Raw genomic sequence first — 65,767 nt, forward strand, 5'->3', positions numbered from 1 at the left:
TAGCAATAAATCCAAAAATACCATGAAAATATCACAGTCCCATAATGTCTCCCATCAATTAATGACCACATGAAGTTATTACCTAACTATTATCCAGTGAACCTTTGACCTCACCTGACTCGACCAAAGTTAACCTAACAATTTACTGTGGTATGTTCGCCTTCATATTTCAAACATTCTACTACATTGTCTCTAGGCATGGTTAAGGCACAAAAAGACTTTTCTCTTCTCTGCTAAAAAGAGAGAATTTTTTTTTTGTCAAAATAAGAGTTTCCATCAACTAGAATTTCTCTACAAATATGAAGCAACTGCTCAAACACAATATTGATTAATACAGTATACTATGTTATACAGATGGAAATCCGGGGTTTAAAAAAAGGTGCTTGCTCCCGGCTGCATTGGCACTCAGTGACAGGCCTTTACTATACGGAACCTAAATTTACCATAAATATGTGAGAATATGTGCTTTTAATTGACTGCTTAATTGCAGTTTAAGACCTACTGAGTAACACCCCCTTTTATATAATTTATTCTGGGGTAGTTTTATCTCCTCTTTCCAAGTATACAATAAAAATTTGTCGAAAAAGCTTATATACAACTGGTGACCGTCAGTTGTTTGGTAATTATGAAGGTTTTAGATTCTTTTTTACGCTGATTACTTTCAGTCCTATTCATTTTCTTGTACAAATGGTTAGTTTTAGGCGAGTTAAGATATGTTAGGTTAGAAAGCACCATTCTTTCTTTGGATATTAAAAATATATTTTCCTATGGTATTTGATTTGTTTCGAACGAATTTGTTATTCATTTCCGCTTGTTTCTCTTGTTTGTAATTTTCTTGTTACATTGAAACAAATTTAGTTCAGGTTGGAAATAACAGGGATTCCCGCAGCGTGGGGTCTCTATGTGAAGGAGCAATGCCATGAACTTTAAACAATTGAAGGGTCTCGTTTTATTTACTCCTAAAATCACAAATTACGTCCTTGTATGATCGGCTACAAGTGTGACATCACACTGAAAAACAAACTGGCCCGGGCGCGGGAAAAGCGACCCGCAGGCGCAGCAGGTGGCGGCCTGTTACCGTCCGCAAGGTAAACTAGTGCGCGCCTCGGCGTCTGATTATCTATGAAACGGCGTCTGATAATTATCTATGAAACGAACAATTTCCGCAATATATGATTATCATATCAGAACTCCCTGAATATTCAAATTTCCGCTCCTGACGTATTCACGCATTGTTCATTGGCTGAGACAAAAACTCCCACACCACCCCCTCACTGTAGACGCTTAACATAATATCTCGGTTATCCTTAATTTCGGGAGGAAATATCACATTAGAAAAATTCTTAGAATTGTCTAATTATTACGAAATACATATTATAACAGCGAGATAAAGACCAGTGTTTTACTATAAATTCATCAAATTTGGTATTTTCAAACATATTTTCAATAAAAAAAACCGCGGACAGTCATTATTCGAATAATTACCGTCGACAATTAATAGGAAAAGTGTTACAGCCATTTTAATTTTCCATTTCGCCTTAAAGACGAGTGGTCTGCGACACACGGCCACTATATGGCTCACGTAGACATGCAACAAACCGTGATGAATTTTGTAAATTTCAATTGTTTATTCCTTGATAGAGGAAGCGGGACCCTAGTGCTGTCACTAGGTACCCCTGTACAATGACACCAGAAGCATCTGGCAAGTGTGACAAGTATATACAGTATAAATATTATAAAGGGGCTTACTAAAGCCTAAGGAAGGAAGGATATTCCTTTAACATATAATCAATGTTATTTACATAATATCTGGCCAGTATGGGAGGATCATCGTCAGGGGGTCGTAAACCGTGATCTTACTTTTCTTCTATTGGTTTCCTAGTTTCATATTTAAAAAGATAAAACTACACTAAGAGAACTATATAAGACGGGAAGTTACTCGATACGTGCTACTGAACAATGGAGTTTATAACAGTTAGAAGTAAGATACCTGCCGCCCGAATGGCCAGTAAGCTAAGTGGCCATATGATAAATTAAACTGTAATTTAACCGTCACTGCTTATGAACCAACCACATGAACTATGAACTTACCTTTTTCTTGTCTTTCGGGAAGAAATACGTCCTTAGGTGTCAAATATTTTCTTAGTTTTCCCACAAACAAGACAACGGTAGGCAGCGTCAGGAGCCGTGTCTTGATGTGTCTCCCGCCAAGCGGCCAGTGCTGCCAACTCGGATTTTCAAATGTCGCTAGGCTGGTACCTAAAAGTAGCTAAATGTCGCTAAATCTTCCATGGAAAATCGCTAGCTATTATTCCCAAGTTTCTTGAATGGTAAAATTGTCTGTCTTTCTGCACTAAACGGCTCTTCTGCTTTCTTGTGTTTTTTTAGTGTTTTTGTGTTTTTCAATGTCTCACAACTTAGCAGACAAAGTACACTTGCAAACTTTACAAAATCCTTTTTTATTATCTCCTGGCACCTCCAGAAGCCAATTTTTGTATCTGTCATCTCTGAGCCATTCCTTCCTAAATCGCTGCGAATACTGTGGCTTACCCATTTTCTATTGGGACTATGAAGGGTTCAAATTAATAAACAGCATGCAAACAAGCGGAAACTTTCCTTGATGGTTTTTGGTGAACAGTGTCGGGGCAACTGTATGGAGTCTATGGGTCACCCATGGTGGACGCGGATGACAAGTTTGGAACCACGCAAGCTTGATAGAATTAATTCTATAAGATGTTTTGCTAATATTCTTTAAAATTTAGCGTATTAATGAAATTCATATTGCATATCTGACAAAGAGGTAAGTTACCCAGGTGCTACAAAGGCGAAGGTAACAGACAAATAAATGACGACACGGCAACATTAGCCATGGACGGGCTGACATCAAGTAGACGTGTCCCTCCTTCTGTACCACGACCCGTTCAAATGTATTAAACTTTTCTTATTATTTATTGTCCCTGTAACCCCGTTGCTCTATATTATGACTCGAAATTAGGAAAACTGAGTATTCATGGACAGTCCAAAAGTATCCAGAAAGTCGCTAGATTTCTGTGGATATCTCTAGAGTCGCAAATCGCTCTAAAATGTCGCTAGAACAAAACTAAAAGCTCTAGATCTAGCTACAAAGTCGCTAAGTTGGCAACTCTGCAAGCGGCTCGCACCAGCGACTTACCGCCATCTACACGATAAGCATTCAACTAATAGCGTTTGACTTACTCCCTTAAGATTATAACTTCGTTATAATATTCTTTGGTTCAAAAGAAGAATGAAATTATTGCGGGTTTGGGCCTTAATCTAGCGATAATGGGGTACTAGTCTAGCGTGAACTTCGATTTCCGTTTTGCAACACTGCCTCTCATTCAATTTAAATTTTCAAATGTTCAGTAAAATTAGCAATGTGAACAACGAACGAGGTTGCTATCCAATTATTTTTTCGATGACATGAGCGAACTATCAACCAAACGTAATAAAAAATATCCTTGAATCATTAGGTTACGTTATTTTTGGTTATAAAGTATAAAAGTATAAAGTATAAAACTGAACTTAATCCTTATATTCGTGGTAATTTATAACACTAAAGCGTCCTGAGGCTCACCTGCTATTAAACGCAAAACCTATTCTATATTAACTGAAACAGGGGAATTGCTCTCTGTGAAAAGTAAAGTATCCAGTCATCATAAATCAACTTATGAAAATTTTCTATTTAGTAATTGATTTATTGTTTTCTGCTTAGTAAATAGAATACAGAAAGTGTCGGTAGTCGTTTATTTCATTCCAGTTGTCTTATTGTTTGTCTCGTGGTCTGAGCCAAAGAGTAAAGTAGTTTTGGTCTGAACTCTGAAGTGATTAGTGTAGAGATAGATCCTGTGCTCTGTGCTTGAAGACTTCAGCTGCTGGAAGGAGTTAATACCGTACAGTACATAATATATTTATGTCTGGTGCTCGGTCATCTTATTCAGGTGCAGTTGTCTCCATGATGCTACGTGTGTGTGTGTGTGTGTACTTAACCTGTGTTATATCTAAATTACACTTACGAATCTCTGAGAATCTGTCGTGTAGACTAGTCATAAGAGTTTGTAAGATGAAGATTCCTAGTGAAGGAATTTGTTAAAATGTACACACAGCTGTTTTAACTAACGTAAATAACAATAATAAAATACGGATGCCATCAATATACACTGATCTACTAAAAAAATATATTTAACTGTAAGCAGATAAGATTAATACAAAGAATGTAACTCGATCATCAGTGTTTGGGATGATGGGTGAATGTATTTTTGCGATTATTTAAAGATCGGTGTAATTCCCACTTTAATTTCGAATGATTGTATTACACAAGTGGAGGGCTATGTGATGGATTGCTCGCAAGATAGACTGTAAACAAATGAAAGAGGGTCCCACACGCCAACCCATGGTCAATTTGGATACAACAATGCACTCGACTGCTTGCACTTTCGCATATACTACAGCTGGGTGGATTTGGAATGCCCGGGACCAAGCGATAAGAGGTGATAGCAATATCCACTTGGTTACCACACCTAAATATAGGGTAGGTATAGTATCCTTATTAAAGTTGTGCAGTGTAGTACTAATAAAACAATGACTGGTGTTTAATAGGTTAGTTTAGGTCCGGGTTGTCGGTGTTCAGGGAAAAATTAATAATTTGTCCTTGAACGTAGGTTAAATATGGCAACGTAGGTTAAATATGGCAAGGTTTAACGAGAGATAGATTGAGTTAAGTTTGATTAAGTAGACTTTGAGTAATACCTAAAAGCCAATTAACCATCGACATGAACATCCGCACATAACCTCGTCTCGGTAGCAATATAAACGACAAACAATTTCCTTTACAGGCGCCCGAATTAACCGCCATGATGAGCACCCAGTGAGTCATTTCGTGAAACGTGAGTTATTTATTGTTTAATAATGATTCCATGTATGTATTACTAGTCAGTGTTACATAAGATGTAATGGTTGAGAAAATTTGCATGTGAAGTTACTCTGAATTAAGGTGTGGATGGGATTTTTTCTCTGATTAAGATTTAGTTAGGCCTTTTTATATGATTTAAGGCTTAGGTAGGATTTTCTCTGTGATTTGAGGTTTATGTTGTCTTCTGTCTTCTTAGTTCTCTTTTGTGTAAGTAATCTCTCTCTCTCTCTCTCTCTCTCTCTCTCTCTCTCTCTCTCTCTCTCTCTCTCTCAACTTTCACCCTAAGCCCACATTTTAAGACACTGGCTATCATTCACTCTTTCTCTCTCTTTTCTCTCTTGACTTTCACTACTTGCCATAAATGTAATTAAGAGTTGTAATTACTTTCTAACTCTCCCGAGGCTGAACTTAGAGAAGGCAAATTGGGATTCCAAATTGGGAATAAAAAAAAAGGATTCGAAATTGGGCTCCCGAATTAAGACATTCATGTGAGGATGAAAACAAATCCCATATAAGGAGACCTAAATTGGGTATCCTAATTGGAAGACCAGAATAGAAGATATTTATTGTGTTTAGTCAATTTTTTTTTAATATTGGTGGTCAAATTAGTTTATCTTGTTCCTCTTTGTTGTGATTGATGGCGAAGAAGGGGAGGGGGGGGAAAGTGAAAGAGGGAATTGAAGAAGGAGGGTAGAAGAAGATGAGACAGATGAGGGGTTATACAGTATAAGAGAGGTCAGGAGAACAATAAAGGAATAGGGAAGAGGTGGAAACAGAATGCAAACGAAAGTAGGAGAGTGAAAGAAAATGGGGAGAACAGAGTGGAAGGAAAGAGTAAGAATATTATTATTTTTTTCATATATTATAAGATGCAATCACCAACGGGGGTCGAACCGACGGACCATAGGCACTGAAACCCCGCAATGACAACTCGTCTACCCAGGCAACACAAAGCCACACTTTCAGAGACTTTTGTAACTACAAAACGAAAACTTTGAAATATCCCAGCCGACATATTGTGCCCAGGGGTGCCAGTTATCATATATAGAAGCGTTTAGATTGTAGCACACAGGCGAGCAGGTTTTACGTGCTGGAGGGGAGGAAATTATCATACCTCGGTGGCTCTGTACCTGTAAACAAACCCGGGAGCTTATCGTCCGTGGCGGCACAAGTTGTCGCACAAAAAGCGCTCGTAGGAAGGTGTCTAGAGGTGTACATTTAATTCTCAGTTCAAAGTCTGTTAGTATTTTCGTCATAAAAAAAAATAATAGGAGCAAATTTAAACAATCTTGAATTGGATAAATATTCCTGTATAAGAGTAAGTACCATAAATATACAACTATAATGGGAAACAAAGCAGCGTCTTACTCACGAGGTTGTTAAGGTCTTGATAGATGATCAAACCTGGGTGACTGACTCCCTTGATTTTACATAGAGTGGTGTTTGTGGGGGGGGGATGTGTACGCTTGTGTGAGATGAGTGTGAAAGAGGTGTATACAAGTCTCTCTCTCTCTCTCTCTCTCTCTCTCTCTCTCTCTCTCTCTCTCTCGTCCCTATAAGTCAGAAGCGGCCCTATAATCACCGCCCAGCAAACACCTAATACACCACCACCACCAACCACCTCATTCCATTTTCTTTAACACACATCGTCTACCACCCTGTGAAATATCTTCTCTCATTACACCTTTCTTCGCTTCCTTTATTGGTGTTCACGGCTTGTTACTTGTTGTTGTTGTTATTAGTAGTAGTAGTAGTATTAGTAGTAGTAATTTGTTTCAGTACATTTCCAGAAGTATAGTTATAGGACACTCCAGGTGATAAGTACTTTAATCAGTGACACCTTAACATGCCATCTTTGATTTGTGGTTGAATGTGGGTGTGCCAAGTCAGTAGACTTGCTAGTGATTGATTCTTTGATATCAGTGACGTATTTTCTTGAATAAGTATCGTGAATCCTCTATTCCGTAACGTTTCAGTTGGCTGTTATAAATGTTTAGGTGTTGAAGTGAGTAATATCAAAGTAAAGAGGAATGTGATATAATTAATTTTTGAGTGATGAATTATGGTAATATTGTGATCGTCAGGTTTAGCTATGGGGGTCAAACACCACTGGCTAAAATGGTGACCGCTGACTTTCTGTACACTGTTGTTGTGGTCAATTGTCTAGTTCGTTCGTTCGTCCAGAAACCTTTCTTCACATTTCCGAATTTTCAAAAAGTACAGCTTAGATTTTCCCGAAACTTTCCAAAAATCACCGGCGAATGGTGCTCTTTCATAATTTTCCTGACTTCACTGTACGCTATCCAAGATGACTGCCATAACGAACATAAAAGAAAAAATTAATACCGATTTTTGTTAGAAAGATTAGAGTCAGAACTTTTGAAACTTTATGGGAATGTTGCCGGGATGGTCTCCTGTGTAACTTGTGTCTCAGGTTAGAGTTCACCGACCAAGGTGTGTGGTAAGATACGGTGATGTCTTGTTATTGTACACCACCACCGCCTGTGACATCACGCCTTACCCCAGCGCCAGAAACCCACCCACGGCAATTTTATTTCCCTCGAGTTCAGTTTAAGAATAAGTTTTACGCTTTTAACTACGACACCCAAAATAAAAATCATTCGAGTTTCCACCATTTTTTTGTCTCTTTTGTGAAGGATACGTACAACAATACTGATGAAACCTTGGGCTATTAAGTAAATTGTTTTCTATTCAGAAGTTTCTTTTTTTTGTAAATGCTGTACTCTCTCTCATACATACATATACAAGCACACACATACATACATCATAAATACACACACACACACACACACACACACACACACGTTGTTTCCCGCGCTTACTATGTAAAAAACCTAAATATTTGAATATCGTACCCATATATTTTGCCCGAGGAAAACTAACCCGAGCCGACCCGCACACATCTGAGCCTAACTGAGCCTAGTCCCAACGGAGACGAGTCGAGAAGAGCCGAGACTAGCAGTGAAGAGCCTATCTCACCACACCCGAGCCAAGCCGAGCTAACCCCAGCCGACCTAACCTGAAGCAAGCCGAGTTAAGCCTGGTTGGAGTCAAGCCTATCCGATACGCACCAAGCGGATAGGTCTGTCTACCCCGAGGCGTGGATCCGACCCGAACCGATAAGACCAAGTGAGTAAGACCCGACAGCTATTTGCATATATTACTGAGGCGCTGTTACTGAACCTTCCTTCTGTGTAAACCTTCCTTCCTCCTGTGTGAACCTTCCTTCCTCCTGTGTGACCCTTTCTTCCTCCTGTGTGACCCTTTCTTCCTCCTGTGTGAACCTTCCTTCCTTCTGTATGAACCTTCCTTTCTCCTGTGTGAACCTTCCTCGCTCCTGTGTGAACCTTCCTCGCTCCTGTGTGAACCTTCCTTCCTCCTGTGTGAACCTTCCTTCCTCCTGTGTGAACCTTCCTTCCTCCTGTGTGAACCTTTCTTCCTCCTTGTGTGAACCTTCCTCCTCCTGTGTGAACCTTCTCCTTCCTCCTGTGTGAACCTTCCTTCCTCCTGTGTGAACCTTCCTTCCTCCTGTGTGAACCTTCCTTCCTCCTGTGTGAACCTGTGAACCTTCCTTCCTCCCTGTGTGAACCTTCCTTCCTCTCCTGTGTGAACCTTCCTTCCTCCTGTGTGAACCTTCCTTCCTCCTGTGTGAACCTTCCTTCCTCCTGTGTGAACCTCTCCTTCCTCCCTGTGTGAACCCCTTCCTCCTGTGTGAACCTTCCTTTCTCCCACATCCTGCCACTGAAATCTCACCACCCACACCACCAGTACACACTCACTGCCACCAACTCCATCCACACCACCACCACCACCACCCACACCACCACCAACCAACCACACCACTACCAACCACAACACCACCAACAACCACCCACACCACCACCCACACCTACCCCCACACCACCCACACTACCACCCACACCCACCCCACACCACCACCCACATCATCACCATCCCCACCACACCACCACTGCTTCACAAGCACCCTCAGTATTATCACGCTCAATTATGCTATTGTGTGGCCACTGTGGTGAAGCCTTATTAAACCTCTGCTAATTATGTTGCAGCCGCCTCATGAATGAACCAATCAACGCTAACCACCACACACTCTCCTCAGCACGGCTCCACCTCTACTTGGGTGGTTATGATTAATTACTTCTTCGTGCTATTTTTACCTCAAGTGACGCTTATATTACCTCAGTTTTTGGTAGGCGGTTAAGTGAGCTGTTTTAGACCCGACTAATGTGTGGGATGCTTCTCTGAGGTACTTTTAACCCTTTATAGTGCAGAGATTTCTCTCAGCTGAATAAAATCGTTTGACATTAGCCAGAATAAAATACTCAAGTGCTGCTATCCTCTGTAGGTTTAATACACACGCCTTTGATCAGTTCTTGCCTCTCAGTTACTTACATGCCACTGTTAACACTGTTCGGGTATGCTATTATAACTATTATATTAAGATTTATTAAAAACAGAAAATAACTCACCACTAGTGGTTACAACTGTTTTTTAAGTGAAATAAATAATTTATTATTAAATAGTATTACTACGTGTTACTATCATTAATATACTGTACAGTGCTCGCGTCTTTCCGTTTTATCTTCATCAGTGCGGTCTCAGTGCTTTGATTCATGTGGTGATGTATGCCAGTAACAAGCGACTAAGTCTCATCATCATAGTCTCCCCTGTAGAAAATGGGATGATGAGACCGTACGAGCTACTGTGTGAAAGGTTTATTTTTAAAAACAACAACAGGGCCGGGAGAGACCATACAAGTGACGTCCACTTGTCTGACTGAAGATATTTGAAGGAGGATGACATGACCAACTGATGAGTTATTATGACTTAGGAAAGGTACTCTTAGGCAGAGATAAAAGTGGGAGAGTGGAGAAGGATACAGTCGAGATTGGTCCTCCAGCCAAGAATATTGCAATACTTTATTGCAAGTTGCTTTTTGGGGTGTTTGTTTTTGTTTGGTGGGTCGAGGACGGCGTGTCAGCCACATGCTGACTGGGTGGTGGTGTGGTGCACTCAGGTCATACATGTTATATACTCGTATAGTATTTGGAGTAGACGTGTTTAGGGTTCTGATAGAGGCCACAGTTGAAGACGTGTTTACATCGTGAGTGGATGAAGAAGGAAAACTAGCCAGGTGACTGTGTTTTATTGAGGCTAAACTAAAAGCCAGCAATAGTGACTTCCCTCACGTAGGTAAAACATCTATTAGACAAATAAAAAAAGGCGAGCTATCTCAGAAAAAAATTAGGCATAAATTCGCAATGCTGAGTAAAGCTGATATTCTCTCTCTCTACACCCAGGTTAGTGTCATTGGGTGTAGCCTGTACTGAGGGTGTTGTGGGTATCAGGCACCTAGAAATTTGTTGGGGTAGTAAAGGAGATTAAGATGAAACACACACACACACTACCACCTGTCACTTTTAGGTTGCATCAGGTGGGTCATTCAGGTGGATATTGAGTTACGATTCGTGAATACAGGTACTTAGCGCCTACCCTCCGACCAGCATTAATCACACACACACACACACACACACACACACACACACACACACACACACACACACCACAAAACTTAAGTCACTCTTGATCTCTGAAAGCCACCTGAGCTGAAATGAACCATAAGTGTAAGTGGCTATTGTGTGTGTGTGTGCGTGTGTGTGTGTGTGCGTGTGTGTGTGTGTGCGTGTGTGTGTGTGTGTGTGTGTGTGTGTGTGTGTGACTAAACATAGAAGGCACGTCAGACATTCCTGTGTTTACAACTTGATTTAATTACTTGTGTCTGTACTGAGAGGGGAGGAGCAGCGTCTGATCATTGTGATTCCTACGTCTTCTCCTCCCCTCTTATTTTCCCCACTCCCCTTACCCTCTTTTTCCCTCTCTGGTCTTCCTTTTCCCTTACCACCCTCCTCCCCTCCTTTTTTCTCTCTTCCCTTTTATTATAAAGAGAGGAGATAGAAAGACAATAAATGAAACAAGGTAACAAAAAGCGATAAAGAAAGAGACAAGATGAGAGACAAGAAAGAGAGATAGAGAAAGAGACAAGAAAGAGAGATAGAGAAAGAGACAAGAAAGAGAGATAGAGAAAGAGACAAGAAAGAGAGATAGAGAAAGAGACAAGAAGAGAGATAGAGAAAGAGACAAGAAAGAGAAATAGAGAAAGAGACAAGAGAGATAGAGAAAAAGACAAGAAAGAGAGATAGAGAAAGAGACAAGAAGAGAGAGAGAAAGAGACAAGAAGAGACAAGAAAGAGAGATGAGAGACAAGAAGAGAGAAAGAGAGAGAGAGAAAGAGACAAGAAAGAGAGATAGAGACAAGAGAGATAGAGAAAGAGACAAGAAGAGAGATAGAGAAAGAGAGACAAGATGAGAGACAAGAAAGAGAGATAGAGAAAGAGACAAGAAAGAGAAATAGAGAGAGACAAGAGAGATACAAGAAAGAGAGATAGAGAAAGAGACAAGAAAGAGAGATGGAGATGTGATCGTGGCCAGCAGTACAATAGAGGAGGGGGGGGGTCGACACCTTGGCGGGATGGGGGAGGATGAAGGGGGGGACAATCAACCATTACACGCTCTAATTGCTAGTTCAAAGTCTAATTAGTGAGGGTTAATAGCGTAGAGCGAGGGGCCTCCAACCATCCACGGCCCCTTGTTCCATAACACCTCACTCGCTCTCTCTCACCTTATTCATTCCGTATTGTTTGTTTCCTTTGTTAGATGATGTAGGAAGGTTAGGTTAGGTTAGGTTAGGTTAGGTTAGGGTTAGGTTAGGTTAGGTTAGGTTAGGTTAGGTAAAGGTTCGTTATTAGTAATGGCATTTACTGTATAAGTGTGTTGGCCCCAAGTAACTAACACGACCTATTTCAGTGTTAGTGGCGGCGCCTCTATACACCTGTACTACAACACTAATCACTGTAATGGCGCTCTCTACTGTGTGTGTGTGTGTGTGTGTGTGTGTGTGTGTGTGTGTGTGTGTGTGTGTGTGTGTGTAATAATAATAATCAGTGATTACTCACCCAGGAGATTATGGTGTATCACTACGTAGAATTTCACTCTGCTTCCGGCATTCTTTGCGTTGTGTACTTGATAAATGATGATTTAATGAATTCCATTAACTTACAACATCCATCTAAGTTATTGGTTATACTTTGTCATAACCAATCAGTCATTACCTTTGATAATAATAATAATAGAGGGGTCACAGATACGGGCAGATAATTGCACTTACGTTTATTTGGCACAATTCCATACACTGGACTTATAATTTGCATGGATAGGTCAGTCACTCACATTCACGCCACAGTACCGTAAGTTATAAAGGAGAGTTTGTCAACCTGGAGAATTAATCGTTAGATCTATTAGGCCGGCCTGGAGTGCTCTTGTAGCAAACAGGCCCTCACCAGTGATCACTTCCTTTACAGGGTGCGTTAACTTTTCGCTGGACTTAACAACAATCTCGGGAATTTGCACACACAGACTCGTTGCACTGGTAGGACTGTATGGCCCCTGTTCTAAATCCGCGGAGCAAGAGTCTGTTCTCCCCCAAGGTCTAAAGCCCACTGAATAATATGTGGTTTTGAGGCGTGAAATGACCCCTATCGGCTGGCCGGGTACCTTATCTCTACCTAAACAAACATTTGGGATGGGTTGTGCGGGAGGCCCATCGCAACCCATGACACACACAATATGACCACGCTGCCCCACCTCCTCACTTCCTCTTTACGCTCAGCTGCACCAGAAACCTACACGAGCTGCCCATAAGAATCCCCCACAGGCACGATGATAATGCCAACCCTCGACACCTGATAGGGATCAATTCCCAATACGTCAATAGGTGTAATCCGGCCACAGCGTCCCCAGGGTGTAGTTGCTCTCTGTGTAGGACCGCCATGAATGGGTGTTGATGAGGGAGACCAATGGAGCAGACGGTAGAAGACTGGCTAATGCTATTCCGAGTTGCCCCGCGATGTAAACATTTTATTGGTGGCGGAAACTTCACGTTGGAAATATTATTGGTAAAAGTGATCGCTAAAAATAATATTATGCCGTGAAGCAAAAAATGTTACAGAAACCTGAATATTTTTCTGGATTTACTTGAATTTCTTATTGGAACTTGAAATATTATTGGATCGTGTGATTTAAAATTAATCTTGATGCCTGAAAAATAAGACTGGAATTTGAGAATATTATTGGGCAGTGATAATACTTACGGTAATGTAGTATTCTGAAATTAATATTAGGATTTTGAATTTATATTTAAATTATAGATAATAATGTTTCTAAACCCAATAATCATCCAACATGTTTTCATAAACATAATTTGGAATTCATATGGTTAAAAAATATAAAAATAAAATAAGCGGAAAATATTATTGGAACCCGAAAGTTTTGTTGGAAAATGGCAGGTAAAAATTTTTTCGCGTCTTCAAAATATTATTAGGACTTGGAAACTTTATTGTAACCTGAATATTTCCTCACAAACTCTTATAACTTGTTAACGTGAAATGTTATAGGTAGGTTGTGGTTGAAACTGTTACTACAACACCTTAGGCAAAAGTCTCATTAGAATGTTGTTTGTTGTAGGTGGAAGTATTAATGACATGGGAACATTTTAGATGACAATGTCTCTACACGAAAATATCCCTGGAACGCGGGAATTTATTAGGGAAAAGACTGGAACGGGGAAAATTGACTCTTAATGTGTGTTGAAACGCGGGAAGTTTGAGCTAAAAAATATCATTGGAACTCGCTAGGGAAGACCATAGTTTGTCATCATAACGTTGAAAGTTCGACCATAAAGTACTGGAACACAAGCCGCCAGGAGTGAAAATATTGTCACAACCTCAGAAGATGGAACTGAATGTATTAGGTGAGGTTATGTTACCTTAGGTTAGGTTAAATTAGGTTAAGTGAGATTAGTTAACATTAGGTTGGGTTGGGTTGGGTTGGGTTGGGTTGGGTTGGGTTAGGTTGGGTTAGGTTAGCATATTGTAAGTAAGAAAAAATATTAAAAAATGGACAAGAGATAAAAATCCCCAGAGGGTGAGAGGTGAGGTAAGAAAGTGTACGTAACAGCATTATTGAGGAGGAAGGAGGCGGAGATGTTATTAGTGTAGTGAAGATGGTGAGAGTAATATTATTGATAAGGTAAGAAGGTGGTGGAGTTAACCTGATCCCCACCCTCATCTTACTACGTCTTATAGAACGTTTTAGTCCTACACCACTCAGCCTAACCTAACCTAACCTAACCTAACCTAACCCTCCCATGTAGTATTAAGGTGAAATAAGCTGATGGGGGCTAATCTTTAGGTGATATGTTTTCTTTATTATATATACAACACTGACTCATAAGTGACTAACACTGACTCATAACAGTGAGTCAGTTAGTAGATAGATCAGGTATACAAACAATAAACATGCTGTAGACAATGCACGTATGCAAACAATGGTAAACAAAGGCTCCTCGACTTAACCAAAACTACCATAACCTTATTTCCATTAGGATGTTTGTGTGATTTATTTTTTATGGTGTAAAGTATATTTCTAAAAGGCTATACATAACACGGAAGTAAATCACGTCCTCAATTCTAGTATGTTTTTTAATTCATCAGGATGTTATTGGAACTGAGTGATGAGGAAGCGGTCTATTTTTAACCATTGGCTTAAAAAAAAACATTCAAAGCTAAAATTTCAAAAAATAAATAAATAAAAATATATAAAATGGAGCTTAATTAACAGTTATTTAATATTATTTCCTCGGTACGTTAGAAAATAATATTGGAACCTCATTTTTTTTTTTTTTTACGTATAGATCTCTTCAATATCTGATTACAATTTTAAACTGAAATTACGAACGAAATGGAACAGCACATAAGTAATTGTTATTTAGTGTTGGTTTCTCGGTATGGTAGAAATATTATTGGAACCACAAGATGAAATGGCCATTTTTGCCCGTCACACCAGATAGTCTTTTAAAATAATGATGCAATATTTCAAGAGGTGTGTTACCAATAATTCATTAAGTGTCAGAGGTATTAGTGAGAGACAGGAGGAGAGAGAGAAAGATCGGAAAAAGAGATAGATTGAGGAAGATAGAGACATCGAAAGAAAGAGAAAAATAGACAGAGGGAGATAAGAAAGATTGCTGGACGGGAAGAGAAATAGAGACAGCGATAGAAAGAGATAGGTCGGGAGAGAAAATTATATAAGACAAGAAATAGACATCGAAAGAGTGTGTGTGTGTGTGTGTGTGTGTGTGTGTGTGTGTGTGTGTGTGTGTGTGTGTGTGTGTGTGTGTGTGTGTGTGTGTGTGTGTGTGTGTGTGTGTGTGTGTGTGTGTGCGTGTGTGTGTGTGTGTGTGTGAGTGAAGGAGGGAGGAACAGAGACAGACAGACTGGGAGAGGTAGAGAGAGATAAATGGAGAGAGAGGGGGAAGAACAGATTTAAAAAACTGTAAAAACCTAGAGATTTCACGGATAAGAGACAATAAAAATGGAATTGGAAGCGACGATGTGTGAAGGACTATACCAGGGATTAGTCTCTCTCTCTCTCTCTCTCTCTCTCTCTCTCACACCGCGAGTATTAGTCACACAGGGGTGAGGGGAGCCACACCACAATAAAACAACAAACTCCATGATAAAAAATAGTGAGTGAGAGGGGAAAAGATTAGAGGTAGGGGAGAGAGAGTTAGGGGGGAGGAGAGAGCGAGAGCGTGTGATTGAGAAAGAGAGAGAGAGGAATGTCCAAGGCCTGAGATTCTTATAAGCTCTTAAGTGTGTACAGTATATAACCGAATTAACGACACAAAGTTGGATTCTCAATCGTTCGTCTGTTAAAATGTTCCTCTTATGTGAGAACGTGTCTACCTATTATTACTACCACCACTACCATAACTATCACCACTATTACCATCACCACTACCATAACTATCACCACTACAGTATTACCATCACCACCACTATTGTCACCACTACCAACTATCACCACTATTACCATCACCACTACCACAACTATCACCACTATTACCATCACCACTACCACAACTACACCACTATTACCATCACCACCACTATTACCATCATCACCACCACTATTACCACCACCACCACCACCTCACTACCTACCACTACTAACACCAACACCACCACCACCATCACTAACACTACTAACACTGCTCACCAACACCACCACCACCACTACTAACACCACCACTACCACCACTACCAACACCACCACCACCACCACCACTACCAACACCAATACCACCACTACCAACACCACCCACTACCACCACTCACTAACACCGCCACACCACTACCACCACTACCACCACCACCAATTACCAATAACCACCAACACCACCACCACCACTACCAACACCACCACCACCACCACCACCAACACCACCTCACCACCACCACTACCAACACCACCACCACCACCACTACCAACAACAATTCAATTACTCACCACCACCACCAACACCACCACTCACCACCACCACCAACACCACACCACCACCACCACTACCAACACCACCACCAACACCACTACCAACACCACCACTACTCACCTCACTACCAACACCACCACTACCACCACTACCACTCACCACCACCACCACCACCAACACCACCACTACCACCACCACCACCACCACCACCACCACTACCAACACCACCACTACCACCATCAACATTAATAACATGACTTGTCACCCCCTCATATCAACATCAATTTGGTTGCCTTGAACGTCATTCACTCTCACACCTGGTCACTCCACTCCTCACCCCGGTTACTCCCACACTCCTGGTCACCCTCACTCTACTCACTCTCACTCCTGGTCACTCACCCTTCAATCGTGGTCATTCACTCCCTCACTCCTGGTCACTCACTCCTTCAATCCTGGTCATTCACTCCCTCACTCTTGGTCACTCACTCCCTCACTCCTGGTCACTCACTCCTTCAATCCTGGTCACTCACTCCCTCACTCCTGGTCACTCCCTCATATATATATATATATATATATATATATATATATATATATATATATATATATATATATATATATACTTTTTTATATAAAACATATAGGGTTTATTAGCATAAAAATATCACTAATTCATAATTTCCAGAGTGGATTAACTGTGTTTGTTTGTGTGCGAGTTACTGCTAAAATACGATTTCTATGACATTAATGTTTATGATGCAAAGAAAAAGGTGTTGAAGTTGTGTTGTGATGGCGTTGGTCGCTGCTGTGGTGGACGCTGCTGTGGTAGTCGTTATTGTGGTGGTCGTTGCTGTGGTAGTAGTGGTGGTCGTATTGAAGTGGTCGTCGTTTTTGTGGTGGTCGAGATGGTCGTTGCTGTGGTAGTCGTTATTGTGGTGGTCGTTGCTGTGGTTATCGTTGTTGTAGTAGTCGTTGCTGTGGAGTCGTTATTGTGGTGGTCTTTGCTGAAGTAGTCGGTGTTGTGGTAGTGGTGGTAGTCATTGTCGTGGTTGTCGTTATTGTGGTGGTCGAGATGGTCGTTGCTGTGGTAGTCGTTATTGTGGTGGTCGTTGCTGTGGTAGTCGTTATTGTGGTGGTCGTTGCTGAGATAGGTGGTGTTGTGGTAGTAGTGGTAGTCATTGTCGTGGTAGTCGTTATGGTGGTGTTCGTCGTTGCTGTGGTAGTCGTTGTTGTGGTCGTTGGTATGGTGAAGGGGGGCGGTGATTGGGATGCCGACTACCAATTTCCTGGTTCAATTTTGTGTTAATTGGAGGTAAGTGAAGGTAGACTGGAGGGACTTGTGCGACTGTTGGTTCCCTCTAGCGGGGTTTATCTTAGTTTACCTTACGTCTTCCTTTAGTTTATCTCAAGTTATCTTAGGTAACTCTAAAGATATATTGGTTTATCTTACTCTGTCCTACCTTAGTTGTCTTCCGTTTACCCTAAGTTATTTTATTGTGTCGTATATCTTCTTCAAGTATATCAAGAATTTTTACGTCTTTTCCCAAGTTATTCTTTTAAGATATATCAACAATAACACTGTAGAGTGGACCAAGATAGTGTGTGTGTGTGTGTGTGTGTGTGTGTGTGTGTGTGTGTGTGTGTGTGTGTGTGTGTGTGTGTGTGTGTGTGTGTGTGTGTGTGTGTGTGTGTGTGTGTGTGTGTGTGTGTGTGTGTGTGTGTGTGTGTGTCTGTGTGTGTGTGTGTATACTGACCTGACAAGACTCGCAGCTTAAACTATTCAACGTGTATATATTTTTCATCTGTCATTCTTTCATACTTTTTGTCCAGGCGATAAACAAGACTTCACTAAGGCATTTATACTCATGTTCTATAATTCAGGTTATTTGTTTGGTGTTTTTAAGGTCAAGGGTCAATATGGGGGAGGTCACATTGGAGTGGGGGAGAAGGGGGTCACATATTGGGGTAGGGCAAGGTTAAATAAGGTTGAGTTAGGTTAGATTTGGTTAGAATAGGTTAGGTTAAATTTGGTTTGGTTACATTTGGTTAGGTTAGGTCAGATTAGGGTTTAATTGTTTAATCATCGGGTGAAACAAGCTAGGGTGCTTAATCTTCACGTAATCCCAGAAAAAGTTGCTGGAACGTTAATTAAGATCACAAGAAGAGCTTTACAAAAACACCTTCAGCGTCCACAAAACACAGGCTCCCGGACCACCTTCAGCGTCCACAACAACACCTCAAAGAGATAAAAAAGGTCAATAATAAGAGGTCGGAGGTCAACAAAAACGAGGTCGGGGGTCAACAAAAGTGCAGTAGAAGGTCAACAAACGCCTAGACATGTTTGATGGAGAGTCGGGCTGGGAATATCAATTTTGTGTTTCTGCTGTAAAACACCGCTCTCCCCGGGGGTGAGGGAGACAAGGAGGGGTGAGGGGTGAGGAAGTAGGAGGGTGAGAGTAAGAGGTAAACGGGTGAGGCAGAAGAGGTGCATAGGGGTGAGGGAGGCGGGGAGTGGGGTAAAGGAGGAGAAGGAGGGAGAAGATGGGGAGGGGGTGGGACGAGGGGAAGAGCTGCAAAGAGAGAATCTAACGGAGCGAAGGAGGGAGTGAAGAGGGCAGGGAGAGAGAGAGAGAGGCCAGGGTATGGAACCTCCTCAACCCTACCTCCCCAGGGCTACACGTGTTGTACTATACTATACGTGACCTGAAGTTCCAAAAACGTTTAAAAGAATATCCCATATCCTCTCCCGCCAAATATTTCAGTTCTTAGAAAATATTACCGTATTCTTCGAGCAAAAACGGTTCAGTACTTTTCAGAAGACTATGGCATCCTTTCCAGCCCAATGTTGGAATATTTTTCGAAGACTACCGTATACTTTTCCGCCTAAAGTTCCATTCCAATACTTTTATAAAAGTGCCATATCCATTCCATGCAAATGGTCTAGTATTTTCAGAGGACTATATCGTATCCCTGGCCGCAAAAAGTGCCAATATTCATACCGGATTACCATGCCCTCTACCGACAAAAGGCCCAGATCTTTTAGAGGGCTATACCGTTCTCACTGCCGCCAAAGGTTCCAATACTTCTTTTAGGAAGGTTTATAAAGATTCTCGCCCTTATACCAGCAATATTTATGCGTCTTCATATTGTTTTAACGGCGCTGTTCCCTCTTGGTTCCTTATTGGCCATTATGCGACAAATAACTCAAATGTTATTGCCTTCGTACGAGTTGAAATGTTGTCGGGTTTTTCTCTGCTGTTGAAAATATTGGAACATACTGTCTTGCTGTGTAACTCATCTCGCTGGGGTATTATCAAGTCATAATGGAGCCGTGTTCGTCTGAGTGTATCAACTCCTTCGTAATATTGGTTGTAAATACGATAGCTGTGTACCTCGACCGATAGAAATGTCTATTATTCGTTGAAAATATTGGAACAATGTTTTGCGTAATTCATTTTTGATGTCGTATTATACAGACTTACACCGCGTCTGTCTCTGAGTATAGCAGCTAATTTATAATATTTCTGGCAAATAAATTTTAACAGTTGTACTAAAACTCCGAGATATGTTATTACGTCTGTTGTGAATCACATAGTTGTAAAGCCATTTTGATTATGCTGTATATATATTTGGTAAGTTTTAAACTTTTAATAAAATATTGCAACTTATTCTTATGTCCAACCCAGGTAAAAAAAATTTCATACTCGTCCTGGATAAAGAATCATTATATAAAATCCACAATCTTGTCCGTCCTGGGTATAGAAATACTCATTCATCCTGGGGAGAAAAAACACTACTTACTTTTCCCATATTCTCATCAATCCTGTGAAAAAGATTCTCAGGGAGAGGACGCAACATGTCGAGACAGGAAATTACTTGTGTGTGTGGGCGGTGTTTACAGAGTCTCCAGGCAACTCCCATTTAAACTTACCTCGCTCAAAATATTACCCCACCTCTCCCTACCCCACCCCACCTCACCCCACCCCACCCAACCCTTCCTTCCCCCTCCTATCCCTCCTGAAAAATAGGGTCTCCCCCCCCTCAGCTACCTTATATTCCCTTCTCCCGCTCTGACTTTGACTTACAGGTTTCCCATTTCCAGATATCCCCTCTAGTAGGTTTTTACACCCCCCCCACCCCACCGCATCCAGGTGCCTCGGGAAGCGTCCAAGTGAGGAGCTTCTCTGTTTGTTTGTTTGTTTGTTTCACGTGGACGGGTTAAATATGCCGATGATATAGAAAGCGGTGAGCTGGAGGAGATAGTTTATTCCTTACGTATTTCTACTCACACTCATCCTCACAACACATCACACTCGTCCTCACAACACATCACACTCATCCTCACAACACATCACACTCATCCTCACAACTCACACTCAACACGTCACACTCGTCCTCACAACACATCACACTCGTCCTCACACATCACGTCCTCACAACACATCACACTCGTTCTCACAACACGTCACACTCGTCCTCACACACATCACACTCGTCCTCACAACACATCACACTCATCCTCACAACACATCACACTCACCTCGTCCTCACCACATCACACTCACACACATCACACTCGTCCTCACAACACACACTCGTCCTCACAACATCACACACAACACATCACACATCACCTCGTCCTCACAACACATCACACTCGTCCTCACAACACATCACACAACACGTCACACTCGTCCTCACAACACATCACACTCGTCCTCACAACACATCACACTCGTCCTCACAACACATCACACTCGTCCTCACAACACGTCACACTCGTCCTCACAACACATCACACTCGTCCTCACAACACATCACACTCGTCCTCACAACACGTCACCTCATCTACACGTCACACACACATATATGCATTAATTGCTTTATGTGTTTTCTGACCCATTAAATTACTTTTAAATTTGGGGCAAAATTTTAATGAAAAAATAGGCAATCGATCACCAATGACTACTGTATTTATATACTGTATGTAGATATACTGTTTATGTATCAGACCAAAGCATCCAGGCCAGTAACCAGGGAACACGTATTCACCCTCGGAAGTTGACACCTCCTACAGGGACTAAGGAGGTCAAGGTCACAAAGGGAACAAGAATTCTTACCGCCACGCGATTAGCTTAACCCGGTGTCATAACCTTGTTAATTCAAGGAACTGCTACCCAGCCAGCACTTCTGTTACCTGACCTAACTGCCGGTCTAGACACACACCCAGAGGTCATCTGCCGACTGGAGATCTCCAATATAAAGGCCCTGCAGCTCCTTTCACGATGATTATTCGTGAACACACTCCCCCAGTCCCGCTCATCGTCTCATCGAAGAAGTCCGTCACTCAGTGCAACGCGGTCTCATCCCGGTCCATCGACGGGGTGCCAGCCACTCAACGTGTAAAAGTAAGTGCTGGCTGTGTAGACGGTAGTAGTGCGATGATCCTGAACCTCCCCAACGATCGACAGTGGAAGTGCCCATTTTACTTGTTGGGTTATAGGGATATATCATAGTCTATTATATCTGCTGACGTTTTTTAGGAAAGTTTTCGAGGTAGTAGATAATGACGAAAATTATAATGTTATTTACTTAGACTTTAGCAAAGCGTTTGACAGAGTACCGCATCAGAGTCTTCTGAGAAAAGTTAAGGTTCATGGTATCGAGGGAAAAGTTTTAAATTAGATAAAATCATGGCTCACCTATAGAACACAGAGGGTCAGCGTAGATGGTGTTAAATCTGAGTGGGGCTGTGTAACCAGTGGCAGTGGGGTTCCCCAGGGGTCAGTACTGGGCCCACTCTTGTTCATAATCTATATAAACGATCTAGATACTGGGATCAGCAGTGACATAAGCAAGTTTGCGGATGACACCAAAATAGGGCGGCAGATTAATTCAGGGCAGGATGCAAATGCACTACAGGAGGATTTAAATAAACTGCAGGAGTGGTCAGAAAAATGGCAAATGAAATTCAACACCAGCAAGTGCAGTGTACTTTATATTGGAAGAACAAATACTGATAATGTATACAGCCTTAACAACATCAACCTAGAGAACTCGACTTGTGAAAGAGACTTAGGGGTACTTGTAAGCCCGGACCTACGGCCTAGAAAACAGTGCGTTAATGTTCGAAATAAGGCAAACAGAGTATTAGGTTTTATATCTAGAAGTGTAAGTAATAAGAGTGCAGAGGTCTTATTGCAACTATATCTTGCGCGAGTCAGGCCGCACCTCGATTATGCGGTTCAGTTCTGGTGCCCTTATTATAGAATGGATATCAATTCACAGGAGTCTGTGCAGCGATGACGAAAATGATTCCGGGACTTAGAAACCTTCCATGTCAAGATACTTTAAAGAAACTAAACTTGCATTCCCTAGAAAGACGAAGAGTGCGGGGAGATATGATAGAAGTATTTAAGTGGGTGAAAGGAATCAATAAAGGAGATATAGATAAAGTTCTTATAATATCCGAGCAGGATAGGACTCGTAGCAACGGATATAAGTTGGATAAGTTTAGGTTTAGGAGGGAGATAGGAAGGAATTGGTTCACAAATAGGGTGGTGGACGAGTGGAACAAGCTTAGCAACTTTGTAGTAAGTGCTGGAAAGTTTTAAAAGGAGGCTAGATAGATTCATGGATGATAGAGAGTGGTAGTAACTCTCGACAGGAGCTGCCATGCACAGGCCAACCGGCCTATTGCAGACTCCTTTTTTTTTCGTATGTTCTTTCTTATATATTGTGTACGAACGCCCCATTAATCCCCCCTATTGAACTAGTAAAATAAAGTTGTAACACGCGTACACTTGTACCCTCGAGTCACGCTACCTACTTTCCTCACTCTACTACAATAAACTCCTACCTTACCTCTTCATATGAGATTTAACCTCATTATATAGACTATAGTGTAGAGGATACCATATGTGTACTATGGCTGTCTGTCGCCTATATGTCTGTCTGATTACCTATACATCTGTATATATATATACAGTATATATATATATATATATATATATATATATATATATATATATATATATATATATATATATATATATATATATATATATATATATTTCATGTAAATCCACAATGAAAACGTGGATAAGATAAATCTTAATAAAATCACACGGGAAAATGGAAACAACGGAGCACCTTAGCTTTCGTCTTTATTCAAGACATCTTCAGATGTCTTGAATAAAACAGCAATATATATATATATATATATATATATATATATATATATATATATATATATATATATATATATATATATATATATATATATATATATATATATATATATATATATATATATATATATATATATATATATATATATATATATATATATATATGTCTATACTGTATACCTTATGTTTAAGCACCTAATTAATTATTTATGTATTGATGTATGTATATATCTGTCTGTCTATCTGTGGTGTTTAGTCTATTGTGTGTGTGAGAGAGAGAGGATGAAGAGGGGGAAGAGAGAGAGAGTCTTGGTGTGGTAGTTAGGTGCAGCTGGTGTCCGTCTAGCTAGTGGTGGTGGTGAACCATCTGTATCCGATGGTCTCTCTCTCTCTCTCTCTCTCTCTCTCTCTCTCTCTCTCTCTCTCACTCACACACAGCTCAATAATTAGTTCCCTACAATAATTTCCCCAGATAAGTGTTAACCTCCGAATACTTTTTAACTTAAACTCGACTTAAATCTTGTTAAGTTTTTAAAATTTATTGATAACTCTTGTCTAGATGAATTGTTAACTCAGGCTATGAATATTGAGTATTATAATGCTCTTCCTGGGGAATATTGTTAACTCAGGCTATGAATATTGAGTCTTATAATGCTCTTCCTGGGGAATATTGACATCAAATTTATGTCTCATAGATTTATTTTACCTATATTATAAAATTTATACCTTGTAAATTATTCTTTAAGTCTTGATAGATTTTCAGTGTGTTATCCTTTGATGTTTGTGTTTACAGAGTCACTTGTTGTTTGTGTTTACAGAATCCCTTGATGTTTGTGTTTACAGAATCCCTTGATGTTTGTGTTTACAGAGTCACTTGTTGTTTGTGTTTACAGAATCCCTTGATGTTTGTGTTTACAGAATCCCTTGATGTTTGTGTTTACAGAATCCCTTGATGTTTGTGTTTACAGAGTTCCTTGATGCTTGTGTTTACAGAGTCACTTGTTGTTTGTGTTTACAGAATCCCTTGATGTTTGTGTTTACAGAATCCCTTGATGTTTGTGTTTACAGAATCCCTTGATGTTTGTGTTTACAGAATCCCTTGATATTTGTGTTTATAGAATTCCTTGATGTTTGTGTTTACAGAATTCCTTGATGTTTGTGTTTACAGAATCCCTTGATGTTTGTGTTTACAGAATCCCTTGATGTTTGTGTTTACAGAATCCCTTGATGTTTGTGTTTATAGAATTCCTTGATGTTTGTGTTTACAGAATCCCTTGATGTTTGTGTTTACAGAATCCCTTGATGTTTGTGTTTACAGAATTCCTTGATGTTTGTGTTTACAGAGTCCCTTGATGTTTGTGTTTATAGAGTACCTCAGTAAACACAACATGTCAGGTACCTCTCCAACTGTTCTTCATTTTGTAAACAAACTTAGGACAGTGAGATTATCTTTAAGTACAAATTTAAGAAGACCTAAAAAAGCAATCACTTTATTAATTTAAGGACACAAATCTTCTCCCCTAATCAGTTAAAGTACAGTATAGTGTTAGCATAATTATGACGCCATGTTGGATGTTGTTATCAATGTTTCAGCTTAAGTCATTTACGAGGAAAATTCATCCAACAAACTTTTCAGAATCTGGGTATTAATCTAAGGTTAATATTGGAACAAATGTTTTCGATATTTTTAATGGAAAATTTTAATCCCTAGCGTGCGATAGTTTACGGAAAATAGTCGTCGTACTCAAGAGGTTAAGTTATCGTACTCAATGGGTTAAGTTATCGTACTCAAAGGGTTAAATTATAGTACTCAAGGGATTGGTCATCTTACACAAGGAGTTGGTGTTATTAATTAAGAAATTTCAGTGATAAATTTAACTAATAAAATCTAAGTACTCAAACTATCCAACCAGGAGCGAACTTGCAACAATGGTTTTAAATTGGACAAATTTAGATTTAGGCGCGAAATAGGTCAACATTGGTTTGGAAATTAGTGGACGAGTGGAACAAGTTACCAAATATCATTATTAACTCGAATACGCTGGATAGCTTCAAACATAGGTTGGATGGATATAATGAGCAATAGGGGTTGGGTGTAAATGGGACTGTCCAGTATGGGCCAATAGGCCCGCTGCAGTTTCCTCCATTCTTATGTTCTTATGTTCTTTAGTCATTAAAAGTGGCTTGTGAATAAAAATGTTCCTCCTATCTCTATCTCTCACTCCCTTCCTCTACCTCTCGCTCCCTCCCTCCTTCCTTCCCTCTTTCTATCCTGTTCCTGCCTCCCTCCCTCCTTCCTTCCCTCTTCCTATCCTGTTCCTGCCTCCCTCTCTCCTTATCCCTCTTTCCCTCCTTTTCCTACCCTGCCCCTCCCAGTTTCTTCTATAACCTCCCTTCCCCCTTCGTTACCTCTTTCTACCCTCTTCCTCCCTCCCTCCCTCCTTCCCCCCTTCCACTCGCCATCCTTTCCTTCCTCTACCCTATCCCCCTCTCTCTCCCTCTTCCATCTCTCCTTCCTTCCTCCCTATTCCTTCCCTCCCTCTCCTGTCCCTCCCTCTTCCATCTCTCCTTCCTTTCTTCCCTCTACCCTATCCCTCTCTCCCTCCCTCTTAGTTTCTTCTATACCCTTCCTCCCTCTGTGTGAGAGTCGTGGCAGCACCATTACCAACACCTGGGACACCCACGCCACAAATTAGAGAGCGAGGCAGCTCTCTCTCTCTCTCTCTCTCTCTCTCTCTCTCTCTCTCTCTCTCTCTCTCTCGTTTCACTAATTCCCTGTCGTAAGCAACAGAGCTAACAGCGTGGTAAGAGCAGTTCTATTGCCTCCTAGCTTCTAATTATAGCTGTCGTTAGCTGGTTAGACCACAAGCAAGACTGGGACGAGGTGTGACTAAGCCTACACATACGACACACATACATACAAACACCATCACCTAATCCCTCATATTCAGTAAGCACAGTATATATAATCCTTCACAAACAAATGGTACAAACAATTTTACCCTTCACAAACAAATGACATAATTGATTACAAAATAAATTACAAGAGAAAGTATTAAAATACATAATAATAATAATAATAATAATAATATTCATCGTTACGAAATGTAAAAAAAGAACTCGTGGCCACACAGCATCAGTGTCAGGGAGGCGTAGCTCATATCCAACCGTGATGAAGAAATATGAACTGAAACCAAAATTAAAAAGGAATTTTGTAATAATAATAATAATAATAATAATAATAATAATAAAAAAAATAATAATAATAAAAATAATTAACGGTTTATTGGAAGAGCATGGCAACCGGAAGGCTGAAAATATAAAATTACATAATTGGGGAATGGGTGTCTTGATATACAAACTTTGTGTGTGTGTGGTCCGTCCCTCTTAAGCTCTTCAAAAGTGTACAGTAGTGTACAGTACTTTCATTATCTCTGCTAATGACTGCCAAGAAAGATTAGAACATCTGCAACAGCCTGGTTTATACTACAGAGAGGTTAGGGGCGATTTAACCTAAGTTCATAAGCACCTCAAAGGTCAACACTCGGCCATCCGGAGTTTCTGGTATATCTCAGCACGCCACCCATGGCCGGGCCGGGCAGGGACTTCAACCCAGAACAGTGTTTTAGAGATACGCGCGTTACTCCTACACCATATTTTTAGGTGGTTCAACTTAGTGTTAACAAGACCAGTTTTAAACAAGCGTGTCACGCTCTCTGCCTGTGTTTTTACTTAAATGTCAACACTCGTCTTTATTTTCACCAACTAGAATCACAACAAGTGGTAGTGTGTGATCCGAGGTGGCAGTGATCGAAACTGTACTCGACTGTGCACCTGAGTTTGGATTTGAACCCTGGCTTGAACCCGCTTACATTAGTCTCTGCTCCGTCTAATCACGCGGCTTTCAATTCTTTCCAACTGGCTACTTTCTTTTGATGATCTCGTCTGTAAGACACCGAGGGCTGCAACAGAGCTACTGGAGGGCCGCAGGTTGTGCATCCCTGTTCTAAAGTATCAACTGTTTGTCTGTCATCCTCCAGGGCCACGTTGTTTACATTCTTTAGAGGCCCGACAATATCCTTGGTGCTCATTTTACTCCTGACGAAAGGACTTGGGATCTCTCTTAATACTTTGGGCCAATTGGCCATATTTGGGTCTGTTTTGTATATACTATATAATCGGCATGATGCCCTGTACTCCGCCATGTCTTCAAAAAAAAACTTCTTGCATGTTTCCCCTAGATCTGTGATTTATCCACCTGGTCTTACTCCCTCTTCTCTTTGTTTTCCTGTATATACATTCCTCTACTGTCAACTCAAGGATTTCCATGGAGTTGTGAACTGACTCGTCTCTGTCTGCCTCCTCTAACGATTTTCTCCCAATTAGTTATCTGTAGTTTGTCTTCCATATGCTAGTATTCCTCCTCAACTACTATCAAAGATTGTATTAGTATGTAGTGGTCGCTGGTTGGAATTAGTTTTTTTTTTCTTTTTCTTTTTTCTTTTTTACGGGGATTAGCCCACCCAGGCACAGGTCAACGACCCACACCGGGGCCTTGGGGGCGAAAATGTAATGATAATAATAATAATAATAATAATAATAATAATAATAATAATAATAATAATGAAATACAAAATGAAAAAAATCAAAAGTGAGACACAATATATATACAGTATGTTGTGTTGTCAATATTAAGAGAAACAATTGAGACCCTGCAATTGTGTGTAAATGAGGCAGAAAGTCAGATCAGCAACCTGCGACTTGGTCACAATTTTCGTGATGCCATGTGGAATGCATAAAGTTCATTTTCTTTTATTATTTGATGGCATACTGATCTAAATTACACAACCGATATTTGCCTCAAGAGGAAAGCAAGAAAATTGTGAGTGTTGGAACAATCTGCCAGAGAGTCTTGTGTCGGCACCGAGTGTGAGCTCATTCAGACCTGACTTGATCAACACTGGCGCAAGTATAAATGCATTTTGGGGCTAGTACATGTTTATTACTTGTCAACAGTGCACAACTGAGGCGTGACCGACCGCCCAAGCGACTAACAAGCCGATCAGTAGCAGAGGATAAAATAAGGTAGGGTAGTTCGGTCTTTGAAAGGTAAATGCAATTAAAGCATTGGTAAATCATTTATATTTGTAATATATCTTATAAAATGTTATTTATTCAACCCTGGTCGTCCCAAAGAACAGACTCACCGCCCAAATGGCGAGAAGAAGCTGATAGCGTTAGAAATGATGAATTAATACCTATTGCTGCACATGGTAACAGGGTACCAGTTTAACGTCCATTTTGCTATTCTTCAAATAACTTTCTCCACTAATGTAAGGTACTGTCCACGGTGACAGGCTTGCCTGCCTTTTGGGATTTTAATTTTCATGGTCATGTTGTTTCCATTAGCAAATAATAAATAAACACAAATATATTTTCTCCACAAGTAAAAGCGGGAGAGCACTTGCTAACAATTATTTCTGCTTTTTTACATTTAAAGTTTATTGACATAAATTTTATACATAGAATTTCTTTTCCGAAAATGAATTAAAATTTAATACATGCCCTTGAACATAAATCTATATAATCTAAAGTATTATGGTTGATGTATACAGTATACAGCAGATGTCCGTGTTTACATCGTGAGTAAGGCATCGTCGGAGTCAAGCTGCAGTAGTGGCTCACATACTTATTATCTTCACTAATAATAGTATAAATGCTCTCTGCAGTTACTAGTAGATTCAAACATTTCCTTTGGGGTAATTCTCATGTAAAAGAGACTCGTAAACGATCGTTGGAAGAGTAAGTAACGCGTTTAAGGTTTATGGAAGTGGTGTGTGGTGGGGGGTCCTCCACAAGGCGCCCCTCACTCTCACTGGCATTGTTAACGTGATATTGTTAATACTTTACTCTCACGGGAAAGAGTTCCGTGCATAGCAACTTCGGAATATTAACCAAGTGCCATTTTAGGGAAAGTTTTTGTAGAAGAAAACTTGGCAACAGCTTACAGTAAATAGCCGTTTTATGTCCTAACGGGAATTTAATATCCATAAGAGGTTTTGCTTCATATCTATGGTGATTTGAACGAATGGTTACCTTCATTTCTGTGGGGCGTGCTTATACAGTATATGAAGATAGGACCTCTTTAACACATTGCTCAACAACCAAAAAGCACCAAACCTAACCTAACCTAACCTAACCTGTTATGTTAGGTTCGTTGGTTTTCTACTTTAAAAAAATACTGCAACGAAAATTATTTCTTCCGATTAATATTGACGACTGACCTGCCGACAAGTTATTTGTTTTGGTGTTTATTTTCTTATTCTATTTTCATGAGTGAATACTGATATGGTTATCATTTCTTGTGTAAATGCTTCCTTTGGTAGATATTTAGGCACCTAAGGTGTGCAGTATGTTGTCTTCTCAGCAGTAATGCTGCGGTTTTATGTTAATGGTAGGCTAAGGTTGGGTTAAAAAAATGCACAAACTAAACTGTCCTCTATAAAACAGTTTTATATTAAGGTTAGGTTAGGTTAGGTTAGGTTTGGTTTGGTTTGGTTGGATTAAAAAAAAATCGTTTGCACAAACTATGAAAGTGTCTCTATAAAGCACAGTGAAAATGTGACGTTTTTATAATTGTTTACTGTGCTAATAATTACCTTTCTTCCAAAGTGAGTAGGACTTTAAAGATGAGGGAAAATCTGGGTTTAAAAAAAAAAAAAATTGAAAAGCCAACCTAACCTTTCCTAACTTAAATAAATAACCTATTAAACCAAAATTCTTTCCTTAATTATGTGATGGACGTGCATAAAAGGGAACCTACACAACCAAACATATTTACATCTGTTGGACATAATCTGGATAGGACCAAGATACAACGGATTTTCACAGGATTTTATATTCAGATCTCTTTCACGTGAGCTTCTCATTATCTAAAATGACCAATCAGAGGACAGTTCATATCTCTTCGGAGATTTATGCATGCGAGAAAAATTCATCTGGATGTATTCAGTCGTATTGTGGCTCCCTCATAACCTAATCCCCGATGAATTATTGTATTGTATTAAATTCCTGCTGTTCTGTTTACATAGAGAACAGTTGACCACCCAGTCAACCAACCAGGGAAGAAGCTGTTTATGTAATATAGTATAGAACTACTTTTTGTACAATACAGTACATGTGTTACTGTATTTTATATGCATTATGTACAATATTTAAGTGCTTCCCAAACAAAAAAATTCAGTATTGTGACAATTTATCTGGGCTAAAAATAATATATATATATTTTTTTGTATATTGTACGTATACCAAACAAGGTTCGGTATTGGGCGAGTTTTTCTTATTCGTTTTATACCGAAAAATTTGATACCGAACTGGCTACTAACTAATTGTTTCATTACAGATATCCAGCCGGAAAAACTGCATTATAATTTTTTTTCATGCCTAAATTGTGTGCCAGTGTTTATGGAATACAGTAATTACTAAAACTTAAGCAGATTACAACAAACCCTGTACATATTTATGCTTGTTAAGATAAATCCTTGAACCTTCAGGGGGGTTCCTGGGTTACGAACAGAACACATGCTATGTGCATACCGTACTTTCAGAACTGTTTAAAATACCACTATATCATAGCCTAAGTCCTTATATACATCTCAAATCACTTAATTCAAGAAAAAAGAAGAAATAGAATGACAAAATACAGTAAATGAAAGTAACAAATAAGTGATCAGGTAAATAAAATACTGTAAACTTCAAGTTTAGCCCCTTTTGTATCGGCTGGCATTCATAAGTCGGGGACCCCCTGTATTCCCTCTTTAGGGTACAGTACCTTCATGCTAGGAGTTAACATTTGGGAGTCCAGGCTTCCAGGTAATTATTTAATTTTTGGGTTTTTAGATTTCACACACACGTGACGACTGTGGGGCTTTGGGTTCAACTCCATGGAATTGCTGCCTCTAGAAGGTTGCTTAATCTTGACTTGACTATTAAATGGAATCTCATGGTCAAACTTTTTTTTTTTTAACAGAGGCTTCCTTTTTTTCAGAAAATGAATTTTTGACTGAGCCTTTGTTAAATATGAAGGAACAAGGCATGATAAGGAGAAATATGAGGAGAAAAAGGAAAAGAATAGACACAGTTGTGATCCCAGTGCAAGTTGAATGCCAAATATTGAGTACAGTATTATGTAACTTTGTAAGCACTTGTAGTTTTTAGGTATTTCCAGCTTTGGGGACCTGATGCCTATCTTGGCAAGATCATGTATAGTTAGGCAAGCCTAAGGCCGGTCACATACCAAAGTGACATATGTCCTCTTAACCTGTATGAAAAAATACCAAAGGGACTTGTAAGTACGTACTCTACAGCTCAAGTATTCTGGGTACTGTGTATATTGTACAGTACAGTACCTCAATTTATGATAGGGCTGTGTTCCTGAAAACCAATATCATAAACGTAATCATACTTATCCATTGATTAGCTGCCATTACATAAAAATTGGGAGATATGTTCTTCAAGGAAAAAAGTAACAAAAATGACATAAATACATTATTTTCATGCATAAAATTTTTAAATGCAGTATACAAAGGAAACTATTGACTGAGATAATTCTAAAACTATACCAATGGCCCTTGTCTTTTTGATGGTCTCAATGCACCTTACCACCTCCAACTTATCATCTAAAATGATGCAGGGTCTCTTACCACAAGGGGTATTGCTGCTGCTCATTTTACTTGCCAGTTTATCTCTGTACATGTCTAAATAAAGTAAATCACATGGAAAATACAAGAAATTGTTGGAGAAGAAATTGCTGGAGAGTTCTGTCAAAGTGTGGAGCTGGATTCAGAAGATTCTGTTGTCTTGCAAACAATTTCACTACAATATGCTTAGCCAGACAAACTGCTTAATTAGCCATGTGCATTATCCTCCAGGGTTCTCAGCAAACTTTTGGTCTAGAAAAACCCATTTTTAATTTTCTTGTTTGATCAGGATTGGTGGGTGAATTAAATAAGTTTTCCTGGGTAAAGATTCAGTGGCTGTGTTACATAGATATTCCACCTTGACTTATTCTCTGGTTAAGTCTGGAATGAAGTCTTTGTACCCTTGTCCCTATGATAGTTTTGGATAAGGTCTCAGACACCCCTCACCCCTCCTCTTTTGGCTGCTCAGGCATTTCTATGAGGCTGTGCAAAGGCTAGAGGATCTTGCTGAAGAGATTTCCCTTTAAGAAGTAGAGATGATGAGGTAAAAGTTTACAGGAGAAAGTGAATGTTTTCTCCTTTCTCTCACTGGCAGTGCTGGTGTTGGTTTAGCAATGGGTGATCATCTTAGGGGTGAGAGACAGGAAACTATTTCTCTGTTCGCTGAGAGGGTTGTGTCCGTTGATGCTACATTTTCTGTATTTCCTCGGGAAACTGGGGAGGAATTGTTTCTTGTTAATTTTTGTGATTCTGCAGAATTCTAGACTACGGGTTCCAAAGTAAGAAACTGAATTCTTAATGATATAGATTGGGCCTGAATTCTAAATATGTTAAATGTAGTCATAGGTTGAAGCACATTGATTGGACAGGCCCTTATAAGACAAGTATTAAACCTATACCCTTTCCACACTAACCTGGCCCGTAAGCCACACCTACAAATAGCTTATTGGTTCCCCTGAGCGTTTTACCTCCCCTCGGACTGCACTTATATTAGCTCGTATTTATATCGACCTTTTATGATAAGTATTTAAAATTGTCTAACATACTCTCTGAAGTACCTTGAAATTATTTTCATTTTGATAGTACAGATATTTAACATTATTTTAGATAATAACAGATCTGGTTACCAACTGTGAACACATTTAGTTTGGATTTTCTATGAACCAATCAGCTATTAGTATAGAAGAGGAGCGTGGCTTGTGGGTCAGGTGTGTGTGGAAATACTATATTTCATTATTTGAGGCAGAGAGGAGAGAGGGATTAGTACAGTATTCCCACATGGGTTAACAAATAAACCTTGGCTCTCATTTTGGAGGATGGAAGGTAGATTCCAGTCACCCATGAAGCTTCCCATAGCTATTACAAGAGCTGTCTAGTTATGGGCTCCTCTAGAAAATGGAATTTCTGGGTCAATTTATTTTTTATTTGAATAAAAGGGTAGCTATTTTGGTTATGTGATGATAAACATAAATATTATATACGTATATTGTATATTCAGTAAAGTTTAAAGAACAACAGTTCTTGGCTAAAGAACCATAAGCCAATACTGGATAGAGACTTTTTCATATTTAGCTCTTTGAGATGGATTGGCAGTAAACAGAGATCAGTTTTCATACAGGTCCTAGTAGTAGTAATATTAACAGTAATAGCACCATTAGTACAGTAGTAATATTATTGTAGTACAGTAGTAATATTATTTTAGTACAGTAGTAATATTATTGTAGTACAGTAGTAATATTATTGTAGTACTGTAGTAATATTATTGTAGTACTGTAGTAATATTATTGTAGTACAGTATTGGGGTAGTGGGTTTGAAAATTGGTTCATGAATTTTTCTGAAAATATGCTGTAAAGTGTCTTGTATCATCAATGGCTTTTGACAGTTTTTAATTATTCTTCCTTGAGTTGATATCTGAAAGAACTATAGAGTTTTAGGCTTTATATGTATGGAAAGAGAAATTTCAGTATGTACTATACAAAAGTTTCTGAAAAATGAATGGAAAGTAAAATGAGTAAAGCCATTTTGAATACAGGGAGTCCAAGTTATTTGGGTTCCATTCCTAAAAGTCAGTTCATACAACAATTATATAAATAATGCAGCAATTTTGCCATATAAGTCTCTGTAATAAGAGGGGTTAGGGTCCTAGCCAGTCTAGGTAGTTTACCTTTGTTGGTTAATCTTACAGTACATCTATGTCATGGCTCTTATTTCATCTTCTACTGTACACAACTTAAATTCTCCCCATGCCATACTTTAATGTTGTGTTAAATGTTCACACCTTAATATTCTGTAGTTGGTAGAAGGTGCTGGTAATATAATTGTATCTTTTTTGTTCCAGAGAGAGTGAAGAAGAAGAAAGTTCCGGGTTCGGTGAGGGAGAGCCGGCCCCAAAGAAAAGTCGTCTCCTCACCGTGAATCATGACCCACCAATAAACCGCTCCTGTAAGACATACAGTACCATATTATTTGTATCCCATATGGCTGAAGCAAGGACAGTAGTACTGTAATCCAATTAGATTAACCCCTTCACTACAGGGATGCCAGTTTTAATATTTTGATTTGGCTAAAGTCAGATGATTTTATTCAGCTTAAGGGGTTAATAAGGATGTATATTGGGGGCTTTGATTGTCATTTACAGTAGTCATTTAGTTTGGTGTAAGAATGTTCCAGATATATCTCAAAACAGTAGTACATACTGTACGTACAGCACTGTGTGTGGAATTACTGAACAATGCACATCTACAATATCCTAAGTCCAGTCTGCAGTAGTTATATTCTAATCGAATAAACACTGGAATGGCAACTATGCCACAAATATAAAATACCTGTAAGCTCAGTGGTGAGGCTGTAACCTTCATGAGGCGGGAAAAATGAAGTTGACCTTGGTCATATTTCCCGCCTCTGCTGACGGCTGTGTCAATGTGATTCTGGTGTTTTAAAATGTTAGTTTTTGCATCATGTAGTTTTACTGATACATAATTTGTCTTAGTGTGCCTTATTGTGGGTAAAAATAAGTGTACATTAAATGCATCCTCCGAAAGCATGAATTTGCTACTAGAGATTAACAGTTAATTCATGTATAACACTTCTGATAAACTTCCTACGCACTTATGATTGAAATAATGAATGTATGTATCTTTATATATTTAGCTAAATATCTTTCTCGTCAGAAACGGTCATCCCAGCGATTATGAATGAACTCATTTAGAAATACATCATTACTTCAGGATGGAATCGGACAGATTTGAAACCTCCAATCAGCTGTAAGTCTTGAGAAGGGGCCGGGGCATCTTTTATCGGCTGAGAAAAAACGCACTATAGATGGTTGTTTGGCATTCTAAGGCGGTCATGTTCGTGCCATAAAATTTTCTTAAGGCATATCCATACTTGGAGGAGGAATGGAAAAATGTCCTTTACTGTTTACTGTACTGTACTGGAATTTACTGTGTAAAGAGCAGATGGGAATGAGTCCAAAGGAGATTGAGTGAAGTGTACTTAATCCCTGAATATGGCAGAAAAGGTGTGTGACCTTAAAAAACAAAATAACAAAACTTATCACTATTTGACAAGATATGTTATGAGCTAATAACATGTCATTTGTTTCAGATTCGCAGATTGGCAGTAAATTCTGTGTGGGCATCACCAAGGTGTACTCTTTCATATCAGGTCTTTCATCTCCACTGTTCAGCTCAAAAGATATGACAGACTCACCAGATTCATCTGGCCAAAGTGTGAGTGTTTACCTCTAGCTTTTGTTTTACTTATAGATACTGTACAGTAAGCCCTCGGTATAATGGACACTGTATATAACAGAACCCTGTTATAATGGACACCATAAACCTATTGGACAGACCCTCGGGATAATAGACAGGTATCCGTCTGTTGTGTGATGGTTCTTTGCTGCATGAATACTAATTGGAAAACTATAATATTGTTCAGTATGTAATAAAGAATAACAGAAAATTTGAAAATTATGTTGAAATAATTGGGCAATAAACAACCATTATCACATGTGCATTTTTCTGATCATCACCACACTAGCTACTGTACGTGCTTCTTTATTCTGGGCTGCTTACCATACTCCTAGATCTTGCTACCAGGCTGAACAGGAAAATTTCCAACCATTCCCCACCTGTGAACTCTTATGTTATTTTTTGTAGATCACAATGAAAACCTGGACAAGATAAAACCACACAGGAAAAGGGAAACACTGGTACCCCGATTTACGCGGTCAATTAAATCCACGGGGTACCGCGTAAAACGAAAACCGCGTAAATGGAATAACAGAACATATGGGATTAATTCCAATAGAGACTGGCCCGACCCCCAAACTCCACTTTTTCAGACACAATACCTACGTTGTAGTAAAAATAACATCTTAATTTTATGATGGTATGCACACACAATTAATAATTATGAGAAATATCAATAATATTAGGTTTTTTAACACTTAAATTAGTAGAAAAGATGGCTGGGCACACGGGGATGGTGGGTTGGTTCCGAGGCAGAGGGCATATTATTGGCCCTCACCTATATCACTTGTATCAATTGTATCACTATCCACCACAGAGGCTTGCAGGGCCTCCTTGTCAAGCCCCTCAAAGTCCATATAAGTCCATATCCTCACTATCACTGACTTGGGCCGGCTGTGGTGGGTGGCAAGTACTCACCCCTGAAGATGTGAATTACACGAAAGCTCTTGGGAACTTCGTGTTTTCGTTTTCCTTGTGGTTATCAGCATATACCTGGATCATGTGCACCTACAGTGATTTACTTGCATATATATATATATATATATATATATATATATATATATATATATATATATATATATTTATTAATAAAGCATGGGGTAGACTCACATTTTTTATAAATTTGTTTCTGATAATTTTTTAGCGGATTTTCCCATTATTATTTATTTGTATGTGTTTAGCGTATGTGTGTACACACACACACACACATATACAATACAGGTAAAGGAAATTACTGTCTCTAGAACGAATGGCTCCCTCTCTCAGCCACAAAAATACCGGCAACTTTAAAACTACCCATTCTTGGTTGTCATCCGCGAATAATAGACGACCGCGAATTATCCGGATGTACTGTATAAGCAATAAGAGTTAGGTGTAAACAGGGCTGCCTGGTAGGGGCCAATAGACCCATATATGGTGTTATAAGTTTGATTTGAGAGTTAAAAAAAAAGAGAGGTAGGATGTAAACTGATTTATTGTTTGCTAAGATGAACACATTATCCGTCCATCTCTTCTCTCAGGCTTTTTCCATCCATAGACAGATAGAGATACAAGTGAGAAGATGGTAGCTTAAGGAGTTATATGAGCATTTCTGCAGGACTTGTACTTTGTGCAGTATTATTAATGGAATGTGTCACACAGTTGAGGGTGAATGTGGGTGGCTCCAGGAAGAGCAGCAGAGGCAAAGGACTAGCTGAGAGCACCACAACTGCTGGAGAACACTTCACAAGAGACAAAGACCCAGGTCCCTCAGGACTGGATCTCACATCAAGCTTGATGACAAATGACGTATGTGCTGTTATACAAATTTTATCACTGTACAGTATGCTTTTTTTCTCCCAAATAAGTACCTTCAGAGGAATGTAGCTATCATCCTACCTGTCCATTTATAGATACTGTACAGGGAATTACTGCTTATCATTGTACGGTAAACCCTCGATAACTCGACACATATGGGTCTCTGGCCTTGCCGAGTTATCCCAAATTCCGACTTATCAAGGCACTTCCTCCTCCTACAAAAAGACAACAATAAAAGTTTATCGACCCATATATTTGTGTACAATGAAAGACAAAAGTCATGTAGTGAAATTTGGTGAAAACATCTGCCGTAGGGTTAAACTTTTGGTGTGCTCCGCCTTGTGGTAGGGGGGCTCTCATAGTGTTTCACGAGTTGTATTTAATCTTTGGACAAAACCGCCACTTGACTTTTGTCTTTGATTGTACATGGAATTACTAAATGTAAAAAAGTAACACTTACCAGCACTGTGGGCAAAGAATGAAGCATCATAGTAGGTGACAAAGGAGCATGGTAGGTGACACAGAGGTATGGTCGGTGACAGAGGTATGATAGGTGACACAGGTATGGTAGGTGACACAGGCATGGTAGGTGACGCAGGTTGCCAGATATGCCAAGGTTTTCCCAGATAATTTTATGTATCTCGACATTTCCCAAGTTACACTATAATACATAACGAGACCATATCCATGCTGAGTTATGTGAAATTCTGAGTTATCAAATGCCGAGTTATCGAGGGTTTACTGTATGTTCATTCCTGAAAATTGCAACTTTAAATTAAATGAAACAAAACACCTGGGGGAAATATTTGCCAGATCAAAGTAAGGTCAGGCAATAAATTTATTAGTTATGAATGAGGATGGTGAAGGTTGGTTGTATTATGCCTTAGCCAGAATGAGAGATACACTACTCTGGCACTGGTCGTCCACCCAAACTGAGGGAAGATGTTACATATTCACCATTAACTGATTTTGGGACCCATTAATTTTCTTGCCACTAAGTGGTGTAATACATTGAGCATTGGCCCAAATCTTCTCAGCATTACCCCAGAGAGAACCTAGTGTGGTGAGACTTGAGAGGCAAGCCTGAAGTGAGACCAGTGTGAGCAGCTCACTCAGCACCATCAAACCACCTTAAATCCTCCAATATGTTACTCTATGTATGTATTTATATATGTATATATATTAGTTTATTTTTGTAATTATTATTATTATTAATATTATTATTATTATTATTATTATTATTATTATTATTATTATTGTTATTATTATTATTATTATTATTATTATTATTAGGATGATATCCAGTTCTTGGGGGCAAGTTCAAGAACTGGCTACACCGATGCACCAACCAAGCGACCAGCCTTGGGCCGCCGAGCTACTGCACCAGAACATAGTCAACCTCCAGTGCCCTCCATCAACCCCAACTTCCGTTTTAGCCCCACCGTCAGTCCTATAGCACCACAGGCCCCACCTGATCTCACACTTAGACCATCCTCTAAGGAGCCAAGTGAGTCCTTCTAATTGTAAATTCATTGTTACAGTCTCCAAAGAACTACAGGGATCATTTTTTGTAATTGAGTTAATAGTTTTATGCCTGTTTCAGTACTAGTACCATTGTGAGAAAGAGGGTAAATCAAGTAACTAAGCTAGTAGGTCTTATAAGAAAGGCATTCAAATATTGATGGTCCATCCCTCATTATGCTCTTCAAAAGTGAGGTGCTTCCCTGTTTGGAGTACCATCACCCCATCCGGTCCCCAAGATATGCTTGAGGATGTCAGTTGATTGAAAATGTCCAAAAGAGAGCCACCAGACTGGTGCCTTCACTACGGCACCTTAGGTATCCAGAGACATTATAACACCTGCAGTTGCCTAGCTTATACTATAAACAAGCAAGGGGGTACACAATAGATTATAGAAGTTTAAAAGCACCTCAGAGAACATTTCTCAGTCAAGTCTTCATAATGATCATACCCACCCCAATAGAGGTCACAGCCTCAGGTTGAAGAAGCAATAAGTTCATAAAATTATCAGGGCAAACTTTTTGGAATGACAGTTGTGAACTGTTGGAATAACCTGCCAGAGTGTTGTGACCACCAAATGTGAGTTCATTCCCAGACTTGACCAGCACTGGTGCAGGTTCAGATGTATTCTGGAATCAGTACTTGCCAACACTGCATAACGGATGTGACTAACAGGTTGATCAGTGGCAAAGAAGAGAAAGTAAATTAGTAGTAGCTTGAGGGGCTAAATCTGAAAATTAATCTTTAATTTTTCATATATTTTTAATAATAAAGGCCATTGGTACCCAAAGATTATGTGAAATACAGATTTTTTTTTTTTTTAATTTTGATTATTGATTTCAACCTGAAATTGAAGGTTCCTTTATGCTGGGGTTACAAAGGTAGGGCATTTACACTCTGATGTATTGATTACCTGTGGAGGGATTGTGCAGCATAGTGGAGTTATTGCTTTATCCTCTTATCGACTTATCTTATTTTGGTAGTTGTGTTCTCCCATACTGGAGTGCATGTTACTTGATAGTGCAACTTCTGATAACATATTACCTCTCCTCCCAATACTTTACTGTACATGATCCGTTTGTCTTATAGACATATTATCATTTGTGGTGGACTGATTCTGAAATTCTGTTTTATGCCAAAGTCCAAAGCCTAGCAACTCAAATACCCTCCTATCTTCACTGTATTGCTCAAGCTTTGCTGGAACTAAGAATGGTATGTGGAGCTGTATCCAATATGTCAGGGACTGATTATTGCCAGGTATCTCCATATGCTCATGATAGACTTTGTACTTTTCAGTCGTGACCTTTCCAGTCATTTATTATTAACTTATTACTTTGAAGGAAATGTCTATCAGGGGTAAAGGGTTAACAATTAATGGATTCTTAATTCTTAATCATATAATTGGCTGGTGCCAATCATATGGATAGTTCCCCAGCTACCAATCAAGGATTCCTAATGTACCAGTTCAGTGGGGTTTATATATGGCTTTATGAAATAGGATTTCACAAACATATTTATTATTTTGACTTATTATTATTATTATTATTTGTATTACGGTAAGTCCTCGTTTGACGTTGCCCCTGACCGTAGTTTTGTTATAATGTCGCTACTCCTTAAATACCCATGATTCAGACAACGTCGTCATGGACTACTTTGTACGGCGCATCACCATCTCTCATCTTAGCGCGCTATGCTCTCTCGTGGAGCTTAACTGCATCCCCAGTCTTTGTTAGGCTTCCACAGCATTCGTGCGTGTGTTAAGTGTTTTTGCTCTAAATACTGTACTGTAGCCATTTGAAACGGCTTCCAAGCGCCTATCAAGTGCTAGTGTTGTGAAGAAGCAACGTAAGACCATTAGCCTTGCTACGAAAATGGAGGTTTGAGAAAGGTGAACGTGCGGTGGACATTGGTGTTGCGTTAGTTCTAACCCCCACAACGGTGCGTGCTATCCGCCCATCAGTGAGTACAATACAAAATGATTTAGTTTATTTATGTGTTGTCTAATGGTAGACCCTGCTGCCATATGGCATCCAAAAAATTGTGTCCAAGTCCCAGATTGTTGATCTGACTTTCTGCTTCATTTACACACAATTGCAGGGTCTCAATTGTTTCTCTTACTATTGACAACACAACTTACATGTATTGTTTCTCACTTTTGATCTTTTTTACATTTTTGTATTTCTTTATGGTTCTTTATTATTATTATTATTACAGTGTTATTATTATTTTATTTTCAATTTTGTATTTATTATATAAATTTTATTTACTATGAATAATTATTATTATTATCGTCATTGTTATTACATTTTTGCCCCCCAGGCCCAGATGTGGGTCAGTGACCTGTGCCCGGGTGGGTTATTTCCATTGAATTTATGTACTGTATATGTAATGTATTTTATGGGGCAAAGGGATGCTGGGGAACGTAACTCTCATATTTTATCTATTTCTTAAGGGGAAAATTGATTCCATTAATGTTATTTCCGTTAACGTCGCGGTTTTCAGGAACGGAAACACGACGTTAAGCAAGGACTTACTGTATTATCATTATTATTATTATTATGCAAAAACAGGGTTTTACTTCTATTTAAGTTGGTAATAGCATTTTAATGTATTAAGATAAAGGTCTTTTAGGATCATCATCCAAGGCCACTTATGCTGACTACCTTCACCTTTCAGGTTGGTTCAAGAATTCATTGGCTGGTCGAAAAGTTTCCTACCTCAATAAAAAGCCGGGATCTCTCGGCAGAAACCCCATCAAAAGTCTTAATGAGAAATGCTATGGCATTCAGAAGAAGAAACAAATACGAAGCACATTCCTGTTTCATAGAGGCAACTCATGTGCTGAAGAGGTGTGGATCTTTACTTGGTGCTTTGATATAGTTCTCCCTCCCTTCCCTCATGCAAGGCAGCCAGAACCAGGAGTAACATAGACTCACACACATTCTCCCTCGTTGTTCTTCCTAATTGCCTTGCGAGATAATTTTGCTCTGCTACCTGTATAGTTTTCCCCTTCACAACAAGGCCCCCCCATACTATGGTAAGGGAACACATCTGGTACTTCAGTTTTAAATGGCGAGTGACACAGAATAAGGGAATATCTGAGTTACTGTTGACTCTGGCCACTGTGCACTAAATGGAGGATCATCAGAAGATTAGGCACTCTAGTTTATTTCACCTGATGATTAAGCACCCTAATGCTACCTAGGATGGTAAGTTAGGTTGTTTAATCATTAGGTGAAATAAGCTGGGGTGCCTTAACTTCAGGTGATCCAAAGTTAGAAGTGCAACTTTATGAGGGTAAGTTTAATCCTAGAGCAGTAATGTAGAGTAAACCAACAATGATTTTTCTAGAGTTTCCATAATAATAATAATAGAGGTGTTTTGGTGTTGAAGAAACCCAGTCATCTTTAATGATATACCCAGGATCAGAAACCCATGTGTTAAACAATCACTTATTAGGCATAAACCTCAGAAGCATTATGTAATAATGCTTCTGAGGATAGTGTGTAGCACATTGATAACTTGCAGCATGTTTATAGTGAATAGTTATGTCGTCTTTCCTTCCTGCAGAGTTTTCGGTATGAAGATAAGGCAAACTACCAGCAGTTGCTGCAGCAGTACACAGAGAGCTCAGTCTTGCCCTCCAGCTCCTCCAACAGGTATGTACAGTACTGGTAGCAATAGTGTGTAGTGTTACAAGCAGTGTGTACTAGCAAGAATAATGTGTGATGTTGGGATCAATTTGTACTGATAGACACAGTGTCAACTCTGGTGAGATCAGTGTGTACTGTATTACCCTTCCTAAAAGAAAGACACTTATTAATTTCAGGGTCACAAGGTCAAGGTCATTTTGGAACTACACTAATAAATGGCTACTACATTATTGTGATTTAAATCACTATACAGTACATGTATACAAATCCAAATTATCCCATAATGATCTAATTAAGTGATGCAAATGAACATGTAGTAAAACACCTAATCCTGTAAGAACCTGAATTATTCTACTGTGAAGCAAATGACTGTAGATATCTAAAGGATGTTAAAAGCATTCCAAATTATCATATAGTAAACTAAATGATCCTTTAGTGAACCAGATGTTTCAAAGGACCAAATAGTTAAGTAAATGACCATCTGGTGAACTAAGTATTCCCAGGGGGATCTAAATAATTGTATGGTTAACCAGGTGATCCATTAGCAAACTAAATTATCCTATAATGATCCAGTGAACTAAATGATTATATAAGAGATCCAAAAATATTATGTGATTATTTGCAAAGGTCATAGTTTGGGGTCAAAGGTCGGTACTGTGTAGCTATTTCTTTTCTTTGTGGTGTATCCATCAGTGTTAACATTATTTATCATGTCCATACATTTGGTATTTCAGAACTACAAAGTGTTTTGTTTTGTTTTTTAATATTATTATCTTTTCCACATATTTGAAATTTATATTTAAAATTTTAATACCCATATTTGATATTGGCAAAGCATACCCCGCTTATTCTCAGAGAATTAAAAAGAAAAATAATACCCGTGGAGATGGCATGTAGCCATTAATACATGTAATGAAACTATAAATGTTTTGGCAAGCTGTGATCTGTTATTATTTTTCAACTGGTAATTTCAGAGAGAGACATACTTACAGTATTGATAGTTGTCTTTAATTTTTTTAGTCCATTACATGCACACACATTGTTCATACAGAATGTGCAAAAAAAATATTATCATAAGGCCAAAAACATAAAGAGCATAAACATTTCTTCATGTTTGGGAGTAAGCTCACAGATAGTGGGAGGGGAAGTGGTGTCAGGGATCTCACCCATTCCAGTCTAGTGTCCTGCTGTAGTGAAATTATTGCCAAATTGCAATGCACTGTTTTTTCTTTTATTTTATTTATTAATATTATGTGTATTCTTTCCTCACATCTACAGGTACAGTAGACTGTATATACTAATGATAAAAGGTATAAAAATAATTCTTTTAAGTGTCCTTAACTATTTTATGTTACCATTCAAATCCTGGTTCCGTTATTCATTATGGTCAGAAATTCCCTGCTGTAAGTGGATTCACTAAAAGTGGCAATTTTCCAATCCCTAATAGCCTTGGACAGTGAGGACCCTTCCTGTTTATTAAGTGTATATCGAAAATATGTGGTGAAAGTTGCCACTGGGGAATTCACCCCCCTTCCCCTCTAATTACAGTACCGTACATTGATTCTTATGGGGCAAATTGCTGTGGTATTTGTAAATTTGTTATTCCTAATAACTTTTAGGAACTCATCCTTTGCGATAACTGGGGTATCTCTGTATATTATATACAGTAAACCCTCGATAACTCTGGCCTTTCCAAGTTATCCCAAATTCCAATTTATCAAGGCACTTCCTCCTCCTACAAAAATACAACAATAAAAATTTATCAACCCATATATTTGTAGGGGGCTCTCATAATGTTTCACGAGTTGTATTTAATCTTCGGACAAAACCGCCACTCGACTTTCGTCTTTGATTGTACATGTAATTACTAAATGTAAAAAAGTAACACTTACCAGCACTGTGGGCAAAGAATGAAGCATCATAGTAGGTGACAAAGGAGCATGGTAGGTGACACAGAGGTATGGTCGGTGACAGGTATGATAGGTGACACAGGTATGGTAGGTGACACAGAGGTATGGTAGGTGACACAGAGGTATGGTAGGTGACACAGAGGTATGGTAGGTGACACAGGTATGGTAGGTGACACAGAGGTATGGTAGGTGACACAAAGGTATGATAGGTGACACAGAGGCATGTAGGTGATGCAGGTTGCCAGATATGCCAAGATTTTCCCAGATAATTTTATATATCTTGGCATTCCCCGAGTTATACTATAATACATAACGAGACCATATCCATGCTGAGTTATGTGAAATTCCAATTCATCAAGTGCCAAGTTATCGAGGGTTTGCTGTATATTGTAGTAATATTCTTATTATGATTGAGAATTCACTTATCCAATAACCTTATACCATTTTTGTCCTCAAGGTCAGGTATTTATAACTACTACTGGGGGTAGAACAATACTGATGATGTTCTCTTGTTGTGGTTGTAGCACAAGCCCAATCGCATGCATTACACGATCCCGATTTAATTCCTTTTGGACTGATGAAAAGCGGCGACAACTTGAAGACACTTTAAGTGCTTCAAGGCTTTCAAGTACACTTGCTGTAGATGCAACAGCCTCAAGGTGTGTATCTTTCTCTTTCATGTTACATACACTGAGTTATCAGTTACTTGAAAACTTAAGAATATTTTGATAAAACACATTGCAGCAATTCATGATTTCTAATTAGTGGCTCATGCAGAATCTTCTTAATACTTTGGTATTTTAGCTCCTCCAAAGTGTTCAGTAGACCTTAAAAATATGTGCAAAAGACCTTTGCCATTTAGAGATTTACAGGTCACGTTTTCGACTATTCGTGGTTCATCCCCTTAAAAAGAAAATTAATTGGTTGGAGATACATATAAAAAAGTATTTCCATATTTCATAAAAAAAAATTTCCCTTCTCATAATCATCCTCTGGGTGACACCATTATGCTGTACTATGTTATAAATAAATATGTAAATAAATACATAGTGAAAGGCAGATGCCAGGGTTTGCTGGCTGGTCAGCTGTTTGGTTATGTAAACAAACTCATTAACTCATCTGGGGTTGAGTGAGGCTCATTTGTATTTTATTTGATTTTTTCTATCAGGAAAATTTATTGTTTTATGATAATGTTTCATTAATCTGGCACCAAATGAACCTAAATGATATGAAAAAAGAAAATTTGTCTTATTGCCCTGAAATCTCTCATTCCAGCAGAGCTCTGCATCAATTTCCTGCTAGCTGTACAGGTATGTTGGGTTGATTTTGACCCAACATATAGAGTAGTTTTGTTAGGTTAGGTCAGGTGAAAGTAGGATTCCATCAATGGTGTATACTAAGGCATAAATTATGGATAAGAGAGCAGATTTGATTGATAGTGATTTTGGACACTTGTGGGAGGTGAGTCAGTTGTTTGCAGATAATACTGAACTACTTTAGCGAGTGACCAAGAAGAAAAGTTGCAAGTGTTACTGAGTGATTTTAGAAGTGTGTGTACAGTATTAGAATAAAGTTAAAATTAAATGTGAACAAAGGTAAAGTGATTAAAGTAAGTAGAGAAAGGAGACAGAGAGAAATAAATGAAAGGTTGACTGGAGGTAAAATTGAGTAAATGGGGGGCTTCAGGTATTGGGGTATATGTGTCAGCTAGTTGAACAGTGGGTGATGAAGTACTGAGAGATCATGAAGCAAAATTTTTTCAGGCCCTTATATACCCTTGTCACTAACATTCTCTCATGATAAACTCAGTGATCTGGCCACAGAGAAAAAATCCTCGACGTCTGACATCCTGTTAGTGGACTTGGTGAGAGCAGAGAGTACAGGTAAGGCTGCATGTTTATGTGGTGCTCATATGACTCACTGTAGACCTTGAATACTGCTTGATAGTGGAGAGTTGATGTTATGGGTTTTACTGAATATTGTTATTGACTAGCATTATATAGTTGCTACAGATTCTGAGACTGACAGCGTGATCTTCGTTAAAGAGCTGACAAAACCAGTATCACGGAGCAACTCCCTTGAGTCAATCATCCAAGAATCTCCTGTCTATAACACCGACTGGCTCAAGAGTCTGTGAGTATACAGTACAAAACATACATGAAATTTTGCCTTTGTACCACAAGTAGCTGTGAATGTAGGAATCATTGTTCAACAGTTACAGTAAATACTTATTTTTTTAAACTACCAGAAGAACAGGAAAAAGTAGCCAGTGTGGTAGGGATTGGAAAATCTAAGGTTTGTTTTCATACCTAATAAGTTTAATGCTAGAATACTGTACAAGGGACAAACAGCAAACAATGGTACACGGTCAAATTTGCTAATGTAATAATGAGTTCATGTCCTAACTGCTTTTTATTACCATATAGAACTTTTGAACTGTAGTACTGTACAGTATAGTGTGTCATACCTCAGTTCATATTAGTGGCAGTGCACAGTATAAAGATCTCACAAAGATTAGGGACACGCCCCTACCCCCAGTGATTAAATAGCTTAATACTAAATGGGGGGATTAGGTTAGGTTAGATAAAAATAAGTTAGGTTAGATATGTTGTGTTTGGTTAGGTTAGGTTTAAGGTAGTTAATCATTATCCTCTTCACCACTGATAGGCTTATTAGCTGCCTGGGCGATCGGTTATGTCGCTCTTACACACTGTTGGCATGTACTAGTTACAGGAGGTATCTGTACCTCCACTCACCTCTTGTTCCATGGGTCGGTGGTTCGATCCCTGGGCACTCACCCAACTTGAAATGCTTACTTAAGTTTACAACTTGGGGGAAGTGAAGGCTTATTATACGGTGTGTTGTATCCACACTGTCTCTAACGGGCAGTCATGCCTATGGGACGCAAATTCTTGCATGCTCAAAGCAGAGCCACACACACTAGTAAACTAACTAATGAAATCATAATGTCAAATATATACATACTGTACACTGTTCAGTAATATTTTCAGTAAGCCAGTAACTGCCAGTAACTCACTGGCAGTTTACATTTATGTATAATGATTGTCCAAAGTCCTCCCAATTAAGGGGTGACTTTGGACACCTATAAATGTTATCTTTCAGAATAAGTGTGAGCTTTTAAATATTGTTGTTTTTGTTGGAAATTACGAGGCCATTGCTCCATACACCAATAGGCTACTTAGCATCTGCTTTTGACAGCATCTTTAAAAAGACCTAATTAATCGTCCGAACTAATCCTTGTTCACGGTAACAATGAATTAGTTTCACATTTTCTTTTTATTTCGTTTAGGCGTGAAAAATATGGGAATCGCTCCAGAGCTGCAAGTGATGAGGCAGAACTTGCTGCTGAAATGCAGAAAAGGTTTGAGGAAAGGCGGGCGAAGTGCCACTCATCCCTAGAGGACCGCATCACTCATAGGATGAAGTTCTTGGATCTGACATTCCCTTCTAAGGTTGAGGAGATACAGCCAGAGGAAGAAGAGGAAGAGGAGGAGGAACTTGTACCACTTACTTCTCAGATGGAGGTAAATATTATAAGTGAAGATATTTCAGGTTGACCTCTTTCTGAAGCATGTTTAACATCACTTAGTCAGCCAGCCTTTCCTGACTTAACAAGTAAGTTTTTTCACATGATTTCTCTCTCTCTCTCTCTCTCTCTCTCTCTCTCTCTCTATATATATATATATATATATATATATATATATTATATATATATATTATATATATATATATATATATATATATATATATATATATATATATATATATATATATATACAGTTGGTCCTCATATTACGCGGTTAATGTAACCCGGAGGGTACCGCGGAAAGTGAGAAACGCGTAAAGTGAATAACATAACATATGGGATTAATTGAAATGGAGTCCGGGCCGATCCCCAAACTCCACTTTTTGACGACACACAACTATGTTGTAGTAAAAATATTATCTTAACTTTATGATGGCATGCACACACAATTAATAATTAAGAGAAATATCAATAATGTTAGGTTTTTTAACACTTACATTAGTAAAAAAGATGGCTGGGCACACGGGGATGGGCGGTTGGTTCCGAGGCAGAGGGCAGATTATTGGCCCTCACCTGTATCACTTGTATCAATTGTATCACTATCCACCACAGAGGCTTGCAGGGCCTCTTTGTCAAACCCCTCAAAGTTCATATAAGTCCATATCCTCACTATAATTATCACTATCACTGACTTGGGCCGGCTGTAGTGGGTGGCGGGTGAAGAACTGGTCATGTTTTGATGACTGGGCGACCTTGTGCGCACCATTTTCGCGCCTCTTACACAACATGGCGGATGGCGGGAGGTTTGGATCCAAAAATGGCGCGGCTTGCCAGCCGCTCTCCGCTTAATGGGGTTCACGACCGCGGAATGTGAAAATGTTAGGTTCTGGCAAGGCACCGCGTTAACGGTGAAACGCGGAATGCGGGACCGCGTAATATGAGGACCAACTGTATATTATATATATATATATATATATATATATATATATATATATATATATATATATATATATATATATATATATATATATATATATATATATATATATATATATATATATATATATATATATATCTGTCTGGCCTAAGTAAAACAGGTAAAGATCTTGTAACTAGACTTAAACAACATAAATACAATGTTAGGACAGGCCAGGAATCCAATGCTCTGTTTGTTCATTTGAGGGATAACAAGCATTGCATTGACTGTGATAATGCCTCCTCAATATTACCTTGTAATTCAATTGACAGTAGGAACATCATAGAATCTAGTCTCATTAAACATACCGAAGCATTCAACATGAATTTGAGTAATGGCATGTACAAACTGGACAATTTTGTAATTAAGAAGATTTGTAACCAGGTGAGAAGGTTGGGTCACCTTACCCTCTGACCTGACTACCGACCGTTGCGGTGCTATTTAAAGATTAGTAGGGTCATTACCTAATACCTGACCATTGTGGACCTGGTCTCACCCTCCTCTGTATATATACACCTTGTTTTGTACTTCTCTTTAGTCTGTACTCACCCCTGAAGATGTGAATTACACGAAAGCGCTTGGGAACTTCGTGTTTTCTTCTTTCCTTGTGGTTATCAGCATATATATATATATATATATATATATATATATATATATATATATATATATATATATATATATATATATATATATATATATATATATATATATATATATATATATATATATATATATACTGTAATGTGATTCTCATTTAATTCCATTAACCCTTAAGCTCCGGGTTAGGGTACTGCTGGCAGTACCCCCTATGCGGGGTTAAATCGAGAAAAAAATCAACATTTCCAAAATTAATTTAAAAATAAATAAATAAAATATAAAATTAAATATAAAAAAATGGCGGGAAAATTGGCGGACGTTTTGGAACGTCACCCGGGGCCTAAGGGTTAAGGAGCAATTGAAAGTTACATATCGTAATAACAGTACAGTATAATAATAGTCATGATAATGTTTCTCAAAAGTGTCTGTTCTTCTAAAGAATTCACTAATGTTCAAAACACTATAAAGTCAAGGGCCTGAAAATAAAAACAAATACTAAAGAAAAAAAAGTGACTGTTTGAATTGTATCTTTGTATATCCTTAAGTTGTAACACTTCCTAAGTCCTGTAATAAGTATCATTACTACATTATTCTCATAGCAAGTCCTAACAGAATTCTTTATTAGATATTTCTTAACAGAAGCCTTCTTTATATTCTGTACTTACACCAGTGTCTAAATCTCTATTCCTTGCTCTCCCCCTTTCAGGATGTGATTGACAATGCCCTACAGAGGTCCCGTGATACGCAGAAGGTGCTCATTGAAAAATTCAACATTCAAATCACCCGTCGTGATATCGCCACACTATCAGGCCTGAACTGGCTGAATGATGAGGTATGTTTGCAAGATTTGCTTGGTATAACAGCATATCCAGATGTGGAAGGAGAGATTGGTGAATTGTATGGAAACCAGTATATACCACATCTAAACACTTAACAGCAAGGACCAGAAAACTTCCTCCCACCACTACCAAGCCTTTTCCCATAAATGTATGAGAGTAAACACAAATTCTTCCTTCAGTCACTGTCATTCATTGATGCTGCTATAACAAGGTGTAGCAGCATGTTTGAATTTTACCAAAGAATGAACTTGGGACCTTGCTCAACAGCAAAGAGTTTAATGTCAAAGTTGAAGGTCAAATTTACTGGCATTTATGCAATTGTATAACTGAATTATGTATACTTAGGTGCATTGGTTTGTTTCTCTGTCTGTCTAGTCTTAAGTTTGTATAATTGATTCATCATCTAGTTTTCAACAAAATTTTATGCCAGAATTGGAACAAATTGTGTGATATATTCAGTATATGGATGGGTGGGCGTTGAGCATGTGTGTAGACCATTTATAGTTTATCATAGATTACAGTTTTAGTTTACATCATGTTTAAGTGAATCATTCTTACCAGGTGATCAACTTCTACATGAACTTGCTGGTGGACCGTGGGAAGAATGACAACTATCCGAGTGTATATGCATTCAACACTTTCTTCTACCCCAAGTTGGTCAAGACTGGCCACCAGTCAGTCAGAAGGTGGACTAAAAAAGTGAGTTAGTTTTATATCCCTGTATACTTGTATTGTGATTCCCATAACTGATGGGTAGAGCATTCACCTTGCAAGAGAAAGTATGTACAGGGTTTTCTGCTTTTATGTTAGCCTGTGCACACTCACCAGGTAAGTTAGTACTGTATATTATCAGGTGCTCATGTTGATGGTGAAACAACAGTTTAGTGGGTTAGCATACTGTTGTGAGGGTGGAGTAACCCCACTAGCTGCTGAATTATGGTGTACAGTACTAAGTTTTCTCCATCACTGTCCCCAAGATTGTGTTATTTGGTGAGGGAGAAGAAATTCTGGTGTGGTTTTGTGTGTGTGTGTTTTTGTTTTTACCCCTTGCATGACATAACTTCAGTAAAAGTAGTTCCTTTGTAACATAGTTGATGAATTAGGGAACATATTCATTTAATGAATTCCATAATTTGCTATTTACATGTAGGGTAAATGTGTGTTTTGGGTAATAATTCATAGTGCTATGCTCTTCTCAGCTTTATAAACAGCATGAGGCTTCCTAGCTGCTTGTAGCCCAGTAGACCCAATTGCTCTCCTTCTACCACTAACTCCCTAACTCCCAACACACATCACCACCAAGCCTCAGTGTGGTGCCTCAGAATTAATTTCTTGTGAGTGTAACTTCAGTATTGTATTTATGATATTAAGTTTATCTTTGTTACTGTATATTTGTGATTACACTTAAGGGCCAAATAATTGGCCAGTACAGGTTCACAATCCCTTATCCGAAATCCTTGGGGCCAGAGGCATTTCGAATTTTGGAATTTTTCGGTTTTTAGAATTTTTTTTTTTTTTTTTTTTATAGCCTACCCGGGCACAAGTCACTGACCCACATTGGGGCCTGGGTGGCGAAAATATAATAAAAATAATAATAATAATAACAATTCATAGGTCAACTGTAGGTCGTGTTTCTCACTTTTGATTTTTTTTTTTCATTCTTCTATTTCTTTATTATTATTATTATTATTTTATTATTACAGTATTATTGTTATTATTATTATTATTACTATTATTATTAATTTTATTATATTTTATTTTATTATTATTATTATTATTATTATTGTTATTGTTACCTGTATCATTATTTTTTTATTTGGGTGTATTTTTTATTAAATTTTTTATTTACTATGAATAATTATTATAATTATTATTACTATTACATTTCCCCCCCCCCCAGGCCCCAATGTGGGTCAGTGATCTATGCCCGGGTGGGCTAATCCCTGTTAAAAAAAAAAAAAAATTATTCGGCACCCTTACGGCGTGATACAATATGACACGGGTGCCGAATAATTTTTTAGTGGGTGTATAGTGCGTGTTAAGTGAGGTGTTCTATAAAACCAAATATCATATTAAAAATGGAGATTTAAAATATTGATTAGTTGCATATGTCCTGTGTAGTGATGGTTTAGAGTCTATTGGTACAGTATTGCATAAACTTTAGACATTACTAATATACAATCTGACATACAGTATTGAGAATTGGCAGTTCACCTGAGAATAAGTTGCCAGCTGTCACTGCTAATTGTCCATTCTCATAAAATCGAACCACAGTTATGTAATTCTACAGTTAACATGACTGATGTTCATTTTTTATTTTATTTCTTACATATTTGTAAATATTTTTGGTAGTCTAATAATGTAACCTCACTTTTCCTAAAAAAAATATTTAATTCAGTTAAACAATTTCACCAAGATATGAATTACACTTTAACTCACATTATGATGTGTATTTTCATCTCAGGCACTATCATTGACTTTCTGATAAATTTTCCTATTCTTGTTACCCATTATCGTAAGATCTCTTAAATGATGGTTACTGTGCTTAGGGCATGTGACATATGTAACATTTTCACACCTATCTAATATAAAAAAATTAAATGTGGCTTTCTCCTGTGTGTCTTTTTGATACGGTATTCTGCATTTTTTAAACTCCTGTTTCCTGCATCAGGTTGATGTGTTCAGCTACAACCTGCTGCTGGTACCAGTCCACCTGGGAATGCATTGGTGTCTGGCTACCATAGACTTCAGGGACAAGGCCATCCGGTACTATGACTCTATGCTCGGGGACAACCACCGATGCCTGGAGGTGAGGTGTTCTTGTGTCTTATGTTTACAAGCAGTTATTTATCAGTGACAAGGCCACAGATTCCATCCTTTTTACCCCATTTGTAGTCACTTCCTTCAAATTGGTGGAATAAGGGGGACATTTTCTTTAAAATGTGGGCTCCACTGCCTTGTTTCTTAATATATTTCCTTTAACATTATACTTTTGATAAGTAGTGGAGTAAAGAGTAGAGTGTCTCCCTTCATTAATATAAACAATGTGCTGTAATAAGACCCATGAAAGTATGTATTGAAATTTTTTTTAGTTTTCCACCATGCTTATAATTTTGATAAAATGTCTTATGTTTTGGTATATTATAATCATTACTTACTGTATTTAACTCACTTTAGGCATTAGTACATTAATTTTTTCTGTTTTCTGTGTCAATGACCTAAACTGTTTTGATGCCATGAAGCGATAACAATGTGAGTCAATCAGTCTCATTGTTTATTCCTCACACCATGTCACTCCCAGCAGACAACTTCTATGTTCTATATAACATGTGGTGTTGTATGTATCACTGTTCACGTGTATCTCCCCTGACAGTTGGACTTTTAAAGAAGTTGGGGAATATTTTTATACCTTTTTTACTTGTGATTTTTTTTCAATGTTTCTTTAAAAACTATGTTTTCAGGCTCTTCTAAAATACCTGCAATCTGAGCATCTGGACAAGAAATCAACTGATTATTACACAAGAGACTGGACACTGGAGAATATTAAAGTATATATATATATATATATATATATATATATATATATATATATATATATATATATATATATATATATATATATATATATATATATATATATATATATATATATATATATATATATATATATATATATATATATATATATATATATATATATATATATATATATATATATATATATATATATATATATATATATATATATATATATATATATATATATATATATATATATATATATATATATATATATATATCATGCATTATTCTCATTATGGTACAGTATATATGAGGGGTGTTAATGCAGAAGCTATCAAAAGAAAATAATCACAATATAAGCATCCACACCAATGCTTTTTTCACATTTACACTCCCTCATTATTATCACCAGGCCTTTTAGTTCAGTCCAGTAATTGTTCACAGTTATTTCAGTATGATAGGTAATTCTTTAACATTTGGAAACTAATCATTTTATGATTGGGCATTTATACCTAATTTTTACATTGCGTCATTTGTCATACCGAGGCTGTCTCAAAAATTTTATGTATACTGTGTGCTACTTTTAAGAACTGGTTTTCTGGATAACAAGGTACAGTACGTAACTATAGTATTTCCACGCTAACCTGGCTCATATGCCACGCTCCTCTTCTATACTAATAGCTGATTGGTTCATAGAAAATCCAAACTAAATGTGTTCACAATTGGTAAGCAGATCTGTTATTATCTAAAATAACGTTAAATATCTGTACTATCAAAATGAAAATAATTTCAAGGTACTTCAGAGAGTATGTTAGACAATTTTAAATACTTTTCATAAAAGGTCGATATAAATACGAGCTAATATAAGTGCAGTCCGAGGGGAGGTAAAACGCTCAGGGGAACCAATAAGCTATTTGTAGGTGTGGCTTACGGGCCAGGTTAGTGTGGAAAGGGGGACAAATGTAGGAAGTATGGGCAAGATAGTACAGTACATATGAATGGCTGAGTAAAACATGGTTAGAACCTTAAGTTCCCATTATGATGTACAGTACTGGATATCACTTAATACCTCAGCAACTATCCAGTTGGAGGTGTAAGCTGGGATATGTATATTCATTCAAGTTAAATACTTCAATTGTCAGTGTACTGGCAACTGTACATTAGCTACTCTGATTACACTGTCAAGCATCTTATTACATGTTGAATTGTTTCTGATATTTTTTATCCCATTGAAATAATCATATCCACATTTGATGGAAAAATTGACGTAAGTGGATTATTACCCTTGGTTAAGTGTAGTGTGACCATAGATAGTGAACTGGGAATGGAAGAGAATATTGTATACAGTATTAGTGTGTAAAATGTCTCTCTTACAGTATGTAGCAGATATTCATTACCAACCAGTTCTCAAATACTGTACTTTACAGTATTATCATGTCTTCTGTATAGAGAATTGAATGCTGGAGTCTAAAACCAACTGATATTTTCATACTCACTAATTTTATTATTGTTCTTTTTCAGGATATACCCCAACAGATGAATGGATCAGACTGTGGAATGTTTGCCTGCAAATTTGCCGAGTACTTATCACGCAATGCTCTTATAACTTTCGACCAGCAGCACATGCCCTACTTCAGGAGAAGAATGGTATATGAGATTGTCTGTGGTGCATTATTATAGTAAAAGGTCAAGATTTTAACATTAAAGACAAAAACAAAGAAGTTGATAAGAAGTTAAGTTGTATCATGTGTGGTGTTCAGTCTTATCCTCCATTGTTGTCGACATCCAGATCCAAGCAGGAAGGTGTAAACATAATCTTGTATCAAGACAAATACTACAGATTGATTCCTCATGATAAATTTAGGTTTGATGAAATACTCCTATGCCTTTATATAACAAAACTTAATATTTTTTTTCCTGGCTACTGTGTACGTGTGTGTGTGCATACGTGCATTTTTTTATGTTATAGTGTTAGAAAAATGTAGTTACCAGTTTTATCCAGTCGTGTAACAAATTATCTTATTGGCATTATCACAGTGAAGAAAATAGTCACAGCCAGAGCACTTGAGGTTGAAATTGAGAAAGTAGGTAGTAGGTAGTAGGCAGCTATCAAACAGGGAGGTACTACCATCTGGGAAGATATTGGAAGCATAATGTGTTATCTAATGGTAGACCCCTGCTGCCATATGGCATCACAAAAATTGTGACCAAGTCCCTGGTTGCTGATCTGACTTTCTGCCTCATTTACACACAATTGCACGGTCTCAATTGTTACTCTTACTATTAACAACACAACATACATATTGTTTCTCACTATTGATATTTTTATTTTTTTGTTTTTGAATTTATTCATGGCTCTTTATTATTACAGGGGGTATTATTATTATTATTATTATTATCATCATTATTATTATTATTATTATTATTTATAATTTTTATAGACTTTTATTATTGCTGTATGTGTATTTTCTTTTATTATAATTATTTTTTTTTAAATATTGTTATTAATTTTATTATTATTATTATTATTATTATTATTATTATTATTATTTTCTTTTATTATAATTGTTATTTTGTTAAATATGTTTATATTAATTTTATTACTAGTATTATTATTATTACCATTATCATCATCATTGGCATAATTATTATTATTATTATTGTTTTATTATATTTTCGCCCCCTGGGCCTTGATGTGGGTCATTAAAAATGACCCGTGCCCGGGTGGGCTAATTCCCTTAAAGAAAGAATAAAGAAAGAAAATACACAGCAAATTAATACAAAAGGTATGTGTGAGAGAATTAAAATATTTATTACAGCATACTGTATATGATAATAGGCCATTATTCTACCCGAATGTTATGTTCATTTGTGATATTGTAGTAACTTTTGTAAAATTGTGTGAAGATACAAGACAAGTTTTTCTAGTGATCACTAAAATGGTTCTACTGTAAGTAGTTTCTTAAGTTTTAAACACCGATTCCTCATAAGTATGAAATTAGTACTGTACTGTAAGCATGTCACTTAATATGATTATTATTATTGGCTTATAATCATTATGCACTTATCTCACCTTTTATAATGGAAGTCTATATAGGAAAATGATCCAATTTATATAAAGTATTTCAGGAATGTAATAATTTTTTTAAGTCGAGGACTGCCTGTACTATGTCAAATCCTGTAGTGTGTGATGTGTCTGATGAAAAAGTTTTGTAATGATTGACTCAAACAAAGATACAGTATACTGTATGAGAATAATTTTTTATAGATTGCACAACATCTTCCATGATGTATGTTCAAGACAGCTTGAACTTTTTTTCTCAGAATGTTCATCACGTGTATATTTTGTTGTAAGATTGTCAGTACAAAAGTAACTAAAGTGTTCTTATACTGAGCCCAAGTTTTCCTCCTAATTTTTATACAGTACAGTATGTAATTTCAACAGAGAGTGTAAACAGACTATTACTGTCAGTGATAAACAGAATGTCAGCAAGTATATAGTAATACAGGCAACAGAGAAAAGTAAAACTTACTGACATATATACTAGTACTGTACTGTGCCATATACGTATACTAGTACAGTACTGTGCTGTGACATATACGTATGCCAGTACTGTATACTTTTATGGACGTATCACGATATACAAATCAGATCCATTGCATAAAAATTCTGGGAAGTCCTTTAGTTAGCGTGTTTTTTTTACAGCATTGCAAATGAATTAAGTCTTGTATTTGTATTATATGTTTAAAGTCAACAATTGTTCCGTTATAACAGAAACGTGCAGGTTCCCTTTCCCAAACACTTAATGTTGTAAAGTCTCTTTCAAGATTCTTCGAACATTGCTGGAGACAGCTGGCAACTCAAGGCCATTTGCTTACTATAGTACGTAGTAAAAAATATGAATGAATGTAAAAGCCCAACCAATAAATAAGCAACGGGAACTAAGTAACCAATCACCGATCACTTTTACATTCATTCATAATTTTTATTACGTACTATAGTAAACAAACGGCCTTGAGTTGCCAGCTGTCTTCAGCAGTGTTCGAAGAATCTTGAATGAGACTGTACCTTGATAGATAAAACTGTGTAAAACTTTATGACGGTAATTTAATAGTTTGCTTGAAAAAAAATTATTTTCATAATCACAAAGTTATAGGTCTGCCAACTTTTTGCTTTCTTGTCATTTTCTGTGGCTGTTCATATAATGATTTCTAATTTTGATATACAGTTTTTTGTAATCCAGATTTATTAATAGATACATCCCGTATCATAATCTTATTTTAATGTTTATTATTGCTATTTTACAGCTTATCTGTACAATACAGTACAGTACTTACTTTGCTCCCATTATACCTGTATTTTACAGTCACTGCCTAAATTATTTATTACCATTCACAGTATGTATTAGTACTGTATTATGCTTTATGTTCTGAAAATCTCTAAATAGTATACTGTATGCTTTATATCCTGATAGGTTTTTCTCCCTTTATGGACATATCTTCACACAACATATTTTCACCATCACACTCATGTCAAATATCTACACTTTCATCATAGTAAGGGGACATGAATTTGCTCTGCTGTTAATTTACAAGCTGAATATTTAAATAAGCTTTGACTTAAAAATAAGTGGACAAACAAAAGTGTTTGGAATCACACAAATATACAGACATGTTTTATGGAAATAAAAGGAGTTAGTAAGATTGATAAAGAAGATTGTACTTGACTGGTAGTTAGTGTTAATTATGACAACAGTCTGATGACCAGGTTAGAAAATATCTTGTGTGAAGGGTTTTAATGAAGGCATGTGGGGATGATTGTACATGTGTCATCAGCTTTTTGTATAGAAATAACTTTTGCTATCAGACTGATGATAAGAGTCATTGAGAGCAAATAACAGCCCCAAAAAATTAAGTTTGAGGAAAGAAATATGGTCATAATGTAATGAGTATCATAAAGTTTTGGGAGTAAGACATTTGGAAGATATAACTTTATTGTGGGAGGATCTTTGTTGCCCGTGATTTCAGCCTCCCAGTGTTATATGGGAAAAGATTTGCAAGAGTGAAAAAACAAAATTTAAGCCCCACATATATACAAGTTAGTCGAATGGACAGAAATACCTAGATAAAATAATTACAAAATTATGTTGGGACATGCAAACTCACTTAAGATATGCTTTCATTAACACGAATGTTTATACTTGTCGGTCAGGGACCTCATTTTTGGTCTCTGGGGTCACCTCATAAAGGATTAAGGACTTAAGCTATTCACTTCTTTCTGAAAATTTTCCAACTTACTGTACTGTAATTTACTTGTAATGCATCTTCTTACTCAGGAATGAAAGGATGAGTTCCTCACAGGGACAAGATCTCTTAATTTTTGGGTAGAGATAGCTGAGAATTAGTTTTTTGGTGAAGTTGCCTTATCTTAACAGCTCCACATTTATATTAGGAAAGTCGCATTTACTGATATGTCTGATAAAACTATTAACCTGTATTTCTATTCTTGCATTTATTAGGACTAGTGGTTTGCCTGTTATGGAGGACAGGATGTGCCATTTTTTCTGTATAATGTACAGTAGTGTGTCATTCCTTATACTGTAGAGTTGCAGAGACCTAAATAAACCATTAAAGTGGATCATTGAAATATAATGGCCACTTTAGAGAAGTATTATATTTTTACATATTGATGATGATTAATCGGATAGTATAGGGGAGATATTTGTGATTGATGTTTAAAAAGATATTCTTCAGAGTTGTCCAGCTGTAGAGGGGAGGAACAAATATTTAGTTAGATGAGGACACAGATGTATCTTCTTGAATAATATGTAATGCAAACCACCACTTTGCTCTAATATGGAAGTCTGCTTTGCTGACTATTTGCTTAAGGTGAACAGCAGAGTATTATGCCTATGGTTTTGAAAACTTGATAGAAGGCTACAACTTTACTTACTTTTTTCCAATACGTATTGGCCAGTTGCATATAAACATTGTAATCTACTAACATATGATGTCCTGTAACTAATTTGTCACATGCAGCACAACTATATCCAGGTTGTGGGTGTCTATAGTATTAACCCAGTCATTTATAACTTAAGAATTCCTGTCATGGCTGATCGCATTTAATATACTGTACAGTAATTGTTAGGGAATTCTAAAGTGACATGTGGTAGTGCAGCAGAAGTTAAGAATACACTAATCACATATATTTATGAACAATAATCTTTGTTTGTAATGTTACATCCTCAGTGGATCACTCTGTAATTCAAATACCATAGGAAGATTCATGACCACATATCGAAATAATGTATAAACAGCTGACCACCAACAAAAAATTTGTACAGGTTATAGTACATGCAAACCCTGTCTCCATTTGTATGCAAACAGTATTTATTTATTTATTTTTTTTCATTATAAGCTAACAAATGGTTCAAGATGTATTATAAACTCTCAGAATATCTTTAGATAACTGTACAAAATGTGAATAACTTTAGTATATAAGATTTAATTTTGTGAAAACTTGTAGGATTGTGAGAAAACTTGGCTTAAACTTGTTAAGTGTCTATTATAAAATTATATTGAATCATTAATGGCTATGACCACCATATACTATTTGTGTTAAATAAATACTTTAATGAGGTACAGATACTTTACAATTGAATTTTCTTAGTTTCCATGAGATTCATCCTAACAACTGGTCTAGCAGCACTTGGTTCTTGACACTTGTCCCTCCAACTGTATCTTGTACTCTTGTCCCTCCAACTGTATCTTGTACTCTTATGTTCATTAATACCTATAGATAACATCTTGTTGGCTTCCATCATTATTGAACAGGATACAAGTACTGTATACCTCAGTTTATGATAACTACAGGTATTTACCGCCTAAATTTTATGATACAATAGTAAATAATTTTACACATTTTTATTTAAGATCTTTTTTCTTTCACTTACATATTTTATAAGTTGCTTTATATTTAAAAAATTTTGTGGGGTGGAAAACACGATACAGTAACTACCCACTAACAGTATTTTTAAACAGAACGAATGTAACAAGATTATTATGAGCCAACGGAATCTTTCAAATCCAGTTCCATGCTTTGGTAAAACTCTTCAGCAATTTGTTGCATTTTTTTTCAAACAATTTACCACACAGTATTTAGGAATGTCCAGAAAGTGAGCAGCAGCAATAGCCTGAGTGGCAAGGGATCCTGCAAAGCCATCACTTTAGATGTTTAGTTTGAGTTAATAAGGGACATTGAGGCTGGCAAAAAGATGATTGCCACTAGTAGAGTTTACAACTATCTCTGTTGACTTGGACAAATACAGTAAGTTTTGTTAATTGTTGCCTAAGTATTACAGTGTACTGTACTGTACTGTACTGCATTTTCAGTTTTTATGCATGCACATATTTAAGTTGTGCTGCAAAGTGTCATTTTATTACGTGATAAAGTAGTCGTTAGGTACCATAAATATGATATAATTTAAATATTATAAGTCCCTTGCAAGATTTTACTTCACTGAAGCTTTGTCAACCTCAGGGATGTCATCATAGGCTGGACAGTGAAGACTTGACTTGTGACAGCAATTGATTTTCAAAAATAAATGATAAACAAGGGTAACTAAAAATTGGTCATAAGCTGCACATGAAAAAATCTTTGACACAAATATATATATATATATATATATATATATATATATATATATATATATATATATATATATATATATATATATGCCAATCAGATCAGAAAAGTCTGGGATGACCAAATGTAACCAAATTCTACCTGCTAAACAGCTTTGGTAATACTGTATACAGTATGTGTTAAGCATGGTAATTTCTAAACCTAAGCTGCTCTAAGCATTAGTGGCTGGACAGTGTCTACTGATTTGATCTGCCTTTGAAACAAAATTGTCTAACCTGAACAAGAAGAACTGAAAAAAAAAAAAAATTATATATATATATATATATATATATATATATATATATATATATATATATATATTGTGCAGGAATGACAGTACAGTACATGTAAAAATCTTTCAAATCTATTACAGTATTGTATTAGTATCAAAGTACTGTACCTGTATTGCAATAATTGTGAACGATGAAAACAAAACTTCCCCAGCCAACGCCTCGTGGTCTAAGATCGGCCATTAGTGCTGCCTAACAAAGCGGAGGTCAACTATCAAGCCACGCCTAGCCCCGCTATATAAGACCTCACCTCGCCGTGACCTGCCCCTTCTACCTACAGTCATGCAGCAAGCAACACCTCCTCTGAGCACGCTCCCGAACCAGCTCTCTCTACTCCACGCTTGTAACCACGCTGCCTTCCCAGCACCAAGCTGCACTGTACATCCAATACAATATATATACAGAGAGCACATTGTGAGTTTCCTTTCTCCATCCCATCCTGAGTGTGAACCAAACATCCTATTACCCTGTGGGGTATGGGATGTTTGTTCGGACTCAAAAATCACGATGTGCTCTCTGTATACATGTTGTATTGGATGTACAATGCAGCTTGGTGCTGGGAAGGCAGCATGGTTACAAGCGTGATGTAGAGAGAGCTGGTTGGTGAGGATGCTCAGAGGACAGCTTGTGGGTCGCCATGCTCGCCGGCTGGAGCGAGGACCGCCACGCAGGCGGAGGAGGAGGTGGTGTTGCTGGCTGGTTGGTGTAGGTAGAAAGAGAGAGATCACCACGAGGTCAGGTCTTAAATAGCGGGGGTTGGCGTGGCTTAGTAGTTGTCCCCCGCTCCGTGGGCGGCGCTGGTTGACCTAGACCACGAGGCACACACTGTGGAATTCGCGGGGTCGGCTATGCAGCGACAAACAGCGTTTGTAGGGGAGAAATCCACTACAACCCCACAATATCTCACACTCAGGATTGAGGTAGGATAGAAACTCACAATGCGTTTTCTGTATATAAATGTATATTGTTGTACAGTGCAGTGCTAAGGAGTTACTAGGTGATGAGTAGTTTGCTCAGAGGTCTTGTTGGCGAGGAGCTTTCTGGGGGAGCTGATTGGTGAGGCGCTGTAGAGAGATGTTGCTGGTCCAGACGGTCAGAATAGAATGACTACCCCGGCCAGCCTGTTCCGTATTTATGTGATTCTGCCGCATCAGGAATCGAGGCGCAAGTAGCGCGAGAGCCAATCACGGGGTAGAACGCGAAAGGTGTGAAACTCTCTGATCTTGAGGTGGAAGGTCAAGACTAGGTTGGCGATCATACCCCTACGTCCACACCATAGACCTAGTCTCTCGGCGTAGCTGGCTGTACGCTGATTGGCTGGTAAGTGCGCGGCAGGAGCTCAGTCGGTAGTTGTAGGGGAGAGGATCCACTACAACCTTATCTAAGTTAACATTTTATTACTAAAATCAATTAGGGTGATAAGTTAGTCAGTAGATCATAGATATAGTTGAAAAATCATTAGGTTAAGTTCAAAATTGGTCAAATGGCCTCTAATATCAGTCCCTGACAGTTTAAAATACTCCAACCCTAATGGTTTATGGACTTAATTGGAAATAAGCGTTTAACATTTAATTGGGGTATCAACTGACTGCAATTATTTTATTGCATCCTTACACTGTTTATGTGCAGTGCAAGTTGAACTAATATGACATTGTGAATGATTTTACTGAATATGTATGTATGTATGAGTTTAGTGCATCATCTTTCTACCTACGTTGGGTTTCGTTGGGTCCTGTCAAGACTGAGGCCCCGACGACTTGCAGCCATTAGATTTAATATAAATTGTGTGAGGATGTTCAGGTGACAGCGGAGTCTGTCTAATGTTACGAGAGGACCTCTGTGGTGACAGGAACTCAATGTGTTGTATTGATCAGTATGATAACATGACTCAAGGCCGAGTGTTGAAAGCTGGCGATCATGTGGCTGGCGGACTAGCATACATTATCTTTACCTCACTCGCGTTCTTGTGTTGCGACATCATAAGCTATCCTTAAGTCCTAACGCGTCGGAGAGATGAGGGGGGAGGGGGTTAACTGGCTAAGTGCCCCTCCTTTTAGTGTAAGTCTGATTTAAACATAAAAATTTTGACACAGTCTTAATCTAATATAACCATCAGCAATGAGCTCCATTCCTGATGACCTTAGTAGCTACAAGGTTAGGTTGAGGACTGTTAGGACTGGGGCCCACTTGACATGCAACTGGTTTAATCTGTCATTCAACCTTGAGGCGTGATGGTAAGGTGGGACTGAGAATTGTCTTATGATTACCAAGTACTGTATGTTTGGTCCCATTTTTAGCCAACAACCCTTAATTACGATTATTTAACGGAACAATCACCAGGACTGTTCAGAATCCCTGTATTGTTCTTGATAGCCTTGTCAAAGGCTATTTTTAAGTCCAGTGTTGTCTTGATTCCACTACTCGAGTTGGTAGACTGTTCCATAAGTCTACCACCCTCTGTGGGACGAAGTACACCGCGTCCTTTTATTTCTCCTGCATAACATTTTAGCACCTTGAAGTTGTGTCCCCTCGTATTGGTGGCGTTTGAAAGCACGAAAAAATGGCCTGGGCTCACATTTCCATTCCATATCTCTGCGATCCACTCCACTGTGGGTTGTCTAAAGAAGTGTTATTACGAGAATGATTAAACAAACTTGGGACCTTTCTTATTCTTAATAAAATTGTATAATTTCATCCCGAAGAGCCGTTTAGCTAATCAAGTTTCCTGATTGGCCACATTTAGGGCTCTTGTATACTACATACGAGTAGTCCGCATGATGTTTTGTGCTCTGGTATTTCTTGCATGGGTATTTTCTTTTGATAACTTTCATGAATCTGTGAGTCATTCACCAGGTTTTATTCTCTCTCATCCATGATTTCCGAGATACACATTCATCTGCAGTTGTCTCAAGGATTTTCGATTTCCATACATTTTTGCCGTGATTCGTCTGTCTGATCTTTATGTTGTCCCTCATGAGCTGGTAATCACCATGGTTGAAATAATAGTCATCCTTATTTGACTACTCTCTCCCGACTTTCAAATATTGTACTGTATTCCACTAAGTACTGTATGTAGTGGTCACTGGCCGGAGTTAGTTTTTCCCTGACGTAGACCTCTCGTTTTTGTAATTGTAAAATATTCGATGACTGGTGTATCCAATGTATTTAAGTGCTTCAACAGCGGTACCGTGCTAATCGGCGATGCAGATTAATTAATGTACCCTAATTTCATTGAAGAATAGCGAATGATGAAGGTAGGCAAATCAGAAGGCACATAGAAGATTCGAAGTACAAAATTATTATTGGTATTCTTGTGAAGTAGGAAAAGCCACGTGAAGGTGACCCTCTACGATATGGCATTGCAACAGCACTGC

The 65,767-nt window shown here is 38.0% G+C and overlaps 1 protein-coding gene across 1 annotated transcript; it reads left to right on the forward strand.

Moving 5' to 3' along the window:
• The first annotated feature begins 29,256 nt into the window (after positions 1-29,256).
• On the forward strand, positions 29,257-56,619 carry LOC121860739 (sentrin-specific protease 1-like). The gene is made up of 16 exons (XM_042358071.1): positions 29,257-29,407; positions 34,644-34,747; positions 35,912-36,036; positions 37,699-37,845; positions 39,148-39,361; positions 42,052-42,224; positions 42,946-43,034; positions 45,463-45,597; positions 46,748-46,821; positions 46,942-47,071; positions 48,249-48,483; positions 50,765-50,890; positions 51,459-51,596; positions 53,569-53,706; positions 54,359-54,445; positions 55,941-56,619. The coding sequence occupies exons 1-16, from the start codon at positions 29,322-29,324 to the stop codon at positions 56,097-56,099; spliced, it is 2,160 nt and encodes a 719-aa protein (XP_042214005.1). The 5' UTR covers positions 29,257-29,321; the 3' UTR covers positions 56,100-56,619.
• Positions 56,620-65,767: the final 9,148 nt, after the last annotated feature.

Source organism: Homarus americanus, unplaced genomic scaffold (assembly GCF_018991925.1).
Source record: "Homarus americanus isolate GMGI-L3 unplaced genomic scaffold, GMGI_Hamer_2.0 scaffold23617, whole genome shotgun sequence".
Classification (NCBI taxonomy): Eukaryota; Metazoa; Arthropoda; class Malacostraca; order Decapoda; family Nephropidae; genus Homarus; species Homarus americanus.

Bases quoted from the DNA above. Each gene is read 5' to 3' on its own strand.
- LOC121860739 (XM_042358071.1), top strand. From the start codon at position 29,322: ATGCTCTCTGCAGTTACTAGTAGATTCAAACATTTCCTTTGGGGTAAT. The intron at 29,408-34,643 runs GTAAGTAACGCG...TTTTTGTTCCAG, and splicing joins CGTAAACGATCGTTGGAAGA to AGAGAGTGAAGAAGAAGAAA. The intron at 47,072-48,248 runs GTGAGTATACAG...TATTTCGTTTAG, and splicing joins ACCGACTGGCTCAAGAGTCT to GCGTGAAAAATATGGGAATC.